This window comes from Netta rufina, assembly GCF_964035555.1.
Source record: "Netta rufina genome assembly, chromosome: Z".
Classification (NCBI taxonomy): domain Eukaryota; kingdom Metazoa; phylum Chordata; class Aves; order Anseriformes; family Anatidae; genus Netta; species Netta rufina.
Genome location: NC_140126.1, coordinates 44,774,051 through 44,846,139, shown reverse-complemented (window position 1 = coordinate 44,846,139; position 72,089 = coordinate 44,774,051). Strand labels below are relative to the sequence as shown.

The 72,089-nt window shown below is 39.7% G+C and overlaps 1 long non-coding RNA gene across 1 annotated transcript; it reads left to right on the top strand.

The window, feature by feature from the left end:
- The first annotated feature begins 13,348 nt into the window (after window positions 1-13,348).
- LOC311221212 lies at window positions 13,349-59,841 on the top strand. The gene is made up of 4 exons (XR_014619297.1): window positions 13,349-13,627; window positions 25,467-25,575; window positions 28,018-28,090; window positions 59,583-59,841. It is a non-coding gene; the product is annotated as an uncharacterized lncRNA (long non-coding RNA).
- Window positions 59,842-72,089: the final 12,248 nt, after the last annotated feature.

Here is a 72,089-nt window from a genome sequence, read left to right as displayed (position 1 = left end):
GGACCTTGGTCTAAGTGATGCTTCATTTGGAAAGCATCTCAATATGCTTTTTTGTATGTTAGACCTATATAATTCCAACTAAAGGCAAACCATGAGAAATGTTTAGTTATAAGAATAAGGTTAAAATTGACAAGAAACTAGATGAGGGTGTTCACTGCTGAGAGGAATACAATGTCAAGTAAGTTGGGAGCATGAAACACTATTAGTTATGACTTCTGCAAATAGACTTTGTTAAATTGGTAGTTGGCACAAGTGATCTGCTGCTGCACTTCCAGATATGGGCTTAGTTTCCCCAGGGCTGTCTTACATGCGTTCATGTTTCAAATTGTATAAACTATGACTTCCTGAAAATAAAAATAGCTTTGTTAAACTTAGACTTTCAATAAACTAAGTCAGATTACACAAGGAAGGAAAAGTATTTCTTTGCATAAGAGAAGTTTCTGGCTAGTGACAAGACTTAAAACATATGCGATGTCCTGAGATTCTTCTCACGTTCACCCGTTTAGCTCTGGATAGAACGGATGCTCTTTCTCACCACGCTTGACTTTCTTCTCACCCTGAAGGTTTTAACCTTGATAAAAACCTAAACCCTACGTCCCAGTTATTCCATCAAATGGAGAAGTTGAGCAACATGGAGCAGGAGCAGCATTTCTTATTTTCTTCTCTGTGTAGGCTACATGTAGCTTTGTGAACAGCCATGCTGAAGATAATCGAGCTGCTCCCAAACAGCGGGTTAAAGAAGAATCCATCTTTCTAGCTCATGAAGCAGAGTGACACTTTTAGATATACCCGCAGGTCACATGTTTAGTGAAATTGCAGCTCCGAAGGCGAACTGCCAAGTCATACAGGCAGGGATTAACTCCTGGGCCACCTGCACACCCTTTGGAGACAGCACGAGGTGAGGGCCAGCAGCATGCAGGTGAGCACCATGGCAGAGAGTGTTGGGTAGGAACAGCTTTGCATTTTCAAGCATGCCAAATGAATGAAATGTCACAAATCCTGTGTGTGAGGTTTGGCATGGGTGTGTGCAGGGATAAGGCCCTAATAATGCCTTAGAAAAAGAGACCCTCTAAAAAAAGAGACCCTTTATGTCATTAAAGAATGGGTGTTTGCTCTGTCTAGCCCTGCCAAAAGTGATTCCCTTGCTGGAACAGTGCACTGAGGAAGGGTCTCCATCCTCCATGGGTGCTTTCACTCATCCCTGTCAGCAGGTCTCTTCCATTCTCTTCTGCATCATTGCAGGAGGTCTGTAACTGCTCATGATTGCTAACCTGCTTCACAATTGACAGCAGAGAGAAGAGACGACTGGGAAAGATGTGTAGGAGGGAATAGGAGCTAAGAGCAGAGCTTTCTGCAGCACATTGCCACCCGCCTGAGGAGAAATTCTGGAGCTATGCACAACATTTTCTGCGGTATCTTTTTTTTTTTTTTTTCTCTTGGGTAATAGAAGCATGAAATGAGAGAAAGCTTGCAGAATTAACAGCCTTGCAGTATTAGCATCTTGTGGCCATATAAAGACAGTAATCTCAAAAGTTGTTTCAGTTCTTTCTTTCCCGATAGCACCATTGGCAATGACTCAAGAATACAAAACAAATTACAGCAGAACTGCTCATACAGAACAAAATAAAAAAAAACAGTGGGGATGTTTTTAATGACCTGCTTGCTCCATTATAGATGGTTTTCAAAAGTTATTTTTCCGATTACTACATATAAATGTACTGCAATATGCAAATCTCCTCGTGCTCGTGTGCACCAGTGACACAGTTTGTGAGACACTTCTCTATTTTCTATGTGGTCACAGGAGTTCGTCGCTTCATGGAACTGGTTCTCTCTCTGTCAACCATGCAAGTGTGCACAAAGATTTGATGTAATTATTTATTAATTCTTTGTAGAGAATACAACAGAATCAAACAGAACTTGAATGGCCAAGGTCTGACAGTCTAATTTTTGAATAATGTGGAAGCAAAATGTTCCATGCCTGGCAGTTCAATTTACATGTTCTATTGTACATCATTGAATTCAGATGGTCTAAGTTAATTTTTAGGGCACTTCTACATTTTGCAGTCTCTGTGTCACAGTAGGTTTATATGACACTCAAACAAGTGTATGCAAATGCTGTTTTCTGTATTGCTGGCTGGGGATTGAGCTGTTCTCTTTTTTCAAAAGAATAAGAGAAAATTAAAAAATATCCAATGGGCAGGGTAAGATTGTAAGATGTCCTGAGTGTAGGGTGGGAAGCCAACAGTACTGAATTCCAAGTCAGATTAGAAGTCACTTTCTAAATTTGATGACAAAGCTACATGTATAAATCTGTACTTAATATTCCAGGGCTACTTGGAAAAGGCAGAAAGCCTAACACACTCCAGCCAAGTTTTGTCCATGCGTTGCTGCAGCCTGGTGCATGATGTGCTAGATCTAAATCAGAGATCTGAAATAGTTCAGAAAGACAGTTTCTACATGAACAAGTAGTATGGTGCAGCTGCAGCAGAGCAGTTGAGCAATATGCTCGGTGCTGAGGACAAATGCTGCATAGACCGAGCACTAGTGAAGACATTTTTTCAGTGTCAGATCAGGTTGAAAGTGACAATTTTGATTTAAAAATAAATAAAAAATATAAACATGGCAGCAATTTGCACACAGCAAGTATGTGTCTTTCAGTGGGTAGCCTGGATCTGTCAGAATGTACCACAGCCACCCAGCCCATCATTTAATGATCCTCACCTCACCTTGATTATTTCTAGGTTCAGCTTGCTCTGTTTTGTTCTTCATGGACATTGAGGCAGGTTCTCTTTCTGCGTATGTAAGAAAAGTCTTGCTTTGGGTAAAGACAACATAGTGAGGTTTTTGGGTGCTGACCCATGACAAACAGTAAACAACAAAACTAACAGCAACTATACTTAATATCTCTGGTGCTTCCATTACATTTTCAGCCTGCTTTGGCTTCATTTTCAATGCAGTTGACCACCCTGGGACATGAATGAGTACATACCTATTTCCTGCTTCTGTAGATTCAGTCTTGTGCTGTGAAAATTGCATATGAAGTGGTCATATTTGGGTGAACTCCAAATGGGCAAACAGTCCAGAGAAACTGATACCTTGTTCAGGAACACATACATTAGTAGTTTTAAAATTTAAGAAATGGAAATTTGACAGTTGTGAGATTTTCCAATATTGGTGCAGAACAAGGAGGCTCTGCCTTCACTGTGAGGTCAGCATGCCCCAGCTGAGGACCTGCAGGAGCACACTGCACGTCCCCAGCAGGTTGCTGAGCCTGGTCACCTCTGTGTAAGAGGCAAGGTGCAGCAGGGATCAAGGGGCAGGCACAGCGTGGTGTGCTCCCGAGGCTTATCGTGACATGGAGTTGGGGTACAGCCTGTGCGTACCCGTAGGCTGAGACACCATAAAGACAATAATGGGTCCATGAATAATGCATGGTGAAATGCGGGGAACTGATGGCAGTGGGTAAACATGAAATTATCAGCAAAGCTGAGGCACTTTCTGGAACAGAATCTGGCCTGTTTCTGTGTAATTAATGTGCTTGTGCAGAAGAACTGTTTCATACAAAGGGAGTTTGGGGGAGGGAGGGAAAGGGAGAGGGAGGGATTTTATAGCTTCAGGGGGAGGGTTTGGGGTTGTTTTTTGTGTGTGCTCATTTTAAGTCTCATCTGAGGGAAGTAGTACCAGGGAATTTCTAAAGGAAGACCAGAGACTATTAAATTGTTCTGTTCCCACACTAGATTGTCTGGGCATAATAAATGGAACATGAGCCTCATGTCTCCAATTTGATACTTTGAAATACCCTCATTCTCTTTTTGCCCAAGGCAGACATCTATTCTCCTATTACAGTTCCTCTAAAACTAACAGCTCTTGGGACTTAATCCAGCTTCCATTGAAGTCACTGGGACTTCTTAATTGATTTCACTGGGATGCATCCTTGTATTATTTGCTTTTTTTTTTTTTTTTTTTGACAGATTTTGTCACTATAAATACTTCCTGCATTCTTGAGGAAGTAGAATGGGAGATAAGTAAAGGGTTTCACTTCCGAGGAAAAAAAAAAAAAAAAAAAAAAGAAGAAGATCCAAATCTATGACCCAAAAATCTATGACCCAAAAGAATTAGGACTTTTTGGGTTTTTTTTGTTTGTTTAAAATCCTGTAAGCATAAGTCCATATACTAAACCCAGTTTACCACTATAAACATCTCACAAATAAAGCAATTTTTCAGCAAGATTTTGGCTTAAGCCCACACTGCTTGTAATGCCTTAGGGACTGAGCCTCAAAATAGAGCTGCTATGTATGTTCTGACGGTGACAAAATAGTAAATATCAGGGAAGCAGCGTGTCGTTCTCTGTCCCCTGAACACTGATGTGAGTCACTGGCTTTTAGTGTCCTGCAGACCCTCTTCTACCCAATACAGCTACCAGAAGGAAGCCAGTAAAAGCAGCTGGCATGATATGCTGATGTCACTCCCTGCTTTGAACCCCTGGCTCCGTGGGTAGAACAAGGCAATGCTTTAACAACCAGGACACTGTAGGTGGTTCCGGCTTTGTCCTGCAGGTAGGCTGCCTATGCTCCCAATGAAACCAGTGGTGGTTAATCTATTTCCAAATGTGTACTTGGACCAAAAGGGCTAAAAATGCAAAACCGAAAAGGGAAGCAATCCACATGGTGGACACAAAGCACTAAAGTACATACTGACTTTTCAAAATTATACCTACTTATATCCTCCAGGGCACAGCCCTATTTATGTGTCTTTGCCGTTTACTGCTCAGCTGTGGGTTGCTTGAGGAAAAGACAGTTTCTGTGAGGTAATTCAGCACAAAAATCCTTGGAATGTTTTCCTAGATGTATAAATAGGTGGTACATTTTGTATAGCTGTTCCCTGCTGTACTTCTCCACATTTTCACTATAGCCTTTTTCTGATGTATGCACACTATAATCAGTCTCTCTGTCAGGGACTTTTGAAGTGAAAAACAATTCATCAACATTTTACTTGACTATTTTTGTAATGTTAGAAAAGTAACAGCTATATTAGCAAGCAAGGGGCAGCATGTCAAACTCTTGAACTTGGCCAGGTAACATATTTGCTTTGTTCATGAATAGTGCCTATACTAGTGTCTTTTGTCTACAAAACAAACTGTTCTGTAACAAACAGCTGAAATCTACTCAAGTACAATAGAGGACCTACAGCTTTTAATATGAGATGTTGCTGAAGTTGCTGTAAACTTCAGTGGGAGTTCAGCATCTGGAGCAGCTCCAAGATCCAGCTCCTAACTTAGAACCAAAATTACATTTAGTATCCATTTAAAGCTTAGATTGTTTTTAAGTTTGTCCACTAGTGTTGTCACATGTTGCCTAATTTTTCTTTGCAGTTACTCAGAAGCCACCAAACTCTATTAAAATTCCAGGATATGGGTATGCCAATTAGCAGCAGCCAAATCTCCCTACCTACGGGTGAAAATCAGGTGTGCATTCCTGCAATTTTTCACAGAAACTTAATTGTATGAGTTAGTCTATGTGTTTTATTACTTTCACCTCAAATATTTTCTATAAACACTTCCATGACTTTATGGAGGTAAGATTTGGTTGCAAATGGTGAGTTCTGGAAGGTCCAGGACTTCTGTGAATGATTGCAAGGGAAACTGTTCTCTGCTCTGCAGCCATCTCCTGCTGTGCCACAGTGCTCACAGAGAAGGGGTTTCCAGGAGCATGTGAAATAAAGCACACAGCACTAAGCCTCAGTTAAAACTCCCTTCAGTGAGTCTTCATCACCATAATAAAGGTACAGCCTCTCTGAGGTCTCATCTCACTAGAAGGAGGCCACTGCAGTGGTAAGGAAGCTTTGGCCATCTTGCTCTTGTTCCACCAGCTCCAGCTGCTCCTGCTGCTGGCTCCCAGGCAAAATGCTCAGGGCACAGCAATGAGATACCTCCAGTCAGGGCTCACACCTCTGACTCTTCTCAGAAGCACGCATCTGATAACCTTTAAGTTTGAAATTTTCCAATTAAGTTAAAAGAGTGAACACTTTTTTTGTTTGTTTGTTTTTCCCCCAGAACGTGAGTTCCAAGGTGTTAAACCCCCTTACTCCAGAATGTTTACTTTTGTCTTTGTATATAATGGGATTGTACTTAATTCAGGTTAAATATCCCAATGCTGTGATAAATTAGATAGTGATGCCAGTACAGATAGCTCAACAATGACATCTGAAGAAAATTTCTGATGTTTCCCAGGATTTTGTGAGGAAAGAAAATAAATTAAGATTAAATATAGACCTGTGAAGAGAAAGAGAACAGCTGATTAAATGCTCCTTTCTCAATTTCGTGCCATAGGGGAGAAAAGGCAGTCGCTCAAGACCCAGAGGAAATAGACTTTCAGAGAATATTTGAATTTACAGTGCAATCATCTTGCAGAACTTATTGCCGTCATATACTGCTAAAGGCATAAAGCTGGATAAATTGTATTCTGTCTGCCTGTGGCAGCTATGATTTCCATCATGTGAATTAGGTAATTGGATAGTCCTGTTTTCAAGGCTAATTCTCCCAAAGACATAAATGTGAAAATCTTAGATTTCACTAAAGTTATTTCCCCAATCTTCTATTTGCTTTCTTTTCAGTTTAATGCTCCATTTTCTCTCTCTCATTTTTTTCTGAAGTAAATATATTTCTCTTACCTTACTTCAAGCTGTAAATGCTGTGATGCTTTGTATGTCTGTGTGTTTGTCATAAAAAGGTAAAGTCACAGATTTGCAAGTTACTAAAAGTTTAATTAAAACGGGTAGCTCCAGAGATGAGAGAAACCTTGTCCAGAGGACGAAAACGCACTGAATGTTATTTTGCTTTACTAGACTTCAGATAAATCCCACAGCAGAGACTATAAGAATGGTTCACATGACAAAAAACAACAACAACAACAACAACAACAAAAATTTGGTCATTTGACTTTTCTAGACCAGAGGGAACTGATCATGGGATAGACACTTGAATTTTTAAGTTCCAGCGTTCATGTAACTTCATACCTTCATACTATTCTTTTACTGTTAGTGTATCTTAGTAATACTTCAACTTGTATTCATAGTTTTGTCCTTTCCTTTTGAAGTTTTCTGACTACAAAAGATCAAGACCTCATTTCCCATATCTGAGACCAGAATTAAGAATGGATGTTACCATCAATTTCCAAATCAGGAAAACATTCTTCTGTCCAATATTATGGGCAACATCTATGTAGTTTGAAATCTAGATTTAATTACGCATACAACATTGCTGATCACACGTAGCTAGAACTTTCTGTTATTTGCTGAGATAATACCATTTTGTTTTCATTTCCACTTCACCTATGAGGAGCTTTCTGCTGCTAGAGAGTATGTTCAGTCGCCATTATCTTGTTCCCAGTCCCCAGTGTCATTCACTGCATCGGTGGCCTTGCTCAATTCAGGAACAAAAAGGCAGGTGTTTGGGCCCAGCCCCACTCACAAAACCATGCCCTGTTGTGGCAAACTCTCTGCATCTGGCAGGGCAGCTGGACGTGCAAAACTGCACTTTGCCCACGCATGAATCAGTGAGACTGATGGCATGGTGATAAAAAGCTGTGTAACCTCACACATACATTTGCTGGCATGGATGGTATTCGTGTTTAATTTTTGAGGCAACTTCATTTATATATCTTGCCTCTGGCTTGACCCAAGGGTTTTCTAAATTCTCCCAATTCTAACTATTGGTGTTCAGTGGGATTCTTATTTTAGGGAAAGCTCAGTGTGTTTTTCCTACCACATCATCTAGTTCTGTTGAGAGCCCCACCTCTTTTGACCAGTACTATGAACACGAAATAAACATCAGTATTTAATGATCATACTGTTTGAAATCCCAGTTGCAAGTTCAAAGAGCATATGGTTCAGGGCACACAGTCACTGTTCATATGCTGAGGGTGGTTGCATTTTTTTATTTATTTTATGAATATGAATGTCCTGTTCAAAACAAATGCCGTCAATCTCTGGTGGCTTGGGACTGAAAGTTATTCCAAATTAATCTAGCAGGTTGGAAAGAGATCAAAAATACCAACAATATAAAAGCTGATGCAACTTACTGCCAGTTACATAAATGAGGAAGGTACTGTAATGAAATGGCTGCTGCACAGCCAAACACTGCTGCAAGCAGGCTTTTAGTACCACCTATCCATCAGCCAAGTAAGGATCTGTTTTTAAATATCTAGTTAAACTAGCTACAATAAATAACATAACTAAAAATGCAAACATAAATAAATCCAGCAACAGTGCAAAAGGTACGCTGCAATTTATTAGGTGAAGCTGAACATTAAATTTCCTGGCATAAGAAGGAAAGGGAAGGGAAGGGAAGGGAAGGGAAGGGAAGGGAAGGGAAGGGAAGGGAAGGGAAGGGAAGGGAAGGGAAGGGAAGGGAAGGGAAGGGAAGGGAAGGGAAGGGAAGGGAAGGGAAGGGAAGGGAAGGGAAGGGAAGGGAAGGGAAGGGAAGGGAAGGGAAGGGAAGGGAAGGGAAGGGAAGGGAAGGGAAGGGAAGGGAAGGGAAGGGAAGGGAAGGGAAGGGAAGGGAAGGGAAGGGAAGGGAAGGGAAGGGAAGGGAAGGGAAGGGAAGGGAAGGGTTGAACAGTTTCAAGAAAGAGAAAGAAGTGGCCATTTATGTTACCAGGAACAGATGCCATCTCATCATCATTCCCCGGTTACACTGAAGTAGCTCTGCTGCAGGGACAGGCAGGTTAACAGTAGTGAGAATATGAGTCCACCTGGTCTGCAGTTCAGAACAGCTCTGGTACAGACCTGTTCAAAAAAAGCAGTCAGTATAAATCTGATGGAGGTGGTAATTAAAAAGAAACTGTAAGGGAATGAGAAAATTAATTTAAAGAAAAAAATAAAGGGAGAAATGTGAGCTTTCAAATGCAAGCTGGATGCTGAGAAGGATTGTAAGTGCTTTGAGACCTAGTAAATCACTTATCTGAAGTTCCCATTGATTTCAGAGTATTTTTTACAGGATGAATAAAAGAAGCATCCTAGAAATAGGAAAATACTTGAAGCTACCCAGCACTACTAATAAGTCTGTAAAACTCTCCATGCCACCAGTAACGCACATAGAAATATTAGCAGTAATGGTGAGAAAAATTAGATGTTAAAGAGGATTTTTGAGGGGTGGGGGTTTTCCTCCCATCCTCTAACCAGTCTCCACCCAGTTTCAGAGTGACATCTTGCAGCAAAGACTGCTTTCCACGGTGCCTGATGGAATGGCCCTCGAGCTCTGGTAAAACCAGTAAAACCCATATTTTCATAAACAGGAAAACAAAGTCAATCCCCAGAGCTTCTGAAATAACAATATTATAAAAAAAAATGCATAGCAATATTTATTATTTGTATCACAATAGCATCTAGAGAAGCCAAACAAAGTGGAAATTGCTTAATACGGGGCAATGTGCAAACATAGCACAAACGTAACAGAAACATGCAACCTAAGCGGACCAGACACCCAGAGGGTGAGAGACGAAACAGAGAAGCAAGTTAAATAATTGCAACTTTTCAAGATCATATACATGCATACAATGAGAACTAAGGGAAGTTACAGAAAGTATATTAGAAACCTAATTATTATTCTTGCAAGCATAATTAATGTTGAAAATGTTTTTATTTCCTTCTTTCTCTCTCTCTCTCTCTCTCTCTTTCTTTCTCTCTTTCTTTCTCTCTTTCTCTTTTTCTTTCGGGAGTTGCATTTCCATCAGAAAAAAAAAAAGAATGAGGGTATCTTACAGCGATGTCACTGCAAGCTTACAATGAAGAAACTATATCACTGCAGCTATACAGTGAGGTCCCTTTCTGATACAGAAAGTGCTGATAAAGAATATATCTGAGAAAATACCTTAGTATTTATAAGAGGTGAGATTCTTTTGCTCAGAGATCTTACTTTTATGATGCAGAAAAGCTCTGAGCTACATCGCCAAGTTCAGGTCTTTACATGTTGAGTGAGAAGTGACTGAGTGGAGAGGACACGTGCTCTTTACACTTCTCCTCTCACCTTCTTGGTGAATGTTAAATCTGCCTCATGCTACTTGTTGGAAGAGCACCTTAGCTTGTTTTTCAAGTCTGTGCCCTATGGATGTAATTCAGAAACAAACCTATGCTCCCTGTAAAGCCATGAGGGGGTAGGCACGAGGCTTGAGCCTTCACACAGGCAGAACATGTAGCGTGGCTGGTATCCAAAATCTTTGCTGATTCAGAGGGTTTGCTGGGACTTCCAGGTAAAAATTCTGCCTTTACTGGAAAATGCAAGTTTTTCCCTTACCTTGTCTTGTTCACAGAGAGGAACCATTTAGAGAAAACACTGGCAGATGGGTATCCCCAGCAGCTTTCTTTTTCAGCAGAAGAGAAGATGAGGCTAAACTTGCTTCTCCACCCCCGTGCCCCACCCATCGGTCTGAGCTCCTCTTAACTCTGACCCTTAGGGCTGGACTCATCTTCGGCATGGGTTATGAACAGATCCTTGCATCTGGCTGAGCAAGCAGAGCTGAACACGTTGCCTCTCGCTAGCCGAGCCACATTAAATGACCGTACTCCTAATTCCTTGCCTGTGGCAACAGCAAAAGAAAATACCTCTGCTGAGACTGCCGTCATGGAGGTACATGGCTGCCACAGGTCAGGAATGAAGGTACGGTCAGCTGCTGCAGCTCGGTGAATAGCTGACTGAACCACCTGCAATTGCTTGTCCACACCTTCCCTGACTTGGGCACGGCAACACCAGAAGTAGAGGAATCCCATGGTGTTTATGGGTGTTATACCCACACACTGCTGCTTAGTCACAGCTAACATGTTTGTTTTATTGTTCATTTAAAAAAGAGAACAACGCATTGTTAGATTCGGAATTATAAAGCGTTTCTTCCCTTTTAAAAAGCAATCATTCTTTCACAAACAAGATCAAAGCCAGCAATATTTGTTGTGTTTGGAATGCTGACTGCCAAGCACTCTGGCACACAGGGTGGGAAGAATGTCATTTATTATCAAAGGTTCATACAAATATAGAGTTATTTCTGCCTTTGCATTTTTTCATGCTTTGGCATGAGGTCCTGAGGAAGCAGTGGAGGGAAAACAAGTTTTTGAAAGATAAAAGTTCTTTCCTAATTTTGGATATGGAAGAAGTAATTAGTAATAGGAATATTGTCAGGACTGTCACAGGGGAAAGAAATTAGGAGAACAGTCAGTATTCAGTCAGAAGGACACAAGAGAGGTACTTGGAAAGTGCTAAAGACAACGTGGCTGTGTTTTTGAGGAACTAACTGTAATGAAGCAAAGTACAAACTTGGTCAGAACACATTTGTCCAACTCAGTTCAATTTATTGAAGGCTTAATTGAGTTTTTTTTTGCAAGCATGGCTGGCTCTATACACAGTTTGTTCTCATACACAACATGATTAGTTCTTTGTTAGTAACTATGGCAGCTAAATATGTACCATCGCTGCCAGAAGCAGCCTGGCACATGACTGTCTTCTGACAACTCTTTGGCACATGCTTTTACAGTGTAGATGGATCTCCTGATTGTGCTGCTGAACCTGGTTTGGAGACATTGGCTTCTTGCTGCTTTATGCTACTTGGGCTACACAAGGTGCCTTTGGGCACTCAAGTGTCTGTTGAGGCACGTGGCAGGGACAACGCCTGAAACAATGAATATTGCCAGAACCAATCTAGCACGGATAACTGTGGATGCACACACTTTACCCGTCCTTGTTCCTTACCAGAAATTGCCATAGGAAACAATTCAGACCATGTGTTATGACGGTGTCTGTTGTAAATGCCGCAACATTCAAATAGAGTGGTATTGCTAATGCGGACAGTCCTTCATGGGAATCACTCTTGTGTAAGCATTTTTGGCCTAACATCCTGCTACGTTGCTGTGATTCACCCACTTCTGCATGGAAGTTCGTACTTACATCATGTCTTAAGTGCACAGTATTGAAGTGACAAGTTGCGTGGCATTCCCCATTCCCCTTCTTGGTTTATACACTCAGCAAAACAGAATAATGTTTCCGCAGAAATCTTTCTGTGCAAATATGCCTACTCACAACATTTCCATTTAACTATGTAGTTTCCTGCATAAGCTGCCACTCAACAGAATACATGTTAGCATGTCTTCTTCAGAATTTCTTCAATATTCCCAAGAATTTTTCAGGAGTCGACTCCTGAGAAACAGAGCTTGAGAAAGACGATGAACTTGTGGCTAGACTGACTGGATCTGCATCCAAACTCTGTTAAGTTTCTTGTTTTACCACCTACTATACGTATGACCCGAGGCAAGCTATACTGCCTCTTTATGCAGCAATTTCTCATCTTGAAAATAGGCATAATACTTCTCTACATCACAGGGTTCTTGCGAACTAAAGTCCTTTAAGAGTAATGAGAAGCTTAAACAGAATGGTAATAATGATTGCAGCTGTTCTTTGCAGGCATCGGATAATGATCCGTCATCTAAACACTTGCAGCAGAAGCACCACCGCTAGGGTACAGGGCTGGGACTGGTGGTTTTTGGTGCACGGGGCTGCGGAGGGCAGGTCAGCAGCTGGATGTGGGGGTCTGTTCAAACACCCCTCACGCTGTACCCTGCAGAAGGCAATTTGGACATAAGCACATCTGGTACCTCAGTGGGTGCAAATAAAGACATCTATGGGAAACATGCAAAATCACGAAAAAATGTCTGGAAAACAAAACCAGTTTTCAGTTGGTGCAGTTTTTTAAAGACAAGAAATCTGTATTAAGCGTAAACGTCAGAGGGATTCATACGGGCTGAAAACACAGACTAAAATATACTTTTCAGAGAAATGGTCTCTCCAGTTTCTTTCTCCGAGGCACTGCCCAAGCTCAGCTAACTGGAAACTTTTCAGCCCTGCCACCTTTCCAGTTTTATCCTGAAGCAGGCAGGCTGCACCAGGTGAGCACAAGCAGCACATGGGCGAGACGGAGGAGGAGGAGGGCGGCCTCTCGGTGTGGGGACCGTGAACACGGCGGAGCCGAGGCGTCAACGTGCCATGTTTCGTATGTGAAAAACACTCCACGCGTGCCACTCGCAGCACGTTTCGGAGGACAGCCCACGCTCTGAGCGACCTGAGGCCTCCACCCGCGGCCGGGCTGCGCCGCGGGGCCGCCCCCCGGCACCAGAGGGCGCTGCGGCGGCGGCGGCTCGGCGGCACCGGGCGGCACCGGGCGGCGGCGGCGGCGGCGGAGGCGGAGGAGGAGCGGGCGGTGCGCGGGGAGGGCTGAGGGGCAGCCGCCGCCGCCGCCCGGCCTCCTTTGTCCCCTCCCCTGCCGCCGAGCCCAGCCCAACCCAGCCCAGCCCAGCCCAGCCCAGCCCAGCCCATCCCGGCGCGGTGCGGAGCGGTGCGGGCCGCCGCGGGGATCCGCTCCCCTCGCCGCCGCCGCCGAGGTCGCCATCTTCACCTCCGCCCCGGCCGGGCTCGCCGGCAGCCCGCGAGGGGCCCCGCGCCGCGCCGCGCCCGCCCCGCTGCATGTGACCGCGCCGGCCTCCCCCGCCGACAGCGCCCGCAGCCTCCTCCGGAGGGCGGCGGGGACGGGGCGCGGCGGGCGGGCGGGCAGACAAAGGAGCGGAGCCCGGCGGAGCCCAGCGGAGCCCGGCGGTGAGTGGCGGGGTCGGTGCCGGTGCCGCTGCCGGTGCCGCCCAGCCCCGGGGGCGCTGTCAGGTGCGGGGCTGGCCGCGGGCGGCTTCCTCGGCAGGCCGTGAGCTCTGCTCCCTCGCTCGCTCATTCAGGAGGGGCCCTCCCCCCCCCCTTTTTTTTTATATATATATATATATATATTTATTTATTTATTTATTTTCGCCGCGGAAAGTTGAGGTTTGCAGCGCCGCGCACCTGGCGGGGGCTGCGCGGCCACCGGCCTGACCTCGTCCTCAAGGACAGCACCGGCACGGAGCGGGCTGGGGCTGGGGCTGGGGCTGGGGCTGGGGCAGGCACGGTGCTCGTGGGTACGGCTTGGGCAGGCGTAGTGAAACAGCTGGATTGCGCTCGTAATGATTTTTTATTTCTTTTTTGAAGGTTGGAAGGGGTTTGCTGTAGATAACGTGCTGCAGGCTGGGGTTTCGGCAAATTGTTCCCAGCGTTAGTGATCGAAGTAGCAGCTCACAGCAGCAGTGAAATCTTGCTCTGCCTATAAATTCCAGCATGCACGCAAATCCTTGTGCCATTACGTACTTCATTCCTCTCTTAGATTTGATTTTGCCCATCAGCTTAGGTGAGAGACTAGAATCTGGATACTGTTGTCTGAATACCTAAAATTACCTAAAATACCTAAAATCTTGCTAATATTTCCTATCTGATTTCCACTCTGAGGAAAGGGTGTTCTCCCTTTTGCAGGAGATCAATTATTCTGCATTCAATAAACTTCCTGGTGAAGTTCCTGCATATTTAGACCAAAGATGTATAGATTGGGAATCAAAAAACTGTAATATACAGTCTATGACATATTATATATATATATGTAATATACAGTCTATAACGTATTTGTAATCCATTGGAACAGAAGGTGAAGAGCACTGAACCTGTTGGCAGGTGTAATTTTCCAGAAATGTTGCAGCTGTACCACGCATGATCTTTGATATAAAATGTGTTTCACTAACAGCATATAGACAATTTACTTACACTGCCATATAACCACACAAAACAAATTACTTTGAAGCTTGTTGGTAATTCTGACCTGATAAGCACGTCAGCATCTTTGTGGTGGCTTGCAGTATGGCCATTTGGGGGAATGCTTGCGGACATGGTGTCAAGCCACACAGTGACAAGAGAAAAGGCAGTTAAAAATGTTTTGCACATCCTGTCATGGCTTCTAATGTATGAAAAATACATATAGTTGCTCTAGAAACAGGAAGGGTAGAAAAGAAATTTGGTTTGTCTTCAAAGTGACTTTCTGATTATTTATGTATTTATTTTTACTGTGACTTTTTTTCCTAGGTATCAGAGCACTCATTGCAATGATCGAAACATTAGTCCTAGGGTAGTGTCAAGAAATCGAACCGTGTCCCACGGAAGCATTGCAGTAAGCAAGATGTATTAGATGTTCACACTTCACGTTTTTCCCCCAACAAGAAGCATAATCAACACTGTTCTACATTTCTAGAAGGAGTAATGGCTTGTGGTGGTGAAATGACATTAATCAGCAGCTGCTGCTATAATTCATTGTCCACAGGGGAGGAGTTAGTCCAGCACCTGGTAACTTGAGCAAACCTTTCAGAGCTTGCACAAACCCTTTAGATGTTTGTGCCAGACCTTTTGACCCTCAAAGGTGGGGTGTGAAGGGGTTTCTTCTTTCTCTCTCCAGTAAGATTTCTTGCTAGTGTTACAATTATACAAATACTCTATTATACAAACACAAATGACTTTCTTCACGCTACTGACATATGAATTACCAGTAGAACATTTCATTATGTGGTTTATGATTGAGGTGGCAGTTTCCCGGATTTCAGGATTTTTTTTCAAACTTATGGTAGTGTTGAGAAACTTGCTTTGTTTAATATGATTCATAGACCAACCTTTAGGCACGAAGCATAATGCTGAATTAAGTTACTCAATAATGTAAAAAATTCTGAAGTACTTCCTGAAAGCACTTTTCTTTCAGGTCTTTCTGTTTGGTTTTTGTTTCGTTTTTGTTTTTTGTTTTTTGTTTTTGTGAACTGAGCTTGTTGTCATGTGGCAAAATGCAAACAAGCCTAGCAAAATACATTGCTAAGAAAATCTCTTGCCAGTCTGTTTTGCAAGTACTGTAATGACTCCTGTATGTTCCGGTTTGTGTGCAGGCATCACTGGGTTCTGGTTAGTACCGCTGAGCACTTGAGTAGAATTCAAATAGGCCTAACTTCACTTATTTTTGAGTCGTCCCATGACTGTTCAGTTTTCAGCCACTTAGTTGCAACTCTCAGTTACACTTGACAGCCCCAATCTAGGCATCCAGTAGCAGAGTCTCCTGAAATACACTGCTGCAGCGTGTGTTTTTAGTAGATATGGTTCTGCCTGGTAGTAGGGACTGTCACGTCACATAAACATGCACCTGAATGACCCAGTTATCTCTGGTGACCTCCCTAGCTCTGGATATCTTTTCTCACTGTATGCTTCTCTGTAAACTCAGATATGAGGAAAGGGGGGATGAATAATGTGGCCCTTCTTACAACCTTGCTTGTTGTCACTTCATGGAAGCACATTTGCTACTAACTGCCCTGCATGTTTAGTATTAGTCCCATGTCTCCTACTATTAATATTTGCCTGTTAGCAAATAACAGAGTTTTAAAAGAACTGGATGTTGTGAAAATGCTAGTCACCGTTTTCATACCCCAAGTACAAATAAATGATTTCTTGAATATGTTGAAGGATTGTAGAGAATTTGATGCTGTTTACTCCATATATAAAGTTAGGACATACATGCCTGTTGTCTAATCCAATTTTATCAATTCTTAAAGCAGGGCTAACATTAATTTATTATTTTTTTTTAAGTATTAGAGTTCTCTTGCTTTTTTTCCTGTTAGCTTCTATCGTACATCTAAAGTAAGTGTACATGATGATGACTGCACAGCTAAATGAAGTTTCTTTTTCAAGAACAAACTTACAAATAGCCTAGATTGAGATATGTTTGAAAAGCAGGGACATAGTGTTCCTTTCTGTAGCTGAATTGGGGGTTGGAATAGGGGTGAAAGGAAGAATGTTTCTGTAAAGCATGCTGGATGGGTTGGATTCCTTTTTGTTTGGGAAAGAAAAAATCAGTAAATCTCAAGAGGCTTTTGAGTCACTTCAAGATTTCAGGGTGTTTTGAAGCAAGTCGGGCTTACATGATTAGTATCTCTTGTTCTATTGCATGGCTACTGATGATGTCAAGGAATACTGAATTCACACAAGCTACCTGAAACAAGTGCAAGTGGGTGAGAGAATAATCAAACAGCTGCACTGACTGTGTTGAAGTAGGGGCTGCACTTAATGGGCAGGATGAAGAGGAGATTAGCAATGAGAGTGCTGACTGTTTTCAACAAAAAGAATGCAAAAAAGTTGGGCGGGTGGTTCGGGAAAGTGCCCTGTACAAGGGCCTGCTCTCAGTGCCTGCTGCATAGCTAGGTAGCAGTGCTTCAGGACCCCTCCAGACTCTTTCTACCTCTCTGTGTTGTGTGCAGGTGTAATTTAATCCAGCACATCAGCTTCTTAGTCCAGTGATTGCCATTGTCCCGAAAGGAACAGAAGTTTCTCTCAATACCTTCTCCAATCCAATAGGAACAGAAGTTTTCTTGCCTGTAACAAAAGCACGGTTATGTGAGCGGTTTTCCACCTTCCTTGTCAGTATTTTATTAACAGACGGGTTTAGAGTGGAAGGTGTAAGGAGGAAGACATAAGGTGTCAGTGTTATCATCAGCAGATCTTGCAAGCTTCCTGGGAGGATGAATATATGATGTTAACTTCCTGCTCTGATTTAGCTTTCTGTCCGATCAGTTCAGTAGTATTCGTCATGAAATGCAGAAGGGAGAACAGATACCTCCTCTGTGCGCATTCAGCAGCGCACTGCGGTGATACATGGGGGAAAGCAAGCTGCTGACAACTGTGCTCCCTGGAAAACGAGGAACTGCTCTTCGTCTTGCTTGAAAATTATGGTTATTCAACACAGAGCTTAAACGGATATCCCTGGGTTGTGTTCAATGAATCGCTTGCTTGTTTGGTGGTAAAGGTATGGATCATAGTATAGGCCACTATCTAGTACTGCCAAAGGTCTAACCTATTGCAGTTACCTGAGGCTGTGATTTAACACTGTGGCTACTAGAAAACTGCCAGTTCCTTTGCTGGACAGAATTTGCATCCTCTCCCCACCATATATAATTGTTACAGCTCCACCTCGGGCTATGATAAGACTGGTTTGCACTATATAAAACATTGTCTACATTGCCTCTTCCTGGGAGGAGAGGATGTAGTAGAGGAGAGAAAAAGTGATTCGTTTTCAGGATAATAGAGGAGAAATTTTCATATAAACAGATGAGGGTTCCCAATGCCAGGAAGAGATCACACACAGTGATGACAGGTCTGATCCAATAGCTTTTCACATCACAACAGAGTACTGTATTTATGGTTGTGCTTTAGGCAAGCAGGAATAAAATACTGTAACTATCTCTAACCAGTTAAGCTAAAACAGAGAGCTGTTTGTTTCATGGGTATATAAATCACAATATAATGGCAAAACAATGCATGAACCAAGTAACTGGTTACAGACTGCATCATTGTTTGTTGAGTATTTTGGTGTCTCATGCTTTGTTACAAATTACTGGACAGTTCTTTTTTTTGACTGTACATGCCTTGAACTTTATCAGTTACCGCATGCAGTTCAGATGCGTTTTCTCAAGAAAGCTTTCTTTCCACAGGATAGCAAGTACATTATCACCAAAGCATTTCCAGTCAAGATTTCAGTTGTCCCCATAAGAAAAATGTGTCTTTTTGAATGAATTTGGAAATTTCTATATTATACTTAGTACATTTTCTGTCTAAATCATAGCCTTATTTTTGTATGGATATATATGTATATATTTTTTTCCCTCACCTTTTGTAAAATGATACCTGTCCTCTTTCTTGTAGTCAGCAACAGAATTTGGAGACTGTTTCTGTACAAGACTTAAACAGGACATTCATAAATTACAACCCAATTTCTCATGAAATTGGTAATACTACTAAACATTGAATTATTACTACATGCAGAAAGCTCTTTGTTACTTTTATTGGCTGCTTTATCTTGTGGCTCATGTTCAGTAATTCTTGTGCTGACTGATAACATGTCTTTTAATTGGCCCCACGTGATGCAGCTATTCTCATCAAACCCCAACTGCTAAAGGAACTCCACCTACTCCTTTAAAGCTTCCTGAGAACAAATTTTCACTTGAGCTCAATTACCTGTTTCCCCTCTTAACCCTTCAAGTGAATGGTGTCTTGCCCTGATCTTCCATACTGAAGTCCTTTTTGAATATGATGTGTTTTGTAAGGTTTGTTCTTCCTTAAGATAACCAAAATAAAAATTAATGTAAAAAATAAAATAGTTTGAAGTTAAGAGCGGTCTTGTTTACCTGAACTGTATAAACAGTTTTTGAGATCTGAGAGAAATACTTCTCTGTAGTCCAGAGTATGTGTAGTAGTTCAGAAACAGGAGCTTAGCAGATTTTCGTTTGGTGGTGATGTATCCAAGTCAGTCTACTTAGAAAAAAGCAGATAAACTGTTTTAAGTAACCTCTATTTTTTATGGGATGGGGCTGGTGGAGTGGTCTTCAAATAGTTGGTTTAGTTTTGGTATTTCATGTGCATATTGCTTGTTAGTTGTTTTTTCTTTTTATTGTCCTCACGTACAGGGTGCATTTTAAAAAACTTTTTTTTTTTTCTTTCCCATTTTGTAAAAGCCAGATACTGCCAATTTGTGAAAAAGTGTTATTGGCACTACTCGTTGTAGGTGGGAGGAAATCATTTATGGAGCTAATGAAAGACTACCTAAATCAGTAACTCTGCTACATTCTCTTTTTTTCTTTTTCTTTTCTGTTTTTTCCTCTGATGCTGTCCTATCAAAAAAATCATCTTAGACAAATATTTAAGTGTTCTGCTTTCACTCGGTTTTCACAGGGAGTATGCCACTGGTATTGGTGTGGCTGGTAGAGCCAGGGCTTGCTGCATAGTCAGGTCTTTTTATTTCAGTGTTGAAATAGCGACTTTGAAGGATAAATCTAGGTGTGTTCAGCTCTGTTATTTGACTCTGCTGTAACCTGTTTACTGCTAAGCTGTCTTGTAATGGGTAAGTGAAGCTTTGTGATGCCCTCGAAGAATGCTAGTGGGACTTAAGGCTGTATTGAGGCAAATTCAAAGGGGCTGTATGTCAGTGTAGGCTCTATTGTGAAACACATAATCGACTCTAACACGCTGTTTTTTCCCTCGTGGACCATCCCCCTGGTTGCACCACTGCCAAGCTTGTTATGTGGGCTCTAAAGAAAAGCGTGTAAATCCTTGCTCTGGAGCCTCTTCTTCACCCGTGCATGGTTATTAAGTGTTTCTTCCACTTACTGCAGCCCTTTCCAGGGCAGTCAATAGGAGTGGTGAGAGACTCCTTTCAGTTTTGAGTGTTTCAAGTAAAGCCCTGGCTATCATGAACTTGGTGGTGAAAATCTCATTGAGATCCTAAATCCATTACAACTGTGCCTGAAGAAAGTCCACTACAGTGTTACAAGAACACGTTTGCAAGCGTAGTATTTGTCATTACCTGGGAGTCAGAGTTACAGTCTTGTCCCTTGAATCTCTTCATGAGACTCATAATTGCTTTACTTGTATTCCAATGTGCTTTACAAACCAAAGCATGAGGCACTGTCATAGCACATGCAGGAGAATTTAGGTACTGAAAGTTGCGGTGGATTTGTTTGTTGAACCTACTTTTTGGTTGGGGCACAACGAACCAGCAGTTGTCTTTCCTTCCAGTCCTGTGCATTCTGTGTTTTCAGGATACGTGTGTGTATCGATAGTGAGATGAGGCTTGTTTTTTAAGGTGATTTTTTTTTTAACTTCTGATAAAAGTTAAAAGTAGACTGGATAAAGCAATCCAATTTCTGGGAAACTCAAAACATGCTATTGTAAAAGTAAATGTGCATTTTAGTGAAATACTATATAAATTAAGAATTCCTTTAAAGAAAACACAACTCTATGAAAATAAAACTCATTGCACTGAAAGCAACACTTGTGCAGATGACTGTTCAAATGCTAAAACAGATAATGGGTGATTCCAAATTATGCTTTTTTATGCTGTGGGTCTGCTATTTCTTTCTTTCTTTTTTTTTTTTTTTTTTTTTCCTAATCCTTAAACTCAGTTCCCTTTCTTTCAGGGACTGAAAGCATAATGTGAAGGCTTTGTTGGTTTAATATCTACTGGTTGAGGTCATATTAAGATATCTTTGTTAGTGTTCCGCTCTAAAGAGAGCTTTATCAAACTGTGGCTTATTGTTTTTCTAAATGTAACTTAATTTGTATTTGCGTCTATTCAAAGCTGATGAGACCATTTCAAACAGTTCACTACGCAGAAATCCCAGACAGAAAATTTTACAAATCACCATGGTAATGTGTGTGTGTGGAGGGGAGTATGGGGGGTGTAAAGGCAGAGCCTGCGTTTAATATTGTATATGCTCAGTGCTGCAAGCATTGCTTGTTCTTTGATGTATACATGTTCTTTGCTTAATTAAAAATTAGACTGTGAATAACATTGGCTGCAGCATTTTATCAGACTTCTTTGTGATACTGAAACAATCGGATAATGTGGCTAGTGATTGAATCTTCTTTCTGTTCAGAAAATGACAGAATCATGTAAACTTGGCAAAGAAACTTCAAAATTTCTTTTCCGTCCTCTCCAAGAACTTAGGGAGAGGCTTAAAAGTCAGCATTTTACAGCTAGAGCTACATTCAAAGCACTCTTAGTACAGGTAGCTCGTGTCTTGGTGATTTCTGTTAAGTCATTGATAGTGTCTTAGGTTCTCCTTTTTAGCGAGGCCTGTCTGGATGCTTTTGTACCTGCAGTTGTTGCCTTAGACACAGCAGCAATTTTGAAGTGCAGTCACTGCTAGTTTTAATTACAAAAGGGAATATTCTTGAGAGGATCTGCATCTGCTCTGGAGCGCTGAAACTGGTTTGGTTAAAAACAATGAGGATCCTTGTAGACTATTTTCTTAATAATATAGTCAGTCAATGCTGACTACAGATTAACATATAAATTAATGGGAATTTATAGGGAGACTGACTCTTGTGTATTTTTTTGTTGGAGAATAGGAAAAGTTTCACCTGACATTTCTTGGTTATTTACTACTGTAGTCTGAGTAAGATGGAAAACTGAGAGACTGGGATGGAGGATAATTTTCTTTCCCCGTATTTCAGTGAATTTCCAGTAACTTTATTAGTTAAAAAATATATATATATTTGAAAATATTGAGAGTCAAGGAAGCACTGACGCTGTTCAAACTGCAGCCCAAGCTCTGTTGACTTGTGTATCCGATGGCCTGTGAGAATGGAGTTTTTCTCTCTCCCCGTGCACAGAGGAATTATCGTGCAAAAGCACCGACACGGAGTGCAGAGTTGCAATGCTCTCTCTGTATCAGTTAAAATGAGACGGGTAAGGCTCATGAGAGCTGCCTGTGCCCAGGATAATTAGTCTGACATGACACGAATGCAGCCAAGCTGTCCTGACGTTATGCAGTCAGCTGTAGAGCCCATTCATCGTGTGTATTCAGGTCACTCACTGCATTTTGCTTTTACAACGACATTTGTTTGCTGTATGCAGTCTGTCACAGTTATAATGGTTTCACTGAGGTGTTTTTTTCCTGACATGCCAGGCTTCCTGTTAATAGGGTAAGTGTGGGAAGTGAAGGCTTTGAAAGTCTTTGCCTTTATGAAAACAAGTTGCAGATTCTGAAGGCTGTGTTTTGTGAAGGCTGAAATCATTTGTGTGGGTAGTGGAGCTATTCGGATAGCTAGTGACTTGTTAGGCCCTTTCTTTGCTCACTGGGGGAGATGTTCAGTTTCCAGCGGCTGGATTATTTCTGTCTCCAGGTCTTTAAAAGACAGCACTTTGGGATGGATTGGACTTGAAACACCAGTCTGCTGGGTTTTGTTTGCATTCTGTTGGTTACCTCAGCCCTTCTACTCCTGTTACATACAGGATTTGTATTAGCACTACGGTTGATTGTCGTCTGTGTGATTTAAAATAGGCAGTCAAGGTATTATGCGTAGTACGTTTTGAAGCAAAAATTTGACTAAATTACACTCTCTTTGTCTCATGAATCAGTTAAGCTATTCACATCAGGCTCTCAGATTCTAGGTTGGCAGGTATGAAAACACACTGGTACGCTTCTCAGCAGCAGGCAGTAAATGCACCTTCCTCCCACCAAAACCCTGACAGCGTCAGCCTCTTCCAGCCATTTCCTCACAAAAAAGGAAAGCCCTTACTGTTAGTGAAAGAGATCTCTGTGAGGTTTAGGTTTGTGTGGTTGTGAAAATAATTTGAGAAAGAAGTATTAGCCCACAGTTTACTTATTCCTTCTCTTTATGAAAGGCTTAGCCACTCAGACATTGAAATACAAACATAGGTTCTCCATGCTAAAAGTGCAGGATGTCTAATTGGACTGAAATACAAGACTTCAAGCCTTACATAGCTGCATTTCTGTATTCCTATGTATCTTTCAGTCGTTTCCATGGTGTGTTCATGCAGTGTAGTCCATTAAGCATCCAAGTAAACACACCTGTGTCACTGATGAGCCAAAGAATTTCATTAGACCAGATACAAAACAGGAAAACTTGATGCTGGCACAGATAAACGTGACCTAAAGGTCAGCCTTCTAAGTGCCCGACTCCAAGTAGTTTCCAAGAGGATTATTTGCTTTTTTGCCTTTTTCCCTTCCCCTCCTTGGGGGGAGGTTTCTGGAGGCAAAGCATAAATAGTATAAAATATTGAAATGTCTTAATGTTGGTGTCTTCGAAGGATCTTTTGAAAAGGTTTAAACGGGGGAAGAGCTATTCAGAGAAGAATTTAAGTAGGCTACAGTTCCAAGTCCTCTCCTAGGCGGTCAGTGAATAGAGATACCTCCCTCCTTTAGAATTATTTACATATTAACTCTGGCTCCAAATTGTCCTCTAAAAGATTTTAGTTTTGAAAGACAATGTCTCTGGTAGCAATAGGAGAAACTAAAACTTGCTTTCTTGATTCTTTGTGCTTCCACTTGTATTTGATCTTACGTCCCATAAGTCTTACAGCCTTTTATTTCTAGCTCTTCGCAGTTCTGAACTCATTGGCACTTACTAATTCTATTCACATTCCTTAGCGGTTCCATTAAATGAATTGATGAACAGAAGCTTCATAACGAAATAAAATATGATCTTCTGGCTCTCTATCACTTCCTGCGTGCATGTGACTGAGGATATGATGACACTTCCAAATAAGTGTTTGCCATTGACTAGAATGGGAGGATGATTAAAAACCTGTGTGTATATATACTATATGTGTGTATAGAGACATGGAAGTATCTCAGATGCAAGATTAATCCCTTATATTTTTCCCAATAGTTTTTAATAGCTTGTAAATAAATAAATAAACAAAAGTCTGTTAACATAATGAAGATAACAAAAACCGACATAAAGTTTAGATTATCATTTTGTTATCAATACGCTGATGAAAGTGCTGAAACTGATTGTTTCTTCAAATGGAAAGGGAAATGCCCTTTGCAGGGCATTTAACTATTCATCTATTGCAAACCCACTGCCTCAATAGTTTAGAAAATATTTTTCCCTAAGATACAAATGCATTTTTTAAACTTGCACTTCATATATATGTAGTGTCTTCATGCAAGTTCTTCATCAAATTTGAACCTATTCTCTGTAATTTGAAAACAACTTGAAAATGTTACATGGCTCCACTGATCGTTTTCTCTCTGAATTTGATACACGTCGTAATAACAGCTTACTTAAGTCTGTTAATGCTTATGATCCTCTTGTAGCTACCACATCAAAATAGATGTCCAACATCTGGGTTCTCTAAAATCTTGTGAATCTTGCAATATTAGTGATTTCTGGCAACTGGCTAAGCCAGCAGTTTAGCTGTAATTTAGAAATAGAGGAAGCATACTGAATTGTTAGCTCCCGAAACAAGGCTTTAGCCAAGCAGAAAGCTTCAAATTCTTATGTAAATGCTAGCACTTAGACAACTGTTATTTATAACCAGCATTCTTAATGAATGAGTGATGTAGGTAAGTCTGCAATAAGCTGTCCAAACTTTTCGAAGACAGTGGTTACAGCTTGATTAGTAGTGTGCCTTGGCAGTGCCTGCAAACAACCATTCTTTCCACTCTGCTGGCAGGTAATCTGTGCCAGTTAATTTAGTAGCATTTCAAGCCAGAAGTCTTCCACTTATAGAAGTGGTTTTGTGAATTAAATTGTCCATTAGGATGTGGGTTTAGTCTACAGGCTTCATTCATCAAGGGCTCTAAATAGCTGTGACACAGCTTTAAACTAGTGGTCCAGATTTTATTTGTAACTGACTTTAAAAGTTGTTCTATGAGGAGCTTTCATTGTTTGTTGATGCTGCTCTTACAGCGTGGTTGTGGGCTTTGAATGTTACAGTTTAGGAAAGTGAAATTCATCTATTTTTCTACCTAGTCTATTCTTTTTTAAACAGGAGTCAAGAAAGACTTGTTGGCTTAGAATTTGCAAATATAGATATTCTTACATTTAAAATTGTTAGTTATAAACATAGGCTATATAGAAACTCAGTCTACGTGTTTTTAGGATGTTACGTGTGCTGTTAATGGCCAATTAATGTGTGCTCTGTACTAACAATCTCATATAGCATCATGTTGCTGACGCACTGTTATCTCAGTTTTCTCTCAGTAAAACTTACATGATATGAAAACTTACGATATGAATCTTTCTCATGTTTCAGGTTCAGTTGCATTCTGTTTGAGGGAGGAGGTCTATGTTCATCTGAGGTTGAATTAGCTGGTTCTCCTGCCTTTATCTCACCTATTGGCCACACATACTTCAAGTACAAGGTACAACTAATTGTCATTGAAAGTTAGCTACAAGATTTTAAGAATGCATGTTAGCCTTATTAGCTTTCAGGATTTTATTTGCTTCTTTGTTAAAATTGTTGGGCAACCAGTACAATGTCATGTGTTACAGGCTGATTGTTCAGCTGTTTTTTCTTTTTTCTGTCTGAGCAACAGACTATCCTGATGCCATTATTTTCCAAGGGCGTGGAAAAAAAAAAATCCACCAAACTCCACATGCAGATACTCTGAATATAGTTTATATGGAGGCAAGTTTTGATCAATTTTATTATTTTTTTTTTCCAGGGTTCATGTGAACCGTTCAGTGAAAGCACGTATATTACCAACTGCTTAAGTTTTTAATGTTTCAAAGTCAAGGAAACTGCTCAAGTATCATGATAATGAAGCGTCTTCTCTGGGTATCTGCTGCTACAGAACCACATGCTTTGCTCTCACTAGATGTCTGAACTTAAGGGCATGTTGTTCTCTAGCTCCTCAATACGTCTGCTCTGTGCCCTTTATACACTTGGTCAAATTTACTGTTCCATCAGTTAAAGTTTATTTTTGTCTCCTATTTGTTCTAATGAAGTAACTGAACATGCACAATGTGTAATACCAAAATTGTTCTTTGATTCGTTAGCTGAAGAAAGGAGACAAATCTCATTCTTTCCACACAGTTCTCTGTGGCTATCTAATAGTCCAGCATTGCTTTTTCACTAAGGCAGGTATAGCTAATTCCTAATACTAATCTTTTTAGTAATCCACTGCTGTGATTTTTTGGTTTTGATCACCCAAATTCCTATCCTGACAAGAAAGGTGATCAAAGCTTTCTGTCTGTGACATGTAGCACTGTCCAGACAAGTTTCCCCTCTTCCCTGCCTTCCTCCCCTGCATTCTTCTCCTGACTGGCTGTTTGTCTCTCTTTATGTAATCTGTTTTACCTGTGTTCATTTGCCTGAGCTCTTTGTTTCTAATCCGTAAATTTTCCCTGTCTCTTTCTGAAAACTATCGAGTAAGTAAGTAAATAAATAAATGTAATTTTACTTTTTGAATCTGACATTCATTGAGCCTGAGAGGAAACAGAAGCCTCAGTTCCTTAGTTTGTGAGCAGTAAAGGATTAAATATGACAAACAAGCCGCCACTGAAAATCAGCTAGCAAATGTCTTATCATTTAGTGTGGAAGATGTAGCACCAGCAAGCTCAGGTGTGGAAGATACTTAAAATAAAAATTAAAAAAAAAAAAAAAATCCACAATCCCCATTTAATATAGGAGGTGCATAAAGTTTTGTTTACTGTGACTTCTGCCATATTTTGTGTGAACATTGGAAATGGATGGTTTGGAGTTTTCTTCTACTTTCGTTATTGCTTTTGTCTGTTTTGAAGCCCAGTTTTGATACACAACTGCAGACAGGACAGTTTATGAATCCACGTGAATAATCTCTGAATGCAGTGCTGTTTTTTTTGGTTTTGTTGTTGCTGCTTTGGTTTTGGATTTTAGTTTGTTGTTGCTGTTTCTAATACAGGTTTAGAACCAGGAAATAATCCATTGGCCCTAATAGTTCAATAGCAGATTCTAGGGCAGTGGGTCTTGGTGGTCAGAGACAGCTCTTTTTGTGTTTTCTCTCTGTTACTGATTGCAGCCCTTGTAATCCATCTTTTTGCCAAGAACTTCTGAACTTGTTAGTAGATGTCTTGGACATCTAAACATATTTAATAACAAACACGTTTGCTGAACCTCACAGACATCATGAGGCGTAACTGCAAAGTTGTCTGTTTTTGTTAGATACTTAGTACAAACCACTTATTTCCTTAACTACCTGCTATTGACAGTGATCTGGAGCGATCAGTGAGAGGGTTTATGTAGCTAATCTTGCACACACACTTAGTTGGAATATGTATCTGGTTTTACGGCCTTTCCCCTGGCCCCTGATAATATTAAGGTTTTACCCTAGCAAAGAAAGCAGTCAAAATTAAGCAGATACTGTCTTTGTACCTACGCTCCTTGGTTACTTCCTAAACTACTACTGCATATGTCTGTAAAAATGTACCACATGTATGTACGTGTGTGTATATATACGCAATATATATAGTATAACCATATATATATGTATGTGTGTTTTAAAAATAAAGTGTGTAGTTCCTCAATTCGTAAGGAAATATGTATAAAAATAAAGAGCACCAAGAGCAAAAAAGTCAGAAAATGCTTCTTCCAAAGCTGCAGTAAATAAGGTGGACTCAGTAGCTTTCAGCCTTCTGTAAGTTATGATACCTGTGTCTCCTTGCAAAGGAAAAAAGGTGAAGAAATTCCTGACTCTGGGCTGACTGTTGGTAGCTGTTTTCTTTGTTCTAACATGAAATCACATTACTATTTGTTATAAATAATTTGTATTGGCAGCTCTAACATATACTTACACTGTTTTTTTTTCCCCTTCCCTGCTCTCTAGAATTGGGGATATCTTCAGTGAATTACTTGCTGCTTACAGAAAGGACTAGAATAACTGAAGTTGTGAAACACAGGTAGGCAATACTGCCAGTTTACATTTCACTTTAAATGTTGCGCTAAACACAGATGATAAACCTATGAATATTCATTGTGATAACAAAACCATCAAAGCATGATAGGGTTTTTAACCTTAAGTAGATTGGGTCTGGTTTCATGGTGCTTCTCATGAATTCTGAAAAGCATTTCAAGTGCCTCCCTGGTGATAAAACCCTGATGAGAAGTCCAGCAGAATTATGGTATGCAAATTTCCTTTGTGTTTATAATAAAAATGTTGATTAATATTCATATCTAATTCAAATCAGCTTTGACAGGAGGTCCAGGTGCTTTGTGACCTTCAATTAATTTTACGTATTATTTTTGACAGCACTAAATTGTCTTGTTGCCCCAGTAGACTCTGGTATTTCTGGTATGTGCAGCCACATATGTTTTACCTACTTTTTTTTTTCCATAATTTTCGTTACAAAGAATATACTGTATGCATTTTCTGCTTATTTTATGTTCATTTCATGTTCCTATCCCTTTGTTCTAACCAAGATTTTTAAATATAAAAATAAAATAAATATAAAAATAAAAAGAGTTTGCAATACCTAACTCTTCTCTATCTTCTCTAAGATAATGTAACACCAACACAGTTATATCTATGATATATTTCATGGCCATAATAATTTAACTTGCAACTTATCATCGGATGTTACTCTTCGTCACTGTTTGCTGAGTTTTGAAAGACCCATTCAGCTTGACTATACTTCTTAATTCTCATCAAGTATACCTGATTTGGTGTGTGGTTAGATAGTACAGATTAATGGTCACTGTTTTTAATGAGTTGAGTTTACCATCACTGAAATTCTGGAATGTATCTATTCCTCTTCAGCTGAAGTAGTTAGTACAATTCCTCCATATTTATGTAGGCTGAATTTCAGTGGATTCCACGAGTGCTGGTGGAACAGTTAAATCCTGAAATTACTGATTATTTCTCTTTAATTCTGCACAACAACTTTAATTTTGGAAGCTTGTGAATTAGTGTTCTCCTTTCCTGATTCATATTCCGTTGCCTAAAAATCCTATGAGTTTTGGAGGAAGATTCTGTTGCGTAACACTAAGTTAGGAAATAAGCACAAAAGCTGGTACGTATGCTGCTTCATCCAAAAGAGCTATCACTTGTGGAACACGTTACAGAATTCTGTTCTGAAAGCAAAACATGCAAAATACTACTTAATTTTTCAGGTACTAAGTAATAGATGTCTTTCCATTTTAGCTTGCTCTTTGTGCTTCTGAGCACCATTCATAAAGTATGTAATTCAAGTAGCAAACTTGATGATTTACCCTAAAAATAGTCAAAGTATGCTGAATTTCATTTAAATAATGGCTGTTAAACGCTAAAAGGCTTTTTTTTCCTCTCCTTCTTTCTTTCTGCCTTCTCCCAAGTTCGTTTGACAACTTTGAAGTATTTTGAGTAAGAGTGGCAATACCAGGCATGTTTGGGCTTATCCTTTGCATTGAGCACTTCCTTTCTATGAGCACAGTTGCTTTTTTCAGCTGTGACTTCACTATTACTTGCAAAAGCTTTCTGCCAGAGAGCTTGGGGAAGAAGGAGTCTGCACATGAATTTATCCTGGAAAAGTCCGTGGTGAGGTAGTTTTATTACCAGCTTGTGAAACTGGAAGTGTGGGTGCCATCCTGCCACGGGGGCATTGGAGATGGATGGAAGGGGGAGAAGGCGGGCAGTTGGGTGGCAGGTGTAGGGATAATAAGGACAGGTAAAAGATCTTGGTGATGTGTGTTTGAAGAAGAAGACCAAGGAAAAGGAGTGGAATATTTTAAGGAGAGTAGGGGCTGTACTATCAGCAGGAAGGCTTATGTGTGGATGAGAACTGTGGAAGGGAGACTTCAGTGGGGAAGGGAGAGGACTTTGGAGCACTGGAGTCAGTGGTGATGCCCCCAGGAAACAGGAGCAAAGAGCACTGCAGAGTGCAGAAATGTTTGTGTTGTGCTCCGGTGCCAGAAACAAGTGAAGTGCAGTGGGTGTTCCCAACCTGTTGGCTGCCCTTTCTGTACGTGCTCCAGGAGTGTCTGCAGGAAGCTTCAGTGACAGGTCAGGAAGCACAGCCTTCCTGGCCTGCCTCACCGACAGCTATTGAGAGTGGTGAGTGCAAAATCTCCGTAAACATCTTGTAGGATGTCCCATTACGGCCTAAATAAATAAATAAATAAAAAGACTGAGGTTCTAATATATTTCTTCAATTATTTTGTGGTTCAGACTGACAGTTCACAAGACAGTGGTGCAGGACAGTGCTGCACCAAAGCCATTCCCAGCAATTTCTCTGCTGAGAACCCTTTAACCCCCCCCCTTTGCCCCTGCAGTTGTGTGTCTGGACTTGCATCTTCACATAGGCAGTCTTTCACATCATGTGATTGTGATCATATAGTGGGTGGATGGATTTCCAGTCATAAGAAACAGAAAGCATTAAGGCCTGCGGCTTGTCATCACAGTCAGTGTTTACCTAGTCTAGCCTTATGATATTCTGAAACAAATACTTTCGAATTGCCTGGAGTAAATTCAGAACAATCTGGAAAAAAAGAAGTATTTTCCTTTTCCATTCTGGTATTGCTACTTACCAATTATTTCACTAAAGGTCTGGAGTACTGGTCTAGGGGAGAAGGTGGGAAAAATCTTTCTGTCCTATCTGGAGGTAATGTAAAAACAGTAGTGAATTTTAAGTAAATATTCTTATACTAGCAAACAACATTTTATTTATTTATTTTTAAGAAAATTCTTATTCAATTCACTTCTAGCACAAAAAGCTTCTGAGCTTCTGAAACTAACCTAGAACTGTTCGTGGCAGGCTGTTCGTGGTAGTGTTCATCTGGATACCACAAAAAACCTTGCGTACCTTCAAAGTCTGAAATGAGTCTTTTTTATTACCTTGGTTTTGTTGTACATGGTTTTCAATTTTGGTTTGTAGTCTGTCTTTTCTGTTTAAAGTTTTCATGAGTTTTCATTTCCTGAAAGTAAGTGCGGAATTGTTTAGAATTCATCCATCGTATTTTTGTTACTTCTGTGTGACTCTTAACTTAAGAATTGATTAATGAAGTTGGAGCAATGGCAACAGAGAAGTTTTAGTTCACTCAAGTAATTAAAATTGACGTGCTGTTCACTTTAAAGGCAGAGGAGGAAAAAAAGGCACATAAGATGTTGCTGAAGGGCTACTGTTTTTCAGTTTAGCTTAAGTAACTTCTGTCCTCCTCCCCAGTCATTTTCAAACTTGGGTCAAATCACTGGGGTGCTGCTGGAATCTGTAACTATCTCATACAGCTTCTGAAATGGGGGAGCAGGGGTAAAAATGTGTTTGTTTTTTTTTAAGCGCTGAAACACTTTGTTCACATTTCACAGTGGAGCTCTGCTGATTCAGAACAATATTAATGCTGAAGTCCACAGTGTAACTTTTGCTGTTGCTTTTCCACAATAAAGTGCAACACGAATGAACTCACTAAGGATTTTTGCCAGTGGAAACCATAAAACAAGAAGGCTAGGAAACAAAGTTGATCAATAAGAAATTTGCTATTGCGGAAGACAATTTGCATTACACCTGCAATTCATATGAAAGGAATATTAGGCAAAAAAGTTGTATAGGAGAGTGTGCCAAGAAAATAGTTAATATAGTTAAATTGAGTACAGGTTTGTCCTGCTTTGTGGGCAAGCCCTCTTGTAGTCTAATGGAGAGGTAAAGGGAAGGAAAGCCTGAGGCCCCCAAAGACATGCTGCTAGAAACTGGAAGTAAACCTGCATGATGTTCAGTTACTGTAGCTTGAAATGTTGTCTGCATGCCCTGAGAGATCTTTCAGTTTCAAGGTTTTATATTTAGACTTATAACTAGCTATAGAATGTACTTTTATAAATGATATTTAAAGCATCTCTCTAACAGATGGAGAAGTTCTGTTCTCTATGATTTCTATTTCTTTTTTTTTTTTTTTCTGAAACTGCAGTCATATGCGGTAATGTTTATCTTAAACTGGATAAGCTTATATACAGTGTGAAATACGGTGTCCTGAAAAGGCTCTGTGTGCTTCCTGCCTTCATTTGTGCAGCGTACTTTGCAATCATATCTCTGGTTTTTACGCCCCGAGCCCACGCACTGTGTAATGCTCAGCACAAGGTGCCATCTGCAGTTAGCATGCTGAAGAAGAATGTTCTGAGACTACTTCAGCACTGGCGTCCCGTTTCTCCAGAGAGGCCGCGGGGAGTTTTAATAGTCTTTGTCAGAGATTTAGTGCTTTCTATCTGTCTTCTGTGCATCAGCTTTCTAGTTATCCTCCCGTGTGTAATGCCTATCCATTTGGAAAAGCTACCAGACAATGTGCATGTGTTATATAGTCAAATTAGATTGCTAGACACCACGTATTTAAGGGACTGTACACCAGAGCATGAAATCACTTGAGGAATGTAAAATGTAGTAAGTTGGTAGGTCACAGGCACAGAAGAGCTCATGAAGTCCAAGAACCTGGTCCTTGAGCAGGCTGGGTGCAAAAGTGATCTTAGTGAAGATCTGCTTCCCATGCCTTTTCTAAATCTTGTTCTTGAGTTACAGGTGTAACTTCTGACCATGGCCATTTAGAGATATTTTCGCTGTCTTTTTTCTTGAAAAGAAGGAAATGGATAAGTCTTTCCTATATTAATGGTCTAGTACCAAGAGAAAGGGGAAATAATGAACAGATGTTTGCTAATGGCCTAATTTAACCTCAGATTCATCCTTGCCCACAGAAAATGCTCTGCCAGCTGTATCACTCTGACGTCTTCTTTTGGAACAACAGTTGCTACAGCATATTGAAGGACGCAGAATGGCTGATTTTCTACCCTTGTTCTTAACATTATGTACAGCTACTATGTATTCCCTTAATTGGGAAAGCACTTTAAGCTCTGTCCCTTGAAGGACATGTGTTCCAGTAATCATTTATTTAGAATTTTGGCACCTAGATTCAAAATGCTGTCTTGGAAGTCTCACCGACCTAGCTTTAGATATGATTGTTTCACAGATGTCTTTCTGTGTTTTCACAGATAACAAGTCTGCATGTTTATTTATGCCCAGGGCTGTTGCATTTTGGTTGAGCAGTTTGGATGCTACCCAGTGTCCAGGAGAGACTGATCCGGCACATGCTTATTGGAACAGTCTTCATTCAAATATTAGATTTCTCAGAAGACACCATTTTGCAATATCTATTTTTAATATAATGAGCAAAGCAATTTCTTGCTGTCCATGCCTTCTCAAGCATGAGCTAGCTGCAGTGTTTTTCAAGGATTCAGTTTCTTCTTTTGACAGAGAATTCAAAGAATAGTCATGTCTGCCTCTTTCCTTCTCTGTATTAAAATGTACAGCATTATTTAACCCTCCTCATCTGTCTTGTTTTCCAGTTATTGATACTATCAGAATGTTTTCAGTTACTGAGTAAACTCGGGAGGAAGTGTAAGCAGGCAAATAATTCTCTTATTCCTGATGCAAAACAGGTCTGTGCCTCTCTGGCTGGATTATGCTTGACTGAATGCTGTTCTGTCAACAGTGACACTGTCAGTCAAATTGGGGCAACTAACCTTGGGTATGAATTATGTTCCGATACTGAGCTGCATTTTCACATCCAGAACACATTGACTGGTTGGTGCAAGAGTTTGAAGAACTAGAGGAGTAGCCCAGAACCATAGTTTCCTTAAGTCCTATTGACTGGAGGAAGAGGAATGCTGCTTTTGAGCTGACTCCAGCAGGAAGAGAGTAGTGGGGGAGTTGCTGTCACTTCACTTTTTTTTGTTTGGTAGGTTGCTTTTTAATTAACGTGAGTGAATTAGAAAATGAGGATGGTAATGCCAGCATAGCCCCCATTTTAAAAGCAGTAGGCTTTTCAAATATTGTTTGGAAAGGTATTTTCACTGTAGGGAGTTGGAAATCTGAAATGCTTTCAGATGAAAGATGAATGCATGGATGATAGTTATTTGCCATACATGTCCCTAAAATTATGTTAATTCCCGTATACAGGGCTCGGTGTGGAGGCATGGTGATTAATTACTGTGGAGGAGTGAGAATTAGAATTACTGTTTAACTTCCACAACAAATCTATAGCAGAGTAGTGCCTGCTTCTCAAATCTGGCAGGTTTTGGGTGAAAACTGCTGCGGATTTGGCACTTGTGACAATCAAGCTACTTAACTTCCAGTTACGTTTTGAGAAGCTTCTAACATAAGGCGTCTGAGTCAGAGTGCCACAAGAGATGGGGGTGCTACCATATTGACTGTTTTCTGCCTTTCATGGGCTGTGATTAAACACATAAACGAAAAGCTGTGCTGTGACCTGAGTCATTGTAGTCCCCACTGATTTTAAAGTACAGATCCCCAGACTAACATGTACACAGATGTTACTACTCGATTTATCTGTTAGGGCAAACAAGCTCATGGAAGATCATTGAAGCTTCTTAACAGAGTTGCCACAGAAGGAAAATACGATTTATTGTCGAAATCTCAGTAATTACCTTCAGATAAGTCAGTTTAGAAAAATATTTTGTCAACAATTATGTTCTCGTAAATGCCATGATTTCTTTGTTTTGTTACCCTCTTTCTTCTGCTCTCTGTCTTACCTCCTTAGTATCTCCTTCATTATCTTTGCCTCTGGATGTTTAGATATTTTTCAGCAAATCTTTTTAACGCAGCCTGTTGTCTGTTGTGGTATCTTAAGTGCTTTTACTTCCTTTTTTCCCCAATTTTTTAATTTGTTCAGAAACAAAGCTCCCACCTAATTCTTTTATTTGGTATTTAAATTTCAGGCCCGTTTCAAGTGTATGAATCGCTCACTCTGTTCTACCTTGCTTCTCTTCTCCCTCCCTCCTGTCCCAATATAACCTTTCCTGTAACCTTTCTGTCTTCCTATCTCTTTCAGATGCTTGTATCTCAAGTAGCAGTAGTGGTTGTTCTTGGTGTGGTGATGCTTGTAAACAGGCCTGTGACTCAAAGTGTACTGGATACATTATGTTCTGAAGTCTTTTCATGAAGTTTTGTAGCAGAAAACTCTATTTCTGGTTTTAAAGCCTTGGAAAAAGCAGCTAGCATTACAAAAACTGACTGTAGTGCCATTTAAGGCCAAGAGCTTGGTATGCTCAACTACAGTAGTAGTGGAGGCTCTTGGTTGTTTTTTGTTAATCTATTTTATTACCTTGGTGAGGGTAGTAACCTCTTGTAAATATGCATCAACTTCCCAGCTGTACATTTTTGCTGCAAAAAAGTTTAACTTATTACATGGCTAATAACAAATATAACAAAAACATGTTCTAGTCTCTAGAGACTGGTATGCTTTCATTTCCATGTATGTTCAGCGTCACATTGTGTTTACTTACTGGAAGCTTCTGCAGCTATAACTGACTTGATAGGTCAGTCTGAACTCCTGTGGAAGTGTTTTCTTGTTTGTTTGTGTCATTTTTCTTCCATGGCTGTAAATCCACTACATGGAAAATACATCCACATATATCCAGAAATAATGGCGTATTTTGCAGAAACTGATATTCGGAGGACATATTCAATATAAACAAGCAGTTTTGAAAAGAAGGAACATCAGCCACTTCAGAAAATGAGTGCTGTCTTCTCAGAACAGCTTGTGTAAGGCTTTTTGCTATTTCACTGTCTTGCTGTATTTGTGTATTTTGGACAGTATTTTCTTTTTGAGATACTACATTTTTGATATTACATTACTCATCAAAAAGTGGATGAAAGTGTTTTAGATAATTGTTTTCAGAACTCCTTCAAAAATTCCAAAAAGTGTGCTGCTTTGTTCATCACAGTTGCAAAGTGGTTGAGGTTGGAAGGGACCTCTGGAGATCATCTGGTCCAACCCCACCTGCCCAAGCAGGGTCTCACAGAGCACATTGCAGGATCGTGTGTGTGTACGATTATCTCCAAAGGTGGAGGCTCCACAACCTCTCTGGGCAACCTGTTCCAGCGTTGTGGCACCTTCACAATAAAGTGGTGGTTCCTCATGTTCAGATGTAACCTCCTGTGTTTCAGTTTGTGCCTGTTGTGTCTTATCCTCTACCTGGGCACCACTGAAAGGAGTCTGGCCTCATCCTCTTCATGCCCTCCCTTCAGACATTTTTACCCATTGATGAGATCCCCCCTTAGTCTTGTCTTCAGGTTAAACCGGCCCAGTTGTCTCTCAGCCTTTCCTCCAGCCCCCTAGTCATCTTCATAGCTCCATGTCTCCCTTGTACAGGGAAGAAGACACTGAATTCCAGGTAGGACTGAGTAGAGTGGGAGGATCACCTCCCTTGACCTGCTGGCAACACTCTTCCCCAGGATACCATTGGCCTTTTTGGCTGATGAAAGTACTGGTAATTATTAATTACTAGAACTAATAGGTAAGAGTGAATGACCAGTATGCACACATTGTTATTACCGGTTTTACCAGTACTGTCTAAATTTTATAACAGTCTGTGCCTTCAGTCCATTTCAAAGAAAGTTAAATCAACATTTATTTTGAAGTCTTAGTCTCATGTTAAGCCTGGTAGCTTTGTGCACACATCACTAAACTGACTGGAATGCTTGTGTGTGTGTATTTTATATATATATATAAAATATATATATATATATATATATATACACACAAACACATTTTATATATATATGTTTGTATAAATATATATATATATAAAATTTCAAGCATTCAGAAATAGATGTAGTGGTGGCATAAGCAAATGCTCTTCCTTATCAAACACCAGATAGCACTATTCATTGCACTGCATATTCAAGAATCACAGTTATTTCAATGCCGCTTTGTGTTACTCTACCCCGCCTCTGACTCTTACATGTCTTTATTTGTCTCGTTACTTCTGCTTGTGTGCTGGCTAATGTGAAATATATAATGCGTTGTTGTCTCTTTTGTTGTTGCTTGGTTCTAGCAAATGTATGCCTTTAACATTAAGTTCCTCTTAGCAATTATTCTACCATCCCAATTATGGAGCTCTGGAATTAGGCTAGGAAAAAGAATAGGTGGAATCAAGTATCAAATAGTATTACAAATAAACATGGTATGTGCACCTTTTTTGATCTTATATTCCTACAGATGAAAGACCATAGTTGTAGGTTAAGGCATCACAAATTCTGAATTAGTAGAACAGTTAAGTGCCTGTTGCACTGGAAGTATTTGAGTTATGGTCCTGGTATAATACTAGTTATATAGTTCAGGGCTTTATTTAACCTACTGACCTTTCGCTTTCCCCTAGGTTATTGCGTGACACAGAGCTGTTAACCATAAAGTTGGTTCTTTTTTTTCCCAAATGTAAACTTCTACAGAAATTCCTTTGCAGAAAGTATGCTTGTTTGTTGCTGCCTTCCTTTGGGCCCATTCAGAAATAATCGTGTGGGGCTGAAGACCTCAGCAGAAGTACTAAGAGGAAGTATTTTAGGGAAGGTCTAACCTGTTTCTCACAAGGTTATCAGGAAATAGGCTAGACTGTCTGCCTATGTCCCATGTTAACACAGAATTAAAAAATCTGTCTATGTATGGTCTTTCCAGAGTTAGATCACAGGTGGCAGCTCACGGGACAGGTGACAAACAGACTCTTGGTCGTAGATGGTATCTGTAAGTCACCTGTTGACTGGGAGTGTAACAAGTGCACAGCCTGGTCAAGATATTCTGGTAATCTGATGGGCAACAAGAGCTGCAATTCCTATGGCCTTTTACAGAGATCCTAGTTCCTCTGTACTGACATAAACACAAATGCTTTTTCCACTCTTCCTAAAGAGACAGACTTTTAAGTAGAGAATTGTTAACTTGGTAACATGAAGTAGAAAATCTATTCTGACCCTTTAGTTAGGGTAGGACCTGAAAATAACAGGCCTAGAAAAGCTATGATTTCCTTTCTACCTCTTGCTAACCAGCAGTCTGACACCCTATGTTAACATACTTGTACTCCCTGTGTACTCTCTGAATATGCTTATTAACGTAAATGATCGGTTTGGGTTGCTTTCCATTAAATGTAATCTTCCTTCTCTGTGTCCATTGTGAACTACTTCCTCACATATAACTTCAAAAAAAATCAGTTCTATCAGTTGTTACATATTGATGCTCAGAATTCTTGTGGTAGCTTAATTTCTTTTCTTCCCTATTCTGTTTCTGCTATTCAGTAATGATTTTTTTTATCTGGAGGAAGAGGAGATGAAAATGAATGCTATTTTTTTTTTGAGTATTTTCTTTCCTATGGCACTACAAATACTAAACAAGTTTTTCATAGGAAATGGCTTACAATGTCCTGGCATTTACAAGCAAGAGGATACCAAAACCAAACCAAGAAACAGTTTATTTCTAATTATTTGAATTTTACTTTAATTTCTTAACTTTTTAAATTGATTTGTCTTGCTAAATATCCTGAATGGAAACACTGCCCATATCCTATTGCCTTTATAACTGACGCAACTGTGTTAGCACGTTCACTGAATGAATGCAGTTGTAAATATGAATTAAAGATTTAAATTAATCATTGAGAAGGAAGTTCAGTGTCAACGAACAGTGCTTTAGGTTGGTAGTTTTGTCCTTTTCTGTATTGTGTCTTAAGCTGGTGTGAGGCTGTGTATCCAGAAGAAGGCCTGGGCTTCTAAACAGAAGTCTTCTGAAGATTGGCAATGTAAGGAAATGGCTCTTCATGCTTTTGAAAACCAGTCACTAGCATCACCACTCATTTTACTAATTCCAAAGTTGTAGTCCAATGCTAACTTTCCATAAAATTGCAAGTAAAGATGACTGGACCGTAAATGAAGAGCTTTTGAAGACACCTTGGCAGAACTGGAACTGTTCTGTGGAAGTGGCCTGCAATTCCTGTGGAAGTCGCCTGCAATTTAGGAAGGGCATGGGATTCCTGGTGCAAGTGTTCATATGTAAATAGTGGTGACTGAGCGGCTGGGATTCTCCGAGTACTTTCTGGTGGGGGACAAAGGAGGAATGCTCTATTCTGACCGTGTGAGCTCTGAGAAAAAGATAATGAAGCCCTTTGTGCCCCCCTCCAAAGACATGTGCTTCAACGGGAATGGGCCGTGCAGCTGCAACCCTAGCAACAAGGCACTGGAGAAAAGAATTAGGGCAGCTTTCCAAAAGAGAATGGCCACAACTGCGGATGAGCAAATTAAGCTGCTGGCATAGCATTTAGAAGAACCTGTGTGCCCATTAGTCTTCCTAGTTTGTTGTTGCTGTTAATTTTTAACGCTTAAATTGAAATCCCCATTCTTGTTTGGTTGTTGTTGTTGTTTTTTTAATAAATAGGTAAATCAATTACTTAAGATGAGCTAGTGTCATTACTGTTTGTTACTTTAAACTGTATCCTGTTTGGGGCTTCAGGAATTTCTGGTATTGAACATAACACTATGTTCCCATACAGAGTAGAAAAATCTTTGATTTTTTTGTTGTTGTGATTTTACGGGTCTTAACTTGAGAGTCTGTTTCCTGAAGAATTCATAATAATGTTTGATACAGTGCACAGTTCATTGCCATAATTTAAATAGCATGAAGGAATTCAGTTGGAATTTATTTTTTCAGTGTAGATGCATAAAACCCTTAAAGATGCAGTGGTTTGACAAATTAATTTATTTTAAATAAATTTCTGTGTGTGTATATATATATTCATAGGACTATTTGCAAGATTTGTATTGGCTCTTGTAAAGGGGTTATGCTGTTGTGACAGATGCTTTCTGCAGAAATTAATAATACATGTTTCATTTGCAAGATGCAGCAATCTGATCTATTTTCATGGAGAGCCCTGAATGAATTGGGATAACGCTTCTGATGTGAATACAATAAGCTTCATTAATTACCCAGCTGTGGTTGGTGAATCACCAACCGCAGTTCTCGCTGCATATTTGGGAGAGAGGGAGAGTTTGTTTGGGAGGGAGACTGAATAGTGAATACCTTAAGCCAAATGGTCTGTGGCTGAGTGTCAGACAAAGAGGTCTTTGGGGAAGTGACTGATGATGTGCTTGAAAGGACAGCAGCCCTATCTGGCCTTCACACTGAACCTAGCACAAGAGCCATCACCCCTTCTCTCTTGGGAGTACCAGGGGAATTGAAATCCACTGAGGAGCCGGGTGAACCTTGCCGTGAAGGTGCTGTTACTGCATCATGGTCATCTAGTTACGGTAATGAAGAAGGGTGGCATGACAAGTTTCATTACTTCATGTCTCTTTCCCAGTTTTGTCTTACCTCCTTCATGCAGTCTCCAATGTCTGTGCTGCAGGCTGACTGTAAATCAGAGCCCAGAGCAAGCAGAGCAGAAGACTGCGATTCCTGGATGTGCTCGGATGGGGCTGATGTGCTGACCCAGGGCAGCATAAAGTTAAGAGCACATTTCCATCCACTGACTGTGCTGCTGTGGCGATCGCATCCTGCACAGGAGCAGGGTGGAAAGCTGGAACAGCATCCTTGTAAACTGTTTGAGTCAGATTTGCTGGAGCTTGATTGTAGATGGGATGTGCTACTCATTTCTTGGCTTTTCAGTTTTTTCTTTTGCCCTTTTCTTCACTTGTTCTGTGTGCAGCATGTGCAGTGGAAGAGGGCTGAAGGTGAAAGCTGGGAAGAACGTGTTCCCCTAGCAGGTGTATTTATTTATTTGCTGTTAAAGTACAAAGGGAGAAGGCTGACACCTGCTTAATATTTGGAGGCAACCTGAGTTTCAAATTATAGTTCTCAGTATTTTTGTGAGGGGTAGAAAAAATAAGGGAACTGTTTGGGTCTGGGTTGAGATTTAAGGCTGTACTGAAATGCCAGATTTAAAAACTGCATAGAATAAAGTGACTGTTTCCTTTTAGCTGTCTTCACATATGCATTCAAAAGAAAAAGGTTAAAAAAGGTTAAAAACAAGTTGCATGCAGCTACTCCTGTGCTCTTTACAGAAATTGCTAGGGAAAGTAAAGCTAAGAATTTAAAGAGTTCCCCTTTATTTGAGGAAGGGCAATGGTAATGGAAAAAGCACGTTAAACAGCAACTGTAACTTTTAGCTAAATGTATACCTTTTATACCTTAATGTCAGCTTTCAGATAAAAAATTGTTATGCCAGACAAAGCAATTGGTATATGTGTTGGTTTTTTTTTGTTGTTGTTTCCAGATACACACAAGATTTCTTTGACAGATTGAAGGAAAATACCCCCTCACACACAGAAAAGTAAAACTGAGCAGTTTTGTGGCACTAGAGAAGATAGGATCTCATTTAAAGCCGGGAAACTTTGCATGGTAAACTGAATTACAGAAGTTCAAAACACATTACAGAAGTTTGACAGTTTATTCAAAGTAGTTGCTGCTTGCTTTTCATTAGTGTTGATTTAGTTAAGTCAGTTCTACAAACAGTTTAGATTGTGCCCTCCAGCAAAACCCCAGTGACTCAGTTTCAGACCTTCCATTGGAAAGGATTGTACAGAGGAAATATTATAATATTATTAAATAGTTTTATTGTAAATTAACAGAATGTGAAGGGATTGAAGATGTCTCTCTGTGCTTTTTTGTTTTGTTTTGTTTTTCTTGAACAGAGAGGATTCCACTAAATTTAACTTAAATTGTTAGTAATGATTGAGTTTGCCAGTGGTTCTGTTGTGTGCAGAAGTAATGCTTGCTACAAGTTTTGTGAAGGCCATCAGGAAGACGTTTGCCACCTGTATATACTTCAGAGCTGTTACCGTCTCTTGTTTAAAATAGGCTGCAAAAGTTTGTAAGATCAAAGTAACTGGAGAAAAGGGGCAAAAGTTTATGGCTAAATAAAACAGTGTATCATTTTAAAAAATCAAAAAAATCTGTACTTTTACCTCTTTTGTAAAAGTTAATGTGCTTGTTTGGGCTTTTCTTTAATATTTCAAACCTTTGTCTGTTTTTTTCTAGTTTTTTAGTTGTTTGCCACAGCAGTTTTTAAGAGAAAATAAAACCTTTGTGCTACTTTCTATTTTGTGTTTCCAAATTGCCACAATCCCTGCAAGGGAAAAAATTTAAACTGTGTATAAACACAGGTATGGTCGCATCTGAAGTGAAGCATGTACCTGTATCCTTGGCTTTCCTGACCCTGGCAGTACCTGAAAAAGTGGTGGATTTGTACATTTTGAAATTGTGATGGTCTGTCATGTTTCTCCATAACAACACGTGCAGACAGGATGATCCTTCTGAATATCTGATATATATGTATCTTGTCATCTAAGGAATTAGGTATTTGCCAAGAGAAATAACTTTGATTAACTATGTTTACCTGTCAAATGAGTAGAATAAGATGCCACAGAGAACACAGGGTAGGTGCAGTTGGCAGGGCAACTTTTCCAAGCTTAAACTTGGAAGGATCTGATGTTAAATCCATCGTGAGCTAAACCTTGTAATTCAGTTCTCTGTCTGTGGCTTGCTCTGTAGCCTTATCGGTGTAGTTTACAGAAGAGGACTTGGAGGAACCTGGCAATACTTCCTGATCCAAAGAGCTGCAGCAGTGGCTGCTGCCATTTGCCTCGCAGCTTTATTATGTGTGTTACAAAAAGATTGCCTGTCACGTTGGCTGTCTGGAAAAATCCTGTAGCTGATGTTGAATATTTCCCTGTTTCAAGTGGGCAAGCAGTTTTGATTGATGTGAGAAACACTTAATTCTTATTTATGGAGAATCTTGTTTGGTGTGGCAGCAGCATTCTTTTCATAGCAAGGAAGCATAAGTATTAAATGTCATATATTTGTTATTCAAGACCTTTTAAGTTTATCAGCAGTACAGTATGTCTAGTGATTGTTTTGGCAGGAGATGTATACCATGGTTGAAGCACTGTTTACTTTTCAGGCTTCCCTAGGGTTTTTGACTGCTTTGTTTAGGTCAGAAGGTTGGAAAGGTGGAAAGGAGGCACTATTCTTGTTTGTCTGTTGTTTTTTTTTTCCCTTCCTTACCTGTTTGCAGTAGGTAATTTACTAAAATAGATATTGCTTGGAAACAGTATGCCTCTGATCCATACCACAATTATTTATACTGCTTTAAAATGTGTTTTCTTAATAATTTCATTTTTTCCCTTTACTCCCTCCTGAACAAATTTTCATGATAGAGGCATTTGTACTTAAAACCTTTAATTCATTGTGGATAAACAAATGCTGTAGGGTAACGTGACAGCAGGACTGAAGTGGTTACAGTGGAAAAAAGAACATAACTTTAGTACTGCGCTGGTGTGCCGGGGTAAGACTTCACTTCATGCTGCGAACATCTGCTGTACGTATATACTGGTTTGGGCATTGCAGAAAGCGGTATGTAATGATCTTTTTTTGCCACCCTTTGTGCTTGGAGGAGAGATGTTCTTGCAGAAGGGATGAAAAGAGAAGACATAGGCAGGGATAATGTCTGAGGATGGAGGCCTGGACAAATCAGGGGTGGGAGCAGGAAGCACACCCTCCTCACTCCAGGATATTTCTGGGGGCATAAGCGTGAAAGGACTCTAGCAAGAAGCACCTAGTTCAAGCCACGTTGAAGGCCTGGCATTTCATCACCTTCATACTATGGAAGAGGTGGGCACGGCATCGAAGGGTTGTTTGGCTTGCTCTTCTGATGTTACCTTCGATCTTGTGGCCGCTGTCCCCTGTGCTCCCCTCTCACAGCGCTGCTGCAGGAGACCCTGGGCAGCACAGAGGAGAAAATGAAGGTGTTGGTATCAGGCAGCTTGAGGGCAATTACCTCGTTTGTTTTAAATGGTAGAAGGTGCACAAAACTCCAGCTAAAGCCTTAGCAGCAGCATAATAGTGCAAGTAACTTGAGGCTATGGGGCTTTGGGAGGGAGATGTCGAGTGGTTTGGGGTTAAGTTCTTCTAAATCCCTGATTCTGCCCTGCCTCCAGTAGTGTTATTCCTTTCCAAATATTTGAGCTGTACCAGGTGGATTGTCATACAGAAGTTAGATACATAGACAGAACTGATACATTTACTTATTTGTTTGAAACAGAGAGGTGTATGGCAAAAAATCAAGGTCAGTTGCAAAGGAGGAAAAATTTCTACCTTGATTACTTAAATGTATATGTATTGTACGTCTTTACTCAGAATGCCATGCATCATAAAAATAATGACAAAAGGCAGGTGAGATGTGATATCCCTCCCTCTGTGTACACACACCTTCCGGATGTTTCTTTGTCTGTAAGGAGAAAAGCTGCTTTTTTTTCTGTATCTTGCCTTTTGGAAACAGCAAGGAGGTTGTGAAAATGTTGTTTGAGAAAGGGAGAAAAAAAAGTTAATGGTGGGATGGGATGAAGTTTTTACACAACTCTGAATTATTACTGAAGCGAAGATACAAACTTTTAAGGCTCAATATAATAATCAGAAGAGCTTTAGAAGAGAAATATTGGATTGCCCATAATTTGTTATCTTAAAGTGACATTTGGATGACTGCTGAAAAAATAAAAACAAACACAAATCTGACTAGAGGTTGAAGTTAGTGTTCATTCAATTATGACTTTAATGTCTTTTTGTGTAGAGTATTAGATTAACAACGACATAGACACCTCTTTAGATCAGAAGAAATACCAGTCCACTTGATACAATTTTTGGTTGTATGTATAAATCCTAAACCAAGACTTCTTTGAATTAGCTGATGTTGGTCCACACAACAAATGAAAATGTAAGATTTTTTTTTCCCTTAGAGTTATCAAAAAATAAAAGGACTGAAAACTGGACTAAATACAAAACTGTAGAAGCATACTACTGGCCATAAATGAACCACTGACTTTATTATTTATTTTTGTTATTTTTGCTGGTTAAAAATACAAGTACGCTTTCAACTTAGTAGTGCTTGACAGAGGACAATCTCGCTAAGAAATGCAGATTTGTGACATGTACTTGAAAATGCATGTACTAGTAAATAGGATGTTGTTTTTCTCCATGTAACTGCTGTAAGTCAGCATTAGTAAGTCAGCTTTCCATCCAAGCCATATTTCTATTTCTTTGGCTTATTTTTTCCTGTATAATTTGTCTCATCTGCAAGTCATTTGTTTCTCATCTGTAGTCTTGTGTCTTAGCTATAAAATCTACATTAAGAACAATGATTAGGCTTTTTAAGATCCTGTTCTGTCAGGAAAATCCATTGAAATAGAATATACAGGTTTGCAAAAACAAACAATTGTATATTAACATTAAGAAGTAAAGCAGTATCTGGCATGATTATAGCCATGTGTTGTTGGCTAATTGTAGTAAAAAAAGGCAAATCTTTTTTATTTTTCATATTTTGGGGATTATTTCCACTTCAAGTGTACCTGGGAGGTAAACATGGATATGTATAGGCAGTGCATATGTGATGCATTAATATATTACATAAAGAGACTTGCTGTATTCATAAGGGCTGTCAGGAAGGTTGCATAACATTCTTTTCTCACAGGATTGCTGAGTAAACAGCAGAGCTTTTATAAATACAGAAGACAAGGTTTACATGGGTGACATGAAACTAGTAAAAGTTGATAGGGATCACATGCTGACTCCTCATGTGGATACTAGAATTTCACATGACTAGTAGAGAATTAGAGTCAGCAGATATTGCAGCCACTGTCCAATATACTTATACTTACATTCAATCTTTCCCACCTAAACAAGCATTAAAACTTTTCTTAAAGTGTCAGCTGAGAAGCAGCATGCAGTATGCAGTATTACTGCCCTAAATGCAGAAGAGCACTTATTTTAGTTATTCTGAGCAGGAAGATCAAATAACTGATGATTCTCTTTAGAAAAAAGAATGTTGCAGTTTTATCATGAAACATTCTGAATATATGACTTGATAGTTACATTGCTAGAATACAATGAAAGCAGGTATCAGGACAGTTGTAAAATTTTGTGTGTGTGTGTTTTGTTTTGTTTTTTGTTTTTAATTACCATGGTTTAAGTTGTTGACACTACATTCTCTTTTTTTCAAGGCAGATTATTATTGGCCAATTCAGAGAAACATACCTGCTTATAGGAAAACGTGATATTTTTATCTTTTTTTCAATAATGTCTCCTAAAAACTTGAAGATTAACATACACAATTCTAAAATCTAATGATTGCCTGTTGGTCTGTTTTGCTGGGGGAAGGATTGCCCTCTGTCTTTAGTATCATCATGCAGTTTCAGTGTCCCAGTTCTGCAAAAAGTTACACATTGATATACATAGAAATTGGTGAAAATGGCTTGTGCTTAGAATGTCCTTAGGTGTCTTGAGTTATAAATTAATATGATCACTATGCCTCAGTTTCCCATGCGTGCAAAATGCAAGAAGTCAGGAGACTTCCTCAGCGTCAGGGTGTTCATGGCAAAGCCACGAATAGAACCCTTATTTCCTGTCTCCCAGTTTTGCTTTCTGTTTCAACAATTAAATTAATTCATGCTAAATAGATAGCAATATGATTCACGATGATGGATTACGTGCAAAGATCTTTATATGCTGTTGTAGGTATGTGTGATTTTTTACACTCACTCAGCAATTATCATGCTTTGCAGTGATGGTCCAGTCACAAACCTGACTTCAGAAATCCTATCAGTGAATTCATGGCCTAAGATCAAGAGTCATGCATGTGTTAAAATGCAGAGAAAATAGAGTTGAAAACAAAGTTGTCGTTCTTCTACCTGTTTGATACTGGTTCTTGAAGTTTTTACCAACTCTTTAAATGGTTATTGAATCAACTTTTTTATTTTTTGGTAATGCGGCTTTGTTGTGCATTAAAGATCTTTTCATTTCTTTCCCACAGAATCATTTAAAAATGGAATGGAAAAGATCTGCTCATTCATCTGTTAATTTCTTTGCCAAGATATGGCTGTTTGCCTGTGGTTCTTTTTTTTTTTTTTTTTTTTTTAAACTAATGCTCTGTCCAGTTTAGTGCTAAATGACTCATGTGCTGGAACTTCCACCACTTGCATACTGAGACTGTTCTATAATCTAGTAAAATTTTACTGAGTGTTTTTCTGATAGTCACCTTCCTGTTTTTACTCCCTCTCTCCCCTCCCCCCAGCTTTTACTCTTAAACTGTATATTCGTTAACTTAGGGTGAATTGATTAAATCTGTGTTAGAGTAGAAAGAGGACCTGGAGGCTGGGTGTCAGAGTACAGGGTGCTGTTTTTCCAGCCTGCCTTCAGAAGTTACTTCTTGGGGCATAATAAACACTTTTCTAATTAAAGGTGTGTTTTATATCTCCATTTATCATCTGAAAATGTGACTATAAAAAACATGTATTTAAATAGAAACCTCTTGTATTTGAGCCTCATTCAATAAATAAGCTAGATTAGTTGATCTCATATTTACTCCATGCAACTTTTCTTGGTTTTCATTCATCAGTGAAAACCTTGCACTGGTGTCTTAATTGCTCTGTCTTTATTGACCTAAATGTTGAAAAATACTGACTTGATACACAGAGAACTTTCCAGTTAGTATGAGCTAAGTACAGAATTTGTCTGTACGGGCACCACTCTTTACCCTTTAAGGACAACAGAACCTATCTGTGAAACTGAAAGAAAGAAAAGTCTTGCACAAAAATATCTGAGTTGGCTGTGCACGCTGAGCTTCTCTTGAGGTTACTGATTTAAAAAAAAAAAAAAAAAAAAAAGTTATGATAGCATTGTACCCATAAATGCATCTCATGCATGAAATTCTTAGAATAAAGAGGTGAGAAAACAGATCCTTTGTGTGCAGGCTTCTTGTTGTTGCAATAGCCTGGAAATAGTCCTTTCAGTTTTCACGTGCTGCAGCTTTGGTTCCAGCGTGAAACAGAGCAACACACAGCACTGTAGGGCATATTGTAAAAACAGCAGTGTCTCTACCTCCTTGTTTCTAACTATCCACGGTGCCTTAATCGCCCACCCAGAGGGATGAGGGGTGGATGGGGCTGTTTGGTGTGGGTCATGCTCTGAAGTCCTGAGTCTGGGTCACCTCTGCACGTGGATGCTGCCATAAGTGCTCTATGCTCACTCTCCACAGGGAGCATGGAAATCATCTCTGTCACAGGCACCTCTAGGGCTTGTGACAGCTAGCCCCATCGCTTTCAGCCTGGCTCTTGGGGGTGGGGAGGATTGTGGTGTGGTTTTGGGGGATTTGTGACAGATTGGGATTTTTTTGGGGGGTCTTGTGCTGCTGTGGGAGCTGCTTCCTAATCCAGAACAGAACCCCCACATGTCAATCCCATTGAGCCAAGCCTGGTAGGAAGAGTTGGACAGCTTGATCATTTTTGATGTAACCAGACCCTTGTTAAGACTGCAGGCAGCACAGGCATTGCGGTTGAGAGTGTATCTGCAACGCCAGTTTCTGAACACCTGCTATTGTGGTGGGAGATGTTTTTCAAACAGCATCTGCGAAGCAGATAGACTTGCTGTGAGTTAAGCTTTAGCATACAAGAAGAATTTTCCACTTTCAAGGAGGTTAAAAATTAAACCAGTGACTGTGAAGGTAAATTGGGCAAAAATGTCATGCTGTTGTATTTTCTTTACTGCCCTTTATAGAAATAGAGTGGACTTGCAATTGAGTGTGCTCTTGAGCTCAGAAAGACTTTTTTTTTTTTTTTTTTGTTAAAGTATATAGTTCTTGCATGTCAAACAAAATAATGTTCATTGTAGTGAAGGTAGCACCGAAATCTGCAGCACAGAGATGGCTGGGAGGAAATGTCAGTGGCGGACTGTACCTCCCCTGTTAGAGGCGGCAGCTGGATTGAGATCGGAGCCTGAAAGTCAGCCTCCTGTCATGTGATTCTTAACGTCTTTTGTACTTTTCTTACCCCCAAGCTTGTGCTTTTAGAAGGAAGAAATACTGTTTTGATTAATTTTCAACTAGGTCACATTGAATAGCTGGCCTGACTCCGCTTTCCAAATGTCATGTAGTAGTTCTGCCTGTAATGAATGTAACTTCTATTGTGTGACAAGACTTTAGTCTAGAACGTATTAGAAAGAGAATAGGCAGGGTGTTTCTAGTGCTAAATAAGGCTGAGAGCAAATACAAAGCAGTGTTCTTGGGGAATAGAATTAATAGCAGATGCATGAGTACATTGAAGCCAACAGGCTGAAGCTATTTTGCAATCATAATAATTGAGTAAATGTGTTGTAGGTGAATTAGGTCTTCTGCTGGGGAGAAGGAAAAAAAAAAGAAAACCTTAGCTATCTAAATATTCATCAGTCACCTCCTCCACCTTTTTGGAAGATGTCAGTTACCTACACTCTGTGGGGGTGTTTCTGGCATCATTGCTACATGGGGGCAGGATGCTGTGGAGGGAGGCAGGCAGGACTGTCCCACTCTATGAAACAGCTGATCTTAAACAAACCAAATACTAAACAGAGGTGGCAGGCTATGCTGAGTCCTCGTGCATGTTCACGTAACAAATTTTGTACATAACAAAGAGCAGAAAGGTATTTGGTTTGAGAAATGTTTGTATGTATCACAATTCATTCAACTCAAGCATTTTATTTTTGATGCTTTAAGAAACTGAGGTGTTATTTAAAAAAAAAAAAAAGAAAAGAAAAGAAATCTAACAAAAAACAGTGTGCAAGAGCAATTGTTATATTCTTGGAAAAGATTGAATAGTTTGTGATGCAGGATTATCTTTGCAATTTATTCATTGAAACTCATGAAATTGTTGGCAGACAGAGTTTGCATCTTGGAAATCGTAACCTATTTGTGATACTAAATTTCTTAATAGTATGTGTGGTAGTACAACTTCTAACTACATGCTGTGCAGTTATCTTCTGTCTGTTGTGTGGGAACAGCTGTACTTAATACAACTAGAAGTTCACTATGGGGTTCAAATGCTGTCATCCTGTGGTTATTCGGTGTCAGACTACACTTGTCACGTTGCCTGTTTACTTCCCTATAGCGAGTCACTAACTTGAGAATATAAAACTTCTTTCATATTTAGTAGACAAGCACTGCAAGTCAGCAGCTTTCAGTTTGGGGAGTTGAAGTACTATTTTAGAATTTACAGGTATGTACAATTTGTCTTAAAACTAGTCAGAGAAGTAATTCCTAGCCTGAAGAATTGACGTGCTTTAAATCTAGGTTTTTCTGCTCAACTGGTTATGTTATCAGTGGAGGTAAGTCATATGCCACTGTATACGCAGGTTGTTGCATAGGACAGCCAGATAACTTCAGATTTACGGTGGTTTTACATTGGCAATAAAACTGTAGATAACTTAACCACTGTTGAGATATGACCCAGAGGGCATTTTCCAAATTGGCATTTTTAATAGTAATGGCCTTGAACTGTTTGTGGGTACACAGGGAATATAATCCAGAGTTTCTTGGCATGATAAGCGGGTCATTTCTGAAGAGGCAATTTAACTTCCTGTACATTCAGATGTCAGAACAGTAGTGGCTGTTCTGTTGAGAATACATACTTTGTTATAATGTTTCTGGAACATTCTGAAACTGCCTTTGTTTCTTAAACTAGGTCAACAATTTTGGTATCTCCACTGAAATTGCATTTCAGAGCTAGAGATTTGTCTTCTGTACCGTGTATTTTTATTTTAAATTAGGTATTTTTCTATATATATTATAGCATAGTATCTTTTCTCTCAGAATACTTGTTTCTAAAATTGCACATCTCCACCTGGTTCCTTAAGCTTTATTGATATATAATTAAACTTAATTTGGGAAAGTTTTTTTTTTTATATATAAAAGACATACCAAACAAACTTCATCTTCACTTTCAACCAAAAGATTAATAGATAAATATTGTAAAATGAAAATGTTTGAAAATGTTCAATATTTTGTTTGCAATTAAATTTTTCATGCTCTTGCCTTTAAGTGTCTAGATAAACATTACATCAGTGTTTTGAAAAAGACATGAAAGAACTCTCTGAGGTCAAATATTTTTTGTAAATACCCCAACTGAATATTGAGTATCATTTGTAGTCACTCGAAAAACTTGGGGGACGGAGAAGGAACGAGAAATAATTTCTTGTAACTGATCTGCAGCTTCTGAGTCAAGCTGCAGTCTGAAATTAGTCCCAAAATAGGATACTGGATTATAGGATTTCCTCTGTGAAACAATCATGTCTAGATAGGTACTGTTATAGCTACTAACAAGTTTTGTCTATCTGTGCATGTTAATAGCTTAGTGTACACAATCTTAGCACCAAAAATCTTGTGAGGACTTCCTCCATCTTTCTTTCCTCTTTAAATCGCATTCTGTTTTGAAAAATAAGCGTTATTTTCAGCAAAAGAAAAGGTGCTGTTGACCTGCAATGCCTAATTTCAGACTGACTGCAACTGTAATATATTTTTTCTTGACCAGCTGACCCTAAAGACCTTTTTTCAGTTTGTGGTTGTTCTCCTTTGTATAGACTAGCTGTTTCAGGCTTGTAGAGGTAAGAATTTGTTACCTTTGTGGTTATTTTCATATTTGCTGTATTACAACATGATGGTCTTGGTCATGGGAATGAAGTTTTTTGTGATCACTGCAGTTACTGAGTTACATGTTTTGTGTCTGGCTTTTCACAGGTTCGTGCACATGTGGACATAGTATTTTGTTGTCTTTTGGTATGTAGAAATGTATAGGAAGGGTTACCTGTGCTGTGGAAGTCATGTGCGCTTCTTCCTTAGTAGTTCTGTTTCAGTGTATTGTGGGGTTTGTGTGGCGTTTCATGTTTTGTTTCTGTTGTTTTGGCAGTTGTTCAAGGATCCTAGAATTAGGACATTTTCCTGTGTTACGGCAGATTTAAATTATAATACGCAAACCCGACTCTTTGTTTCTACAGTTATTTTTAGCTTTTCTTTTTCTTGAGTGACTTGAGAAATGTCTGGAGGCAGAGAGGCAGCTATAGCTGTATAATGCTATCCCAAGATGAAACCTGACCCCGGTGCCTGGGCGTCACGTTGGGCTGCATGTCACGCAGTGCTGCTCCAGATACCGATGGCAAAACCTCAGCCAGCTTTTCAGATGTTGTTCATGTGCTCCAGTCTCAAAGCAAGCGTGGCTGTGGCAAGTGTTCTCACATGTATGTGTGCTTCTGAGTAGAGCACTCTGTGAGACTTGCTTTGTCGGGTTGGTGTAGGTCCCCATGCTCGCCTTCACAGTGAGGTCGCAGCAGGCCCATTTAGCACTTGCCAGCTCCTTCCAGTTTCAAGACATGTGTGTGTCCTGGTTCTATAGTACGCCTCCATGACATCGTGCTCATGTGGACAATGGTTATTCTGTTTCTCATCTGTTTTCTGTCCAAAGATGGACTTCATCTGAAATAGAGTAAGTATTTTAATACATTGCTATGAAATGTCTAGTCAGGAAAAACTGACCCCTCTGCAGAGCAGCAGCAGCCTGATTTGTGCAGGTAGGGGCAGGTAGGGCTGTCGTGTGAGCAGTTTGAATGAGCGGTGACCACGAGCAGTGGGGTTTGAGGCCCATGTCTGGGATCTGCGTGGGGCTGCAGCATGAGGAGAAGTGTCTGAGGGAGCACTGAGGAGTGAGGCCATCCATGGAGATGCAACCGCTGGGCCTCGTCTCCAGCTGCTGCACGTACACCTTCCCGACATCCTACCTCGCCTTGCTAGGCTGGAGTGATCCAGCTGTCTTCGAAATGATTTTAAGTTTCCTTCAGCCATCCCCCATGTGCACACATGCCTGCACATATGTAGAGTTCATCATCTGAAGCAACAATAGAGAAACTGATAAAAGGGCTAGAGAATAAATATAGAGAGATGACAGGGCCCTAAAGGCTAGTAGATGAAAAATATGTGCTTCTGTGGCTCTTTGAAGAGCTTTGAAGAGAAATTGCTTCTGGTACATCAGTTTTCTGTGGAAAAAGAATTATTAAATGCTGTGAATGCCTTTTACCTATTGCCATAGTAAAGAACAGGTAAGGGTCCCTTAAATATCTCGTATGGCCTGTCAAGTAGTTGGTTGTGGATTTTTTTTTTTCCTGTGGGCCATACTACTGTAATATTACACTGTTAAAATAATGGACTCCGTGGACCTGGATGTTGATTGTTTCCTGTCATTACTTTAGAAGTAATAATTGGGAGCTGTTTAGGGATTTTTTTGTTGTTGTTTCTATTCTTTACAGAAATTATACAGTTTTCAGATCCTGCATTAGAGCACTAGTTTGAGGTTGTTGTTTTTTTTCTCTCTAACTGGTATTACCTGTCAGAATTAGTAAGGAGATTGGATGAGAATAGAAAAAAAAAATCTGTTGTGTTATCTTCACTTGGGTTTGTCAGCTAAGAAGATAATGTTATTGGCCAATTGGAACTTTAAATACAATTTTAAAAATCATGTTACACGGTGTGAATTGACAGGAAATGTGCAGTTAGATTTCCTATAAACAGAGGATTAGATTCTCAAAGGCTTCCACTTGTTATAATTTGTCCTGTCTAAGAAAAATTCCATTAATATTATGCCTAGAGTTTATCTTGGGTAGAACAACATATTTATTTTCTTAGGTTTGTCTCTCTGTTATTTAGTAAATTTGGCTCACTAGTTGTCTATATATTTTCATCTAGCAGTTCTGCACTATGTTCTGTGTTGTGGTTTTCGAAGAGGGAAGTTCCTGTTTGCACGTATGGCAGATCTGTGTCTGGGAAATAATATAAGCTGTGTGCATCAGCTCTTTTAGAAAACTGCATTGAACCCATGGAGGCTTGGAGACCGGGCCACTTAACTGAAATAATTTAATTTAGCAGAGTGGCTATGGAGTTAAAAAAAAAAAAAAAAAAAAAAAAAAAAAAATCAGGGAATTATGGGTAGGAAGGGTTTACAAAAAAAAAAGGTATGACACTCATCAATGATAAGAACAACTGTTTGAGCTTTATGTTACTAATGTTATAAAAATGTTTAAAGACCCTGTACTTTACGCTTCCAACTGGCTTTCCTGACTGTACCTGCTTTATTGTTTTCTTTTAGAGACATGATACAAAATGCCTGGTATTTCTTCTTACTGGCTTACTGCTGTTCCCTTTCTGCATCTTTTGTTGCCATATCTTCCTGCAAACTTAGAACATGCAAAATGTTCAAAACCATAACAAGAAAAGGCTTACATAAAAATAGCATAAATAAATAAAATTGTATATTTAAAAAAAATACTTTTTTACAGTATCAAGACCTATGCTGTAAATGTTTAAAAAAGCATGAGAAAGTTGTAACTCAAACTTTGAAGACACTTACTCATTGTCTTGAAACTTAAGCCCCAAGCATATGGCAGGGAGGGAAGAATAGATACGGGAAAGTTATGAGGAAGTGAAAAATGGATTTCGGCCTCACTCAGCCTGTGCTGACGGTGAGTGTTATCCCTGGTCTAGCAAGAGCTCTGCACAGCTCCAGTTTCTTGGGGTTTGAGAGTGCAAAGATAACTGGTGCATTGAAAGCAGCGGCAAAGTCCCCAGCAGTGTCTGCTCGGGCTGGGGAGAGGGAGGAAGAGTGCTTCTGCAAGTGCCTCAGCACTACCGAGACAGCCTCTGGTGGAAAATTCAGGTATGAAGGCAACTTTCTCAATAAGTAGCGTTTTTCTAAGCCTATGTTGCTTGTCTTACAGGTCATTTTATTTCCAAAAGAAGTTTGAAAATCAAGCTGGCAGGGAAGTAAACACTTCCCACTTCCTTTGAGAGCTGGAAAGCATCCACCAGTTGCTACGGCTTAAAGTCCATGGAAATGATGCTTGAGCTCAACCTGTTAGTTTGGATACACCTTAACCTCATCTTGTCCGTACATATTCAAGTGACAGAAAGAAATGAGTCTGCTGAGCAGCTAGAAGAAATGGTACAGCTATAACATAGATTTAAAGGAAAAATATAAAAAAAAAAAAAAAAAAAAGGAAACCAAGTCTTAAAAAACAACTCTAAAATGACTGTTTATTGATGAAGGATTGAAACAAGTGACAGCTGTTGGGGCATTTAAGGCAAAAGAAAATAAATTTATGAAATTATTCTTCCATATCAAGAATGGTTGTAAATTTCTTTTCTACAAATTAATGGAGACTAAAAAACTCGTAGTAGTCCTAGATGCGACTTCGTGCATACGTATGCATATCGTGGTACATCATGACATGCTGTGACATGTCATACTTAGTCATTACTTTGTGTATGCTTTACTTCTTCTTTTTTTATTATTTTTTTCCCCTCTCCTTAAATAGTAGTTTGAGCTTTGGGGCAAATTAGTTAAATTCAGATGTTAACACCTGCAGTCATTTTCTTTCTCTTCCTGTGGTTTTATTTGCTTCAAGTAATTGTCATAGCCTTGTTACCACACTTCCTGTCTGAAGCTATAGCAAACAGTTACACAGCCAGAGGATATAGAGGTTGACCCTTAAAAGGAACTTTATAGGTGTTTCTTAAAAACAGTAGGCTTTTCTTAACCTACATGATTCATAAGTAGCTTTATTCCAACTGTATCCTCCACAGCATGCAGCGTATCCCTCTTTGGATCGACTAAGGTAAATGCAAACCCCCTTTTTGCCACTAAGTGTGAAGAGCTCAGAGGAGAGAGTGTCTGACTTCTGTTTTATCCTTTCTTATTTCCTGCTCTGTTTAACTTTTCTGTAGGACATGAATATTTACAGTATCAGCTATCTCTCTTAGTAACAGAATGTGCTCCACACCCCTACTAACCACGGAGGCAGTGTTTGCACTTACCACCTTTATGGCTGGTATTTAACAGTAGACATTAGTTTCTTTTTTCCTTTTTTTTTTTTTTTTTTTTTTTGCATTAGATCAGCTATTTTTGAATAAACTTCAGAGTAATGAAAATAACCTAACTGTTTTTCCCTTTGAATAACAATGTATCCTCCTCTTTAGTATTTCATTTTTTTCATACTAAACATTACTGTAAATGAGATAAAATTAGTGTGTACAAAGTATGCAAGATATATGGCAAAGAAGTCAGCAAATAGCTCTGCAAGTTACTGGATCATGAACTGAAACAAGTCAAATTCAGTGTTCAGAAAGTTCAAACTGGAAAAAAAGCAAATAGGTGCTTCACCATTGATCACCATTTTGACTTTCTAGTTCAGGTAGAGTAAGTGCATTGTCCTTTCAACGTGAGCTGTGTGGTGTTCTGCCACTCCGAGCACCTCAAAGCTGTGGAAAGAGCAAAACCGAGGAGTGGTGGAGCTGCTGTCTTCAACTGCATGCTTCAGTTGTGGCGCCAGTGTTGTCCCCTTGATCTGGCAGGTCTGCAGGGATGAACACAGGAGCCCTTGTGGTGTGATTCATTGATCACATGGTGCCATGTTAACAGCTTGATCCTGTGATGAAATAGGGAACTATCTGTGAGGTTCTGCGTAAGTTTTAGGATCTCCATAAATGTGGCCAGATTTGGGGGTAGACCAGGCTTTGCAGCAACACTTTCTTAGGAAATTGTTGGAGGACTGGTATTACACAGTTGTCTGGCTTGTTGTTGTCTGTAGGTCAGTGTAGTGATTTTCCTTTCTCTTTTGCTCTTTAATAACCAATAATTTGGAAAAGGAGAATTTCCCCATTTCAATTTGTTCTTTAAACAAGCTGCTAGCAGCATAAGAGAAGTGCAAGTGTGGTCCTGTTGACTTCGCAGTATTGATAGCCCTTTTTGCCTTCAGCTGAATTGTTTTTTCTTTCCATTTTGTTGCAGCATATTTATACCCAGTCCTTGGCCACTGTATAGATCACGTTTTTAGCAGAGCGGGATGTATAAAAATCCATTACTCTTTAACAGGTACCTCTCAGCCTTTGCTTGCCTTCTGAAGGGTGCAGTTACAGTCAGTTTTGTCCATACTTAGTGGATGTGTTTTCCTCCCCCTGCCATTTTATTTGTAATTGAAAGAGAACATATTGAGAAACAGCTTGATACTGCTGGTAGAACCAATAAATTTAAGGCAAATGTGGCCCTCTATAGCTTATAGAGGAGAAAATTGCATTTTTAAGAATAAACGTATAATCAGAGAAAGTTACTTGTAATCTCTAGTTTAGTTTTGGCATTTGTTAGCTTTTCGTGTAAGGGAGCAGGTCGGTTTTAGAATTATGTCCTTGAGGACTCAAGTCCAGCACGATGAGTGCGACTGGGTGGAGAAAATCTTGTGCGCACTCGAGTATTTTGTAACCAGGAAAAGCATTCCAAGCTCAGAGAAGCATGGCCAAGCCTTTCAGTTTTGTTCCCAGGGCTTCAGCTGAGCAAAGCGCTTAAAAGCTGTGGCAAGAGGAAGAGTGCTGTAGCTACTAGCACGCAAGTGAGTGGGCCAATCAACAGAGGAATTTCCCAGCCCTTTCCATGTATGTGTTCTGTACAGGGCTGTAGTAGCTGTAGGAAACTTAACCCTTTGTGAAAACAAGAATGTGATGTGTTATATCCGGATCTTGTCAGATCAGGAACAAGCACCAGTATTAAAACTTTAGGAGCTACACATCAAAATACTGCATCGCTTGCCTAACAGGAAGGGATGCATGCAAGACTCCTGCTTATAGCTTGTGCAGGTTACGGTATATTAGACTTCAAAATGCTGTGATTTTGAGTACTTGCTTTTGCAATTGCTTGTAATCTGAATGGCTAGAGATAGGGGAGCATTGCTACATTTCAGAACAACTTGGTGCCTGTTAGAAGCAAAATCCTCAGTTTTAAGTAGAGATAAGCTGTACAGTTGCTGGGCAAAAAATGTTAAATGTTACATGCTTAACAGAAATTTACCATGTTCTAGTTCCAATTTTGTTGCATATTAAATCAAGTCAAGAAAAGAATTATGTGGCATGCAAATCCTGAAATTGGAGGGAACAGCAGTGTATTTTCTTATCAAGTTTTTCTACTTTAGGCTCTGGCTATTTAAGGTTGATCCAACTTTAAGTCACTAGAATTGAGAAAATGATATGAAGTTACCTAATTATAATGTGAGAACTTCCTTAGAGACCTTTAGTGTTTTAAGTTATTTCCTTTTAAGTTTTATACTATTGCAGTTCACACCGTTGGTTGATAATTCCCACGTTTGATTGCAGCTTCTTGACACATACATGGGGTTTAGATGGCCATTTCTGAGGCAGAAATCATCGTCTTAACATAATGAAAATAAATATCAGTACTGTATTAAAGCCTCTTCTTGAAATGAGACCATCAAGCAGAACGTTGTATAGAAGGATCTTTTTTGTTTATTTTCTTCATATCTGTTCAAATTGCTTTGATCTGTGTGGTATTAGTGATAAGGAAAGACAGTAAAATATTCTTTTTTTCCGTTCTGACTTTTAGGTAAGAAATCCATAAAAACTTACTTTAAACACTACTGATAGTTCTTTCAAGGATAGGAGATAGACGTACTTTTGCTAGTGTTTTCCTGTTTACGTGGTGTTACCACAGCACACATTTGTTTATTGAGGAACCTCTGTCAGCCTCTGGAAAGGTAAGAAGTGGGAAGGCTTCCCAGAGGGTTTGGACTTAGTACAAGAAGGGTGCTGCTGTTTCTTCATATATGCATCACAGCCAACAATCCTGGAAAGTACCTGGCTTGTAGTAGCAGCACAGTACAGTGACTTGGCTTGTGTGCAATAAATTAGGAACGTCATAGCTTACATGTGTCATGTGTAGGGAACTGATGAAGGCAGCAGCAAAGCATGACTGCTCTGCCAGACAAGCAACTCATGCAAGCCACTCAGTGTGTATACAGATACGTACATAAGGATGTCGCTTGTGTATCCCATGGGGTATCCAAACCACTTCACTCTGTGAAGAGCTGCATACAGAAAGCAATGCATAGGTATGCACATACAAAATTTCTACGAATGAAGATGTACCCATATTTAAAACTATTAAGGAGTATGTGACTTTTTCCGAATATTCTTTCTTTCATTTCCATTTCCCTCCAAATAATTGTATGATAGATGGCAAGATAAATGACCAAATGGAAATCTCGCTGGAATTTTTATCGTACTCTTAGTGAAAGAAACCAGGTTGGAGATTAACCAATTAATGTTAAGTTAAGGCAAAGGAATGGTTGGAATCTGGAGCCTCAGTTGTTCCACATGAAGAATTTTGAAGCTTTAAGGAAACAGTTTCAAACTCTACAAGTAATCTCCTATTTTGAAGTCAATTGTACATGAAACAGCAGGATCAAGAGAGAAGGCAAATGGTCTTTGAGTTAACCAAGTTTGTCCTTTCTGCAGTTTTTTTCCTTGGTATTTAGAAAATCATGCTTTTTGTTTGACAGCTGTGCTACGAGGTTGGTGTTAATTGTATTTAAAACTTGCTTTGTAAATGTGTTGTGTAATTTTGCTATGAAGATACATGAAGTGCCAATAGGCAGAATTTCCTAAGTTAAAAGGGTGTATGTGTGGTCAATTGTCACCTTCAAAAATGACATTAGAAAGTTAGACTCAGATCAAACCAAGATGGCTGCCAGGAGATTGGACACCGGTCCTCAATACTGCTTCAATTAGCAAAAGCTAGAATCTAAACCTCATCTGGATTTCTGTTAAATGCCATTTGGAGTAGTCATTGTAGAAATAAGCACGTGACTTGTTTGCTGGTACCTCTTCACTTTCAGTTCAGGATACCACCAAGAAATCACGGATGTGGGTGGCTCTTTGGGAGTATGAAATTCTGTATCTTATTTCTTTTTGATATAATGTTCTTCTGTTTTCAGGTTCACTTAACGCTAGGGACCAAAGAAGCATACTTAACACTTCCGTGGTGCTGGGACCAACCTGCTGAAAGAATACTCTGAAATAATTTTCTAACTTCACCGTCTTCACCTGGGACTGATTTGTCTGTCTTCAGAGAAAAGCTCAAGAGAGAAGAAGAAATTCACATTGGAACAGTTATAAATAAATCTATTTAAAGAACTTACTACCTGGAGATACGTTTACAGAAGTCAAGTCCTGCTTTTCATCTGCGTACACACTTCAGACTGTAAACAATGAGCGAGTTCTGGTTGTGTTTCAACTGCTGTATTGCAGAACAGCCTCAGCCTGTAAGTATGAATATCAGCACCCTGTTGTTTGTAATTAACTGTATTGCTCGGACTTTCTGTTTTTGTTACAGCTTTTTAAATTAGTGCTCAAACTCAGCAAATTCAGTGAGAAGTAAGGGGGGACAGAAAAATGTCTGTTCTACATGGATGCCACATACATTTCTTCCTATCCTTTATCTCATTTCTATCCAAAGTCTTTCAAATGCAAGCCAGTATGTTTGAATTGAAGGGGGGGAAGGGAAGGAGGGAAGGGTGAAGAGGACCTAACTTTGCACTGCAATATCTGCCAAAATGCAGAAGGATATGTGGACATGTCATGACTTCTGTACTGTATAAGGCCTGTCGTGAGGTGTGGCTGGACAATGGTGAAGGAAGGGAATAGTTCTCTTAAGAAACAGCGTGAAATCCAGTACACCTTAACTGAAGTCAGGATTTCAGACTTAGCTGCTTTTTTAATTTTTAGATGAAGTCTTTGGAGAGTGAAGGGATGTTGTCGTGCTGCGGATATTTTTGTCAGGGATTTAGAATGTCTCTCATGTGGAAAAAGTACACAGTGAACAAAAGAACATTTTAAAGCATACATAAGGAAGAAAGTACAGAAATACTTTTAGGTTTCTTAAACTAGCTTTAGAGTGTGCATTAAGTCCAGTGCTGTGGGAGAAAGTCCGCCTGCTTGAGGGTGGAATTGACAAGGAATACGGTTAGCACTTGGAGAAAAAATCATTGTATTGTGTGACATCCAGATCAAGCTAAATCAGTACATAGAAAGGACAGTCATCTTGCAAATATGGCCACTGAAGCTGAATTGCAATAATTAAGAGAATCCCAGAGAGAATAGAGTAAACTCACACTAATATGCTCAGTTGATATTTGGCTTCAGGGAAGCAAAGGGATTTAAAATAAACTACCTATCTGATGACTTAAGAAAAAAGCTGATAGCAATTGACCTTGCTCAGTACCTGAACGATCCTTAGGTGTTAATGCAAGTATTAGAAATTTGACCATTTTAATTTCTAACAAATAAATACAGCTTTATCTCACTCTTAGTCAGGTAGGGTTGAGAGAGATGAGGTCTCAGATACCAGCATGAGAAGTTGCAGTCCTCTCCTCCTGCCTGAATGCTGTGCAGTCCATTAAAATGCCATTCATCTATAGCCAAAATTAGTTGCGTAGTTATTTGGATTATATATTTCGATTAAAAATAGCATGACTTTTAAAATCTTTGAGATATAAAATGGCATATTGGATTTGTTTACAAGAATCTTCAGTCTTACTCCTTATTAAAATCTTGATTCAAGCTTTATGATGCAGTTAAGCTGTTGCCCATAAAATACATGGCATGCTAATGCAGCATGTTGTAATCTGTGAGTCACAACTCATGGAAAGGGCAGAGCATATACTTTAAAAGTGGAGAAGAGGGAAACAACCCATTTTTGTACACTCCTGTTGATCCGGTGGTGTGCATTTGCTTGGAAAACTAAAGCCATCCGTATGTTTTTGAGATACAGATAGCACTTTGCAGAGCATTGTTCTTGAAATCAGATGTTCAAATGTTCAGTTGAGCCTGCTCATTACAAAGTGACGAACTTCTTCAGGACAGGTCTCAGGAAAAAAATCTTCGTGGGCCTGCCTGGTTGTGCTGTACCATGGGTCCTTAGCTGTCCTTCCACCGCACAGCTGCTCTGCTCATTTTACAGCGTGCTGCTCTGTTGTACAGCCCTTATTCTGCCACACACTGTCGCTCTGAGTATTGAGTCAGATACAAATGCACCTGAATAAGTACATGAATATTTTTTTCTTTGTGACTCGTAGCAATGCATATACTATCAGTGTAAGCAAACTCGTGAGCCAGACAGGTGGTAAGGAGATGGTTCAGGAGACTCTCGTGCTGAAAGACATGCTATTTTTTCATAGAATCGTAGAATCACAGAATATCCCAAGTTGGAAGGGACCAACTAAGGATCATCAAGTCCAACTGCTGTCCTTTTGTCCTATCCAAGTCCTTCTTAAGACAATTTCTATACTTTACATTTTTATTACTTCTTATTGTTCAATGTATTGCAAAATTTTGTGAGTATGACACTGAGGCTCATCCAACCATGCAGGACCTTCTGCTTTGCTTTATTACAAGGGAGGCAAAAATCGCAGACTTGCATAGAAGGTTCTTGTCCAACCCTACCGTACCTTTAGCCTGTTGGTGTAATCCAGTCCAATTTCTCAGGAGAAATGCATAGTCTGCAGAGTTTATCTCTTTCATGTGCCGCCTTTTATTTTACCTCCTGCACCTCAACCCTTTCGTGACCTCACTAACAGTGTCCCAGCTTTCACTTTCAAGCTCAGCGATAAAGCATGCTCCTTTTGTGGAAGGCGTGATGTGGTCTTGCAGAAACACCAGAAACTAATAGTATCTCAGAATAATACTTGAAAGCAGCAAGTTACTTGATTTGCTACTTATTCTGCAAAAAGCTTAAAACATTCTTTTTATTTTTAAACTTACATTCTCTGAAACGTGATTCTTTTCTCATAATCTTTGTCAAATGCCTGTGCCTGGGACCCCTTTAATGTTATTAATATTGACATAAATGTAAAGGCTCTTAACTGGATCAAAAAGAAAACTGAGTAACTGCATGTGTTCCTGTGTTATTTGTAGCTTCCATTGAGTTAAGGTCTGTTCCACCTCTCTTGAAACCCAGGATGTGGGAACAGAGTTCCTTCTGCTTTATTCTGGCAAAGTGCTAGCATATCAAATGAGGTGTCTTGTTATGGCATCTCCTTTCTTTTCGGCTGTAATGGCCTTAAGATAAAAAACGCATATGTGTACTGAGTCATTTCAGTCAATTTTACAGAAGACTGTTATTCAGACTGCACACAAAGACATTTTCTGGGTCACTTCCATTACTTTGTAGGCCTTCTAGAATTGCAGACTGGTGCTTTCCAGTTCTTTTCCATGGTTTTGAACCGTGCCTTTGCAGAGAGATTTGTAAACTTTATTGCAATAAAAACACATTGCTCGCCAAATTTCAATGGCATCATCTCTCTAACAGCATACCCCAGAGCAGTACACTAACAGTCTTGTGGTATATATTAGTGCACTTGGGGAGGTTCCTTAATTAAAAGGCAGTATTTACATATTACCATCACCAATCAATCAGATTTGATTGAAATGTATCACTGTGCAGTTACAGCCTCTTTCTGTCTTTTGTCAGGGCTAAATGGATGCAATGTGTTGCCTTGAAATGAAGCAGGGGCTTCTTGGAAAACAGTGCTTTACTCCCTCTGCTAATGTTATTTTGGTTGCTAAATATTCTTCTCAATGTTTCCAAGACTGCAGTACTCGTAATATGATCATTAAGGAGACATGTTTGAACATGAATCTGTATCACTCTGAAATAGGATGATAAATGGAAGGAATGGACAATGCAAAGAAACAAAACTAAATAGTGATACAGTTGAAGAAAGTATGTTCCTGTGGGTGGTTTAAGTCTTGTTTTTTAATACCCTGCAATACCCCCTTAGTACCCCAATAGAACGCTGGAAGGATGCAAACAGAAGCTGAGGGAAGGTATTTTCATACCAACCTCTAATTTTCTCTTGTCAGATTTTGTGCTAACGTATTTCAGCACAATGAAAATTTCAAACAACTAGCTGATTTCATCTGTTTCCATAAGGTGATAAGGAGGCGATATTAATCTGCTGAAGAAATAACTATGCGCATTTTTTTTCTTGGTTCTTTAAATAGCCTGAAATTAATCTCTTATGATCTGACCCAAGCCCTTTTTTATTTTGAGAAGAGTAATACAATGTGAATGCACCAGGTTTCTTACGCTTCCCACAAACACTCTTTATAGGTTCTGTAAGCTGATCTTGCACTCTACAGTGATGTGATGAGTGTTTCTTCCCATGCATCCTATGTGCTGTAGTCCTATCCACTGCTGTGTTTCGGTAAATTCTGCTAAATCCCAACTACTAGATGCATTGCTCGATAGCAGGAGTTCAGTGAGCCTTTTGTCTTGCAGATTTCCATAGACGAATGTGGCCTTAGTTTCTTTCCTAGGCTAAGCTCGTTGCTTACACCAGGAGCCTGTTTTTTTTCTCCACTTTTTTGTTTCTGTCCTGTCTGTTTTTAACTTGCAAAGTTAATTTTTGGTCTGAGAAGTCTTTGGTCACAACCTGGTGCACTCCCACCTGATTTGGGCCGCCGCCCAATACAATTGAGCTCTTTATTTTTCTTTGACCTTGCATTAAAATTATTGCTCTGCTATAAAAGAATAAAGTGTGCTTTCCTCTGTCTAGCTCTGAGTTTCCTTCTCCAGTTAATTAGTTTCTTCTTTGTTGCTTCTCTCCTCTTTAGAGGTTTTTACATTTTGTCAACCTCTTCTTATGGTTTTGCTGAATGCCATGCCATAAATGCTTAAAGTGGTTAAGAAAATTTCTGTCTGGTCTTTTTTGATGTATGGAATAGAATTGACAGACCTGGATTTAGAGTGAGAAAGCCCATAAAGGCAGGGGAAAAAAAACAACTTGTTTTCGCATCAGGCCAATCTTGTTTGTTATCTCTGTTTGAGAGATTAAAAAATGAAAGTTGGGCAATTCTGAGAGCTGGCTTTCTGCGCAAATGATTTCAAGTTAGGTGGTAAAACAACTTCAAAACTTCTGCTGTTCAAGGCTGTTTTCAGTGGTGTCCAGTGCCAGGACCAGAGGCAATGGGCACAAACTGGAACACGGGGTTCCCTCTGAAGATCAGGAAGTATTGCTGTGCTGAGTGGGTGACCCAGCATTGTCATGGGTTGCCCAGAGAAGCTGTGGGCTGTGGACTCCCCCTCCTTGGAGCTCTTCTCAAGCAGCCTGGACATGGCCCTGGCCAATCTGCTCTGGGTGTCCCTGCTTGAGATGGCCTCCAGAGGTCCCTTCCAGCCTCAGCCATTCTGCCAATTCTGTGAAAGTTAAATTGGATCAGTCAGATATACTGGGTATTCCTGCCTTAGCATTTCTGAAAAGTACTCTGTTCTGGAGACTTGCACAAGATTATTTTTTTTTCTTTTTCTTTTTCTCCCAGTTTCTAGGGAGAAAAAGAAAAGTAGATCAAATTCATGTTAATTAGAAGAGGTGGAATAATTTTAATAGGCTAGCACACATGACCCATGTAACGAAGGAACACTGCTGACAAAAACTGACCTCCTCACTGGTGATAATGGGAACAGTGCACATACTGCTGTATCTATTGACTGGTGGCATAAATTATCTTGACACAGGTTACTTAAGGAAGTTTACCATCGATATATAGTGTCAGCTGTAGCTGTTTTTCTAGAAAAGGGGTTCTGTCTGTAGCCAGGGGTCCATCTTACCACTGCAGCTCTCAGTAAATTGGGCGCAGTAAAGATAATTAAGCATTCTGTATGCGTAACAAAATGCAGAATAAATCACCCTCGGTGCATAATAAATGAGATGTTTGCTGCTGAAAAAAACCACTGGGTCAGCTGCTCCATTCAATTCTGCCATGTTTCTCAAGCACAGGTTCTGACTCAAAATGACCAAAACGTTCAGGCCCTCCAATTCATCAAATTCATCCTACCACATCCAGTAAGCCTATGTAAGACTTCAGACGTAAAAAGTGACAACTCTGCAGAGCCCTCAGATTTCAAAGTTGTCATATTGAATTATGTACTAAGCTGCCAGTTTCAGATGTTTGAAATTCCTTCTTTTTTGCTCTTCAGGGATGTTGTAGAGCTAGCCTGAGGGAACACCTTATTAAAGGGGGGCAGAGTTAAATAAGCAGCAAAATACTTAGCTTTTATGTCTCAAACCTGATTTCTTTGTGCTACTCTTAGCCTGATGGGGCTGCTTTAGATTTTCCTTTCAAATTTAAATTAGTCCCCACACATCTTGAAATCTGTTGTGGTGTTCGAGTATAAAACCATTTACAAAGAAAACAAAAAAGAGAGGCAGTATTCTGCATGTATGTATAACTCTCTGCATAGAAATTAACTGAATATTTTGTGATACTCTATTATGAATAAAGCTGTGACATTTTTAGGAGCTATTGGAGTTAGCTGTATCAATGCTATTTATTTAATATAATGCCGGTTGATGGGATGGAAACTAGCTTTTTTGAGGGGGCAAAAAACCCAAGAATGATGCCAGTTTTCTGTTGATGAAAATACGTTATGCCATTATCAACATATTTGAAGAAGGATGTAATATGTCTTTTATATCTACAGTCTCTGTAGAGCTCAGGCTTTCTGCTTGAACTCAGGAGGGAGTAGATAGTATCCTTTGACGTGGACACCAGAGTCTGTGTTTCTTTTTAAATCTCCATATTTATTTATTTATTTATTTTAAGTGAAAAGACATCTTCAACAGCAAAACCCAGTATAAGTCATTGACAAAAGGAACTGCCACAAGAAATGATTGATGCAGTCTAACAAAAGTTAATAGTTTTGCAGCCAATGTTGGAGAAGATGCTGAGGCATTTCTGAAATGAACAAGTCCAGAGCAATTTCTCTTTTTTTTTTTTTTTTGGAGGTTGAAAATGCAAGAGATCTGTTTTTGGCATGCCTTATTTTTTATGCTTGGAAATTCAGCAGATTGTTTCCCCTCTTCTCCTGCTTTCCAGATTGGAGCAGGGTGAGTAGGTAACCTGAATACAGCAGCATGTAGTTTTGAGAGGTATTTCTACCTGCCAACAGCTAGAGGCAGAGGTAACTTGCGTGTATAGTGTGAGAGATTTATACGTCCACTGACTCCAAATGAAGTATGCTTTGTGTTAATGAACAGAGAGATAAGTTGTTGCCTTGCAGCTAAGTGTTCAGCCTTTTACCGTTAACTATTTTCATACAAAAGGGAGTGCAGAGTAGAAACTTCCTCTGCAATCTTACTCTATTTTTTTGTAACTCTTCCGTAATGGATCTGAGATACTCCATTGGAGATCATTCTTAAAACCAACATACAACTGACAAAATATAACTCACAGGACATGTGTTTTAAATGGCTGTTTTGAATATCCCCATGTAACCTTACATTTTGAATTACTAACACTAACATTTCAACATAATGGAACTTGTCCTTTTTCAGACTGTTTCCTCAAACTTTTGGCTCTGAAGCTCCTGTCATGTTTCTTGCTTATGTGAGACATGCATGATAGCAGAGTTCCCATTGAATTGTATTATAGCTATTTTTCAAGTATCCTCAGAGATTTACAAGGTACTCCTTAAGCCAGAGACTTTAATGCATAATCGCTTGCAATGATTTTCTCAATTTTTCAAGTCAACAGTTCAGAGTGATCAGCTAAGACACTCTGAAAGCAAAGTTCTGAGTTGATCTCCCGCCACTGAGCAAGGGGAACAGAAGAGTGGAGGCTGAGCAGAAAACAGACTGATGCAGATTTACGGAAGTAATACCTCTCAGGACCATTCAGTTTTGCTTTTGGGTTTCAGATAATTTTAGAGTTATTTAACTGCTTGGGTGTACCCTCAGGAGAGTTGTAGTTTACAGTGGCTGAGAACAGATACCATTTCTCTTTGTCTCTTCCCCCTCAAATACACCTGTAACACCCAGTGATTTGTAGGCATGCTGTGCACTGAGAGTGACCTGTCTTCTGAAGAGAATGGCTTGCGTGGAATTCTTCTAAATACTCCTCGGCTGTTTCATCTCTCTTGTTGCAATTGTAATTAGCTTGTTCAGTCTCAGAAAAATAGTGTGGTTTCACAACACACTGTCTTCAGCGCACACATGGTCTTCATAATTGGTTTTGTTTGTTTTTTCCCCTATTGCCTGTGGTATGGCTGTTTTTTAGTATGAGTGTAACCTTCCTTCTTGATGAGTGGTTTATTGCAAAGGACTAGCCAGTTCGTACGATGCACACATTAGTATTGGGGTGCTGTCAAATCGCACTTTAATTTTGCCTTATCTTTGACAGGCCTGCACTAGAGTTTTGGCACAAGATGGTTTAGAGTTGGCATTTGGCTGCCGTATAATGCAGAGGAATAATTTGGGACCAAACTGGGTTGTCCCTGGGTTGGGCAGGACCAGCACTGTGGTGGCATGGTGTGGCACTTGACACACTTGTGGCTCTGGCACATGGTGCTGGGCCGCACGGAGTGGCAGCCTGTAGCTCACTGTGCCACCAGCACGGCCAAAATACATGGCTCCTGGCTGGGGGCTGCTCCCCCTGCTTCACCATGGGGCGTGCTGTGGTACATAGCTGCCTGGCTGCACTGCCCTGAAAGTATTTGTGGCCCCTGAAGTCTTCCTGCTTCAACAACGACAAGGTTTCTGTTGGGCCATGACTGTGGTGACAGCTGGCCTGAGGTGAATGAGCTGGAAGTTCGTGGTGGTGTCTTCTCCTGAGCTCTGAGTGCTTCACATCGTGTCCCCGCTGGAAGCCCCAAGCGGTGCCACTGCTCACGAGCTCAGGCCTGACTCAGCTGTGGGGTCAGTGTTATCCTTGTTCCGCATCTGGAAGATGCGAGGCCGGTTTCCTGGGGAGCTGTGTGGTAGTGAACAGCGACCCACCTCCTTCCGATCCTCTCGTCTTAAATGAACAGAGAACAGAAAAGCTGGCTGGGGCGTGCAGGAGGAAGAGATGTTAATTGGGAGGTTACGCCAGTATGATGCAAATTTAGAGATGGTATAACTGTCTTTTTGAAAACCCTAAAGAGATACAAGCTTTAATAATTATCTTTACCTCATTATGTGTATTTGCATATACCTTGTGTTTTGGGGGTGCTTTGTCAGTTTTGAGAACTGAAATGCTGATGCTATCACAAATTAAGTTCCCTGAAGAAAGCACACTTGGCAGTGTTTGGCTGGGAACTAAAGTTGTGTGTGAAGGGAGTGTATTATTTATAAAAGGAAATTACTTTTTATGATTCATAAAGTTCCTGGAAACTTAGGTAGCTTCCAAGCCAAATCTATTCCAGGTAAATTTCTTGAAAGACCCAAAAGTCTACTTGCAATATTAATATAGGGTACGTTATTTAACTCTGCTTAAAGCAAATATTATTTGCTTGGAATGCAGGTTTCTGTACTCCAGCAACTTAAAAACATTTAATGCCTAGGCTCCAGGATGATGGTTAGATAGTGTTTAGCGACCAGTGTTAAAATGGGAGCAATGAATCCTGGTAGGCACATACTCCAACAAATCTGCTAGAATATGCATGTGTGTGTGTTTGTAGTGTGCTGGACTGCTTATGGTTGTGCTTGTATTCAGCTGGGCAATGCTGAGCTTCTGAGGAAAAAAGGAAATGCCAAAACAAGAGCAGGCATGCTGATCTACAGAAAGCAGGCAAGAGAGCTTCACAGGCCCTTTTATTCTCCATGGAAAAGTATCGGATGCATGTTTTTCTTCTATGATATCAGAATTAATCTTTGAAAATTAAATGGCTCGTTGATTTGTAATGCAAAGGAAGATTTTGGGGGAGGATGGAAAAAAACAGTTGTCTGTATACTTAAGAATGTAAGGAAGCAGGACTTAGATCTGAGAGAAAAATTAGGGGTACTTGATTATTGCTTTTAAAAGCTGTGTTTTAAATCCTGTCAAAGATGAGTAAGCCCATTCTGCCATGTGGATATCATCTTTTCTATAAACTAAACATGAAGACACTGCAAATCTTAAAACACTGTGCAACCAGTACTGGGCTGCAATCAATAGTGAGTACGAGGAGCATCAGGACTTCTTTTTTTACTGAAAGTAGTGCAGCTTAAATGTAATGGCAAACGTTTATTCTCACTAGATTTTAAAATGGATGATGTAAATTATAGACGAAATCTGTGTTTTGTTTTTTTTTTAGATACTATTTATTTGTTCATTTCAAACAGCTTTTTATATCTAGAGAGATTACTTAAAAGGCAAGAGGAATTTCTGAAGTACATAATGCTCGTATGAAATAACTGCTTAGTAGCATCAGGCATACTATTTTACAAGTATGAGGCCATCTGATTATCCTTTGAAGACAACAAAATTGTATGCTGATGGTATGAGGTTTCATTTCACCAAAATGACGCTCTGTAGTAAGTTTGTCTCCTTGCTTGTTCTCCCTGAATTCGACACCACTGCAAATATTTATTTCTGATTAGTCAGTATGAATGGAAGGCCATACATCAGTCTGAACCATCTTACTTTTTATAATAGGAAAAACAATCAAGTAATTACATTACATAAAGTTATATAATAACTTACATAATTTAGTGTTCCAGAATTGTTTAGCTCACATTATTCCTCAGTGAAAATGAAAGAAAAATGATACAGGAATAAGATTATTTTGCTTGTTTCTTATGTCCTTGTATTATTTTTTTAACGTAAAAAGACAGGCAAAACTTGTCCTTGCACGCATGCTCTGAAAAAAACTCTAAAACCTGTTTTCACCATATAGTGGTTTGTTGTTTAAGAAAATGTACATCGAGCAATCTGCTTTTACAAGGAGACACCTTTGAAAATATGTAAAACTTCCAGATGCCAGGTCTGCAAACTCAGTCTAAGTTCAGAGTCAAGCTGAGTCGTTTTCCCACACTGGCACAGTAAGTTTTCTGCAAGTAATCGCTTTGCTTCAGCTCATTGGAATTTAGTAAATAATTTGGTCATGCCCAAGAAGGAATAGAATTCAGCATAGACTCTTAGCCACATTGGCTCTGCAGGCTTTGCAAGGGTGAATGTTTTTAGCAATTTATTTCTTAAAACCAAACTCAGCAGACACATTTATGTTCACAAAGTGTAAGACTAGAAATGCTGCAGGATGCAGTAAATGTGGTACGGTTCATGCTGTAATTGTTCCCCAGCCATACCTAAGTTTTATGTTCTGTTTATGCTTGTTCACTTGTTTTAGTTTCTTAAATAAACACGTTCTGTAACTATATGGTCTCAGAACACAGAGGAGTGACCTTGAAGATGAAGCCTGCAGAGAAACGAAATTGGAAAAGGCAGATAGGTTTGTTTGGCTTTCTCATTTTTTTTCTTAATGATTCCAAAGAGGGAACGTTGAGAGCATTGGTGATAGCATGTGTCTCTCTACTTTTTGACTTTTTCAGTTTTTCAGTTTGCAGCTGGAAAAAAAAACCCTTTGTGCTGTTCTTAGAGGAAAGATGTAGGTGCTTGCCCTTTGGTTTTAAAAAATATTAGATTAATAAAAAGTACTTAGAGATTATTTGAATTTCCAGTGTAATGTGTTCAAATTAGCACCGTAGAGCTTAAGAGATGGTTGTTTAAAATTGTCTAGAATGGTGTCATAGAGCTGTGGTCACTTCTGAAGCTGTAATGTTTGTTTTTCCATAAAAGCTGCTGGTACATAAACCAAGTATACATTGTTTTTATAAGGATAAGCTTTTAGAGTTTCTGTAAAGCTACATAAACTCCCCTTTTTCATGTGGGATTTTAAAAGAGCTGCTGCAGATGATTTAGGACAAAGGAAAGTGAGGGAATTGCCAGAAGCTGAAGTGGCAGGATTCCTTAATACTGCTCTATCATCTTCTGGTTAGGCAGCCTTTGGGATCCTTTACAGAGGGAACTTGTCAGTCAGGTGTTCTGCGCAGTGAGAATAGCCGGCATCACTTGGGTGAAATTCCTGCCTGGATGTCTGTCAAATGGCAAAGTTTACAGACATCTTTAGGGGATCAGGACAGAGGTAAAAGTCACTCAGATAGAAAGGAGCAAGGAGCAAATGCAGCAAGGACTCTTGAGAAGTAGGCTATGGGCTGGAAGTGTCAGTCATCTGAAAGGGTGAAATCCCTCTGGCTCTCTGTGTCTGTGTGTTCATTTCAGCAGGCAGTGAAGAGACGGATTTTGAGTGCCAAAGAGAGAGCAGGAAAGATGTGAAAAGGGACCACCACTGCCTTCTCAATTTTAAAAGTGTTTCTATTGTGCTGTATCTGAAGCAACAGGGTGAAGAGGCTCTAAGAAGCTCTCTGTAGGCTACCTGTAAAGTGGCTGCCTGTGCTTCAATAATACCATGCCATACAAGTCAGATGCTGGCTGTGAAAAGTATGACATTTCATGTTGTTACATTTCTTCTTGTCCAAATTTATTTTGATATGGTATGCAGGTGTTCTTACTCTAAAATGCTGAAGCTATCAAGAAGCCCATTGTCCAAACTGGCTTTGGATCTTCCCAGAACCTCGGTGAACCACAGTGAAATGGCAAAGTGCTCTTGCGCAGGGACTGTGGATGGAGGTGACACATTGAGACCATGC